This window comes from Citrus clementina, unplaced genomic scaffold (assembly GCF_000493195.1).
Source record: "Citrus clementina cultivar Clemenules unplaced genomic scaffold, Citrus_clementina_v1.0 scaffold_4, whole genome shotgun sequence".
NCBI classification, from domain to species: Eukaryota; Viridiplantae; Streptophyta; class Magnoliopsida; order Sapindales; family Rutaceae; genus Citrus; species Citrus x clementina.
Window position 1 is genome coordinate 15,943,325 of NW_006262274.1, and position 66,559 is coordinate 16,009,883.

Genomic DNA, 66,559 nt, shown 5'->3' on the forward strand with positions numbered 1-66,559 from the left:
AAGGGTTTCGTAATTAAATTCATACAATATAAATAATTATAAGAGCTTTTGAGATGTCTTTATATAAAGTATTATTGAAATAACATTACTTGATAATTACATTTGTTTTAATGCTATTATATATTTTTTTAATACTAAATGTAAAAGTAAAAAAAATGTAAATTTGTAAAGCGATAGATAGTACATATAATTTAAAGTATGAAAAAAAATTAAAACTTGCAAATTACTTGTTACATAATTACCTATCCATTAAAATTAAATTAAAGATAAAGATTCTAATATTAAATCTAATGATCCCATAATTGATTATGAGATTTTTATCCCAACATAGCAGAAATTTTCTTTTATCAATTAATTAAAAAAAATCTATATTTACTTACAACCTGAAGGTTTTCTATTATTATTTAAATAATTAATTTTTATTCACTATATCAAATAAATGTTAGAGATTAAAACATTAAAATTTTAGAATCCACAACAATCCCATTATTATAAAAACTCATACAATATTATAGAGCAATCCTAATGATAAATAAAAGAAAAGTATCAAAAATAATATAAAAGAAGAAAGACAATGGGTTTTTAATTAAATAACATTTAATAGTTCAAAAGGTATTTAAATACTGGTCCTTATTTTGATGCATATCCTAAGAAATGTATGTAAATAATAAAATATCCTTAATAAATACATTAAATCTACTCATTCTCACTTGCTTTTTACACTCAAATAAGCCTTTAAAATTATCCCAAAGCCTATTAAATTTTCTAAAAAATCTCGAACATAAATACAACTATTTATTTACATCTTTAACTCTGTTGGGAAAGGAACCCACACAAGCAGTTGCAAATTAATCAGAAACTAACTCTTTCCCACTTTGTCTTATTAAGACGAGATGTACACCACAAATAAATAAGCAAGAATTAAACCAATAGAATCCAAATCAATAAATCAATCACAAAAGACACTTATTTTTATGTGAAAAACCCAAAAGGGAAAAAATTACGGGATCGTTGTCTGGTACAACCTTCCACTATATTAATAATGTGATTATAACACAAATTCTTTTTTAAATAACACTAGAAGCTAACAACATCAAGAATCTCAAGAATCTTAATTTACAATAATAGCCTAATACTATCTCTCTGATAAGTGAGTATCTCAAATAACAACCAATGAGAGAATAAAACAAAAATTAGGACTAATAGCAATGTAAAAGGCCATGACAGGAACTTATCCTCCAAATATAGGAGAAAATAGAGTTAAACTCATCTTTCGATTGTCCAATCAAAAGATTGGAACCCTTGTCCCTAAATTCAATAATCGACCACTATCTTCTTCTCTTCTCTCATGATTTTTCTTCATGCACATATTGGTACCGTTTTCCTTTTTCTCTTTAAATATAGCCACCTGATTTTTAAAGTCAATTTAATGGCAATTTTCTGTTAGCCCTAACGTGTTTCTTTTTATTACTTAAACTAATGCAAGCTTTGGGCTTGGCCACCTAAATGAGATGGACCCAATAAATCTCCTCATTCCTGATCATGTGGGGGCATCACCATGCCCGCTCTCTGCTTATAGCTTTTTAGCTGCTTTATGGGTAATGACTTTGTCATCATGTTTGACTCATTCTTTTGTTGTATGAATTTTCTTAAGCTGCAATTTTTTCTTCTCAAGCACGTTTCATATCTAATGATTTCTCATGTCAATATGCTTGATTTTCGAATGATATGTTGAACTATTTGCCAAGTTAATGGCACTCTGATTGTCACAAAACATAATATAGTTGTCTTATTTCACACTTAACTCTTGTAGGAAATTCTTTATCCACGAGATTTTTTTTTTGTAACCTTCAATGATTACAATATATTATGTTTCAGTGGTAAATAAAGCAACACACAACTAAAGTTTGGATTACCATGAGACTGTTGTCTCTACAAAGATAAGCAAGTATCCTGATAGAAATTTTCTAGAATCAACATTTTCTACAATATATGCATCTATGTAGACTTTAACACAGGTTTGTCACCACCAAAACATAAACATGCCTTAAAAGTGCTTTTGAGATATTTGAGAATCCACTTCACTATTGTCCAGTGTTCTTTGCTCGGATTGGACAAAAACCCACTGACTATACCAACTAAATTAGTAATATCTGGTCTTGTACAAACCGTATTATACACCAAACTGCCAATTGCTAAAGTATTAGGAACTCTTCTCATCTCTTGCTTCTTTTTCTCACTTGTAAGACAATGCTCGGAACTAAGCTTAAACATGCCTGCAAGTGGGTCTCAGACCTTTATAAAAATCATTGAAAATTCAAACCAGGTGATTTATCTCTTCTTTCTTTATCATTGGAATCTCTTTATTTTTCTCCCCCTCTTGAAGAAGCATAGGTACTCAATTTATTCTTGTTTTTTTACTTAATTCTTTCTAAACCCTTTTTATTTTGAGCAATTGTAATCAAGCCACATAAAAGCTTGGTATACATAATTTTCTTATAAACCCAGATAACTGACTTGAGCTAACGCTGTATAAAACTTTGGCGTCTGCTTAATCATTTTTGTAAGCGCAAGTGCTCTGTTTGGAGGTGCTTGAGGTCACTTGTATTTGCTCAAGTGGGAAGTTGCAAGTCAAAGTCGTCTACCCAATTATAAATTTAAGTGCTGGTGTGGGTATCTAGTCGCTATACAACTCGACTAGATTTCTGCATCAATAATGACCATGTAGGTCATGTAGATCATGTAATTATCTATATATGAAATTTGATATTGTTGTTTTTATTGTATCAAAAGATATGGTTTTAGCATATGTGACAATTCTATTTAATTTTGTATGAATTGAATAAGACGTTGAGTATAGATTCAAAGGTTCTGAGGATAAATGAATAATGATACCACGATCAACAACATATATAAAATTGGTAGAGAAAGTATCTCAAGTAATTAATATAGATACTTTAGAATTTGAAATCAAAATAATGTTCAAGCTTAAGATGTCTAGTTCTATGCTGCCAGTTATAATTAGAATCAATGATGATGTGGAGTTTTTCTTAGAGAAAATAACTGGTGAAATAGAGTTTAGGAACCTACTTTGTGTTACTTTTTGAATGCAAAACAAGTTCAACAATTCTTACGGATAGACAACTTTCACTTCGTCCTTCATAGGAAGAGAATCATGCTTACTCAAGCTATGTGCCTTCATCGTTTTCGAATCCTAATAGTGTCAATCTAAACAATTTTACTGTTGGAGATGAATCACCAATTCAATTTATGCCTGGAAAATGACCTAACGATAAACACAAACCCGTTAATGAATTTATTATTGCTACCGATTGTTTGGATGAGCCATTATTAACTACTGATCCAGTATTAAAAGATAGTGCACCGCCTACTGTAAGTTCAAGGACCTTAAACAATGCACTAGAATAAGTTTATTTGCTAGCAGTAATAATTTATTATCAATGAAAGTTTCATATGATAATAATGGGTCAATGGTGAAAGAGGTGTTTGGATCAAAAGAGATTTTGTAAAAAAAACTTAAAGCACTAGCTGTTCACAAAAAAAAAAAAAAAAATCGACTTTAAAACCCAAAGTCAGACAAAGACTTATATGTTGCTTTAATATCCCTCCGGTTCACTCTCCTTATCACTCTCATATTTTGAGGCTTTGAGACCAATGCTTTTCTTTTTCTCCTTATGCCCTTTCTTTGCTGCCAATTCTTCTTCATATGAAATGAGAGAACCAATTAAATCATCAAGGGGTAAAGTATTTAAATTTTTGGCCTCTTCAATAGCAGTTCTTTTAGGTTTTCATTCTTTTCGAAGTGACCTAATGATTTTCTTAATTTTCTCGCTATTAGAGAATGTCTTTCTTAGGGCTCCTAGGGTGTTTACTATGTCCGTAAATCTAGTATACATAGAGTACATACTCTCATTTTGTTACATTTGAAACAACTCATATTGTCGAGTGTATCTACTAATTTTTTACTGTTTCACTTGATTTGTGCCTTTATAGACAACTTCAAGTTTGTGCCAAATTTCATTGGCATTCTCACAACTAGATACTCTATGAAATTCTTTCTTATTAAGTGCACAAAACAAGACATTCATAGCTTTGGAATTTAGAGAAGCTTTTCTCTTTTCCAAGTCATTCCATTCCCATGAAGGTTTTGGAATATCTTCCCCGACTTCATTTTTAGTTAAAGGCATAAATGAACTATCACATACAACTTCCCAAATTTCATAATCTAGTGCTTGTAAATAAATTATCATCCTAGTTTTTCAATATGGGTAATCATTTCTGTTAAAGAGCGGTAGTCTAGTTGTGGACTGTCATTCCCTAAAGGTTGAGTCATTTTGGGTTGCCATGGATCTTTTACTCTAGACGGTTAAGTCTTAACAAGAGAACCAAGCTCGGATACCAAATGAAATTCTAGTTATGCAACCCAAGAGGGGGGGGGGGGTAAATTGGGATTTTAAAAATTATTTAATTCTAAAACAAATTATCATGCAAATCTAAAATAAATTTAAAGCAATAACAGTTAGATCAATCACAATATAAAAAGATAAGGGAAGAGAGATTCAAGCACGAAGAGTTTTATGTGGTTCGGCCAACCTCGCCTACGTCCACGCCTCCAATCTTTCCGGGCTTGAGCATTTCACTAAGCAAGCCTCCAAGGTTTCAAATGCTTACACTTGACTTCCAATGTGTTAATGAACCTTTACAACAAGAGGTTATCCCCAAGCTCTTAACCCAAGTGTATCACAACACTTATAATCACTCAAAATAAAAGATTAAAAATTGTTTTTCTCTCACACAATATTTAAGATTACAAATCAATGCCCAATGTGTGAATAGATGAAGCAAGAATGTGTTTAAAACTCTATGAAGATTGTATTCTCGAGTATAAGCTCAATGGTCGTGTTGTGATCAACCTTGTTTGAATTTAAATGAGCTTATTTATAGTTGGAGCTGAAACACTAGCCGTTACAGACTATCTGCTCAAAAACGGTTCGCCATTTACCGTTAACGATTAACCGTTTAGGCTGGTCAAAAGTTACCGTTGGGCTAAATTTCAAATAAACTGTTTGCCGTTTAGGATTACCCTTTCACCGTTAAATTCCAGAAACCTGCAAGATAAACTTCAGTAATCTGTTTACACTAAACGGTTGAAGATTTGTACGAAATAACCTCTCTGGAATTTATCGGTTAACCGTTTGTAATTAACGGTTCGCCGTTTGTTTTCAGTAACCTGCAAAACAAATTAGCCTTATCCCTTTCAGTTAAACTTTTGCCATTTGTTTCCAGTAACAAGATGAGTACAATCTTCCATTCTGGATTTTATCGGTTAGTCGTTTCAATAAATGGTTCGCGGTTTAATTCCAGTAGCCTTCTCAGCATTTTGTGTTTTCCATTTTTCTGAACCGGTTAGAGCTTAAGCAATTTGTTACTCTCTGGTTTTAATCGATTAACCATTTAAAAGGAAAACAGTTTACCGTTTATTTCCATAATTCTTTTTAGCCAGATATTGTAGAGAATCATTTTCCAATTTTGAAATATAACACTTATCCAACTTTTTTGAATATAATTGGAATGATTATAAGGCTTTCGTTTATTAATGAATAGCTCCAACATTTTAATAAAAAATATTTAAAGTTTGTTATCATCAAAATCAATATTATGAACATATACATGTTAACACCCACGATTCATTAACACGCACAACTTGGTTCATATGTATGCTCTAGGTCATTTTCAGCCAAAGTTAGTCCAAAATGATCAGGAGGCAGTGTAACAAATATCTTATCACTTTTACTATTGTCTTTCATTTTCTTCTTTACCGGTTTTATTGTGTCCGGCTAGTCCTCCTTACAAGAAAAATGGTAAACACTTGAATAAGGCTCCCCAGAAATCACTTAATTGACCTCTTTGGCATACGAATGGTAGCAACAAGTGTATAATTTCTGCAAGGCTAACTTTCCATTTAGCATTTAGGAAAGAATGTTCTAGTGACATTTTGTACATGTGTTCACGTATATTCTTCCCCTGATGTTGGTATAAATTCAAATGCTATTGGTGTTATTGTGCAAGTGTACACAACAAATAATATAATGATAGGTATTCAAGATTGTCTCCGCAGGGATTGCTGTTATTGAAATTGCTATAACAATCTTAGCAGCACAACTTGCCTTAAATGAAAATAAATTAACAATTAAACTAATAAACTACGTAATAAAATGTAATAAATAAATATGCAGAAAAGCAAACTTTAACGTCACACACACAAGGATAAAATCAATAGGAATGAAATAGTTCTTCTACAGTAGATGTTGTAGCTGTTGTTGTAGCATCTATTGTTGTTTTAAGCACACGACTAGAACTTCCGATTACCTACAATTATACATATGTTTTAAGCACACGACTATTCGAAATCAAACAAACTTTTATTAAACTTAAACTAAAATGGATGTTAATGCAAGCTATCATTAAAATGCACTAAATTACTCTCTAAGTAATCTTGATTTGAGCCTAAAAGTATCATAATAACTCTTATTTCATAGAGTTATCACACCCCCAAACTTAAATCATTACTTGTCCTCAAGTAATAACAACTCAATCACACAATCAATAATAACATAGCTTTGCCACCAAGTTTGCATGAATTCGTCAACCCTCAGATCACACTCTTAATCACACAAAATTGCAGCAGTTCAGTTATAGACTTAAGCATCATTATATCCCAAGTATGTGTGTGTGTTCTTTGATCAAGTCTCAGAGATGCTGCAACATTACTTAAGCATCAGATGCATTTTACAAATATAAAACAATATAACCAAATCCATCTTGTAGGGGAGATAACGATCTTAAAACAGATTCAAATTGTGCTACAAAAATCATCCTCAGTTTTTTTTTTTTATAATTACTCAAACCCTTCAATGCAACATTAAGCTTTCATGTGAATCCCTATCACTTGTAATGATAACATCTAATTACTCACTAAAAATACATGTTAGAGTTGCTGCAGAAAACACATCCAGAATGCTATATCCAGGTTTTACTTTTAGACGCCTTTGACTCAAGGTTGAACATAAGGTTCATGAACAAACCTAGTTACTCAGTATCCTAGGTATATGGAGTGCATACTCAGCCCTAGTTACTCAGCAACTTAAACCATTGGAGCATAATTTGTTTCATAATAAGCACAGTTCAACAAACATTTTCCCCCATACTTGAGATATTTTCTACCATTTTTTTGGTTTTCCTGGCTTTGCTATAGCATGCTCATAAAACTCAACCAAAGTCTAAGTGTCTGGACAGAATTTCAACCTCCATCTATAAATATCTGATAAGTCTATGAAATGAGAGTTATCATGGCACTTTTAGGCTTAAATCAATACTACTTAGAGAGCAAATTATGTGTTTCTATTGCATTTTTGTTACATTTTGCATAAATAATCATTTTAGTCAATCTTAATAAGTTTTGCTCGATTTAAAGTAATTTGTGCTCAAATTGTGTGCATAATTGTAGGTTTCCAGAATCTTATAATTCATGGAAGGAAAGCTATGCAATAGGGTTGCAAAAATAAGGAAAGAACACGGCTATAAAAGAGTTGAAATAAATTTGAAACAGTGCAGTTGCTGTAGATATTGTTGTAGCAACCATTGCTGTAGCAATCCTAGAACAACGACGGAGAAAATTTCGTGCGGAATACTTGCAGAATTATGATCTGCAGTTTTCTAATCTGACTTATGCGTGCCCTAGGCTTCCATTTACCCTAATTTTCAGTTATAAAAGAAACACACATCATAAGGAATAAAGAGGGTCGTCACCCAAAGAGAAAAACACAAAGAAACAAAAGAAAAACAAGATTCAAGAGAGGGATTAAGGGCTGCATAAGAGGAAAAATTACAGAAATCAATTGGGAGCTCAATCCTTCTTATTTTTCTCTTGCTTTCGCGTTTTCTATTTACTCATGGGGATGTGTTTCATGGCTAAAACTTTGTTCTTTATTTTTCTTTTACAAACCATGAACTAAATTTATTTGTAGTTGAGTGATAAACAATCTTGATGGTTTATTGACTGAATATATGTATTACTACATGTTTGCTGTAGCAGTTTATTTTTATAGTATTTATTTTTATTCATTATTTTGGTTGATCACCCATTTAATGATACAAGTTAGGAGAGAGCCGCAAAAGGGCCTATCTTAGTGGAACATACCAGAACAATACTTGATCTTAAATTGAGTTTCCTGGATTGAGTTTTACTTGAGTCCCAAAAGGGCCATGCTTGATTTAAGATTAATGATGAACTAGACATAATGATTCACCTTGTAGGGTAAATAGAACCTAAACGTGTAATGCTATATCTTATATTGGCATAGCAACTTATCACTGTTAGGTTGCATATAGATATAAGATATCCAACATGCGACGGCTGAGGATACATAAGGATTCTACCCAGTGCTGTAGCAAATACTGCAGCAACCGAACCAACCATTAGAAAATAGTTAAGACCATTAAGAGAGTTTATTCACTCAACTACTTTATATTCCCATTAGGTTTATCCTTGAGTTTGACGTTATAATTTACTTTATTGCATTTTATTTATTGTGTTTTTATTTTAATTAGTAAATTAGTTTAATCAATTGTTTATCTTAATTTAGACACAAAATCTGCACTGTTAAGATTGTTGTAGCAAGTCTAATAACATCAATACCTGTGGAGACGATCTTGAATACTTATTACTTATTGTGTACACTTACACATTAACACCAATAGCATTAGTATTTATACACCAACAAGTTTTTAGCGTCGTTGCTGGGGATTGATTGTTCATTGTGATTTGTGAAATTAGTTTTAACGGTGTTAATTTTTTATTTTATTTTAATTTGTTTATTTTGTTGACATAGGTGATCTAGCAACCCTTGCATGCACAAGTATAAATATGTTGACTTCCAGTTTGATCCAGAAATTGAAAGAACTGCAAGGAGATTGAGAAGAGAGCATCGGGAATTACAAGCTGTTGTAGCAATGGATGATTTATAAGATTTGAAAAACTTGAACCGTAGAGAGGGGATACAACCAGTCAATGTACATGAAGGTCTTAATGGACAATGTGTTCAAAGGCAACCAGGGAACAACAACATTATTCACATGGCGAACGATAGAGATAGAGCCATTCGAGACTACGCAATGTTAACTCCTCAAGCCATACATCCAGGAATAGTTAGACCCGACGTTCAAGCTGAAAATTTTGAGCTCAAACTAGTGATGTTTCAGATGCTACAAACAGTAGGGCAATTTAATGGACTGCCATCAGAAGATCCTCATCTACATCTTAAGCTATTTTTGGAAGTGAGTGATGCTTTTAAGATTGCTGGAGCATCGCAGGAAGCATTGAGACTCAGACTTTTTCCGTTTTCTCTGAGAGATCGAGCAGGAGAATGGTTGAATTCTCTACCACCAAATTCTATCACTACATGGAGTGACTTGGCTGAAAATTTTTTATTGAAATACTTCCTGCCAACCAAGAATGCAAAGTTGATGAATGAGATTACATCTTTCCATCAATTTGAAGATGAGAGCTTGTGTGACGCATGAGAGAGATTTAAGGAGTTACTCAGAAAATGTCCTCATCACGGTATTCCTTGCTGCATACAGTTGGAAACTTTTTATAATGGCCTCAACCCAAGCACTAGAATGATGGTGGATGCTTCAGCAAATAGGGCATTGTTATCTAAGTCTTACAATGAGGCTTATGAAATTTTGGAGAGGATAGCCAACAATAACTATCAGTGGCCATCAACCAGACAAGCTGCAGCAAGAGGAACAACAAAAGTTCATAACGTAGATGCCTTGACAGCATTGTCAGCCCAAGTAACTTTATTAACAAAAATGGTAAAGGGCATGACTATTGCTCCAGCAACTGTTAACCAAATATCTGATATGTCTTGCGTTTATTGTAGAGAATGGCATTTATTTGACAATTGTCCTGGTAATCCAGCTTCGGTTAACCATATGGGCAGCTTCAATAGACAAAACCAGGACAATCCATATTCAAACACTCACAACCTTGGATGGAGACAACACCCAAACTTTTCATGGAGTTATCAGAACTAGACTGCTGCAGCACCTAGTGAACAGAACAGAAATGCTCAACCACCTGGATTTTATCAGCAAAATCAAGAGCAAAGAAGCATCAACAATGATCAACTCAGCTCCGTTGAAGGTTTAATTAAGGATTATATTATGAAGAATGAAGCAGTTACCCAAAGTTATACTGTATCTTTGAGAAACTTAGAAAATCAAATTGGACAGCTTGCTACAACATTGAGCAACAGACTTCAAAGTAGTTTACCTAGTAATACAGAGGATCCAAGAAGAGAAGGAAAAGAGCACTGCAAAGTGATTAACTTGAGATCTGGAAATGATGTTTATAGTCCCATTGGTGTACCAAAAAGAAGAATTGAGTCCACACAAGGTCAAAAAGACACTCAAGTAGAGAAGAAGTCACAGTCTTCCACTTTTCAGAATGCAAGTCAATACAGTTCTGCTACAGCATCTGCAGAAAGTTATGATCCAGCACCTGGTGGTGACGAAGCTACAACACCAACAGCAACAGACCTGAGTAAAGTAAAAGAGAAGTAGTCTGCACAACCTGCTGCAGCACAGCAGTTTAGACACCCACCATTCTTCCCTCAATGATTTTAGAAGCAACAATAAGATAAGCAGTTTAGCAAAATCTTGTGAGTGCTGAAACAGCTGCATATCAATATCCCTTTTGTGAAAGTTCTAGAGCAAATGCCAAACTATACAAAAATTTTGAAGGATATTTTGACAAAGAAAAGAAGACTGGGAGAGTTCGAAATAGTTGCTTTAACACAAGAGAGCAGCTGAATGCTTCAGAGTAAGATACCACAGAAGATGAAGGATCTAGGAAGCTTTACAATACCTTGCTCCATAAGCACTAAATACAGTGGCAAAGCACTTTGTGATTTAGGGGCTAACATCAATCTCATGCCTTTATCAGTGTTTAAGCAATTGGGAGTTGGTGAATGTAGACCAACAACAGTGACTTTACAACTTGCTGACAGATCTCATGCATATCCAGAAGGAAAGATTGAAGATGTGTTGGTGAAGGTGGATAAATTTATTTTTCCGGTAGATTTCATTGTGCTAGACTTTGAGGCAGACAAAGAAGTGTCAATCATTCTAGGGAGACCTTTCTTAGCCACGGGAAAGACTTTAATTGATGTTAAAAAATGAGAATTAACCATGAGGGTGAATGACCAGCAAGTTACATTCAATGTGCTGGATGCCATGAAGAGTCCTGATGAGATTGAAGATTGTAATTTTATCAGTGTCATGGACTTTATTGTAGCAGAGAAATTACGCAGTTGCTGTAGTAAAGAAGAAATCAATGTTGTAACATTGGAAGAACTTGATGGTGAAGATCATGAAGCAGTTAACATAGCATGGTCAGGAGAGAAGTAACCCTTTAGAATTGACGAGCAAATCCAACAAAGGGAACTCACTCCAGACCAACAAGAATTCAAAGTTAACGGACAGAGAGTGAAGCACTATCTAGGAGCTTATGTGAACAGCCTAAAGAGGGATCGGTTCTTGAAAGATCCAGGTTGAGGAAACAAGAAAGGTCAGGCTGAAGGACCTAAAATCAAGTGCTAATTGGGAGGCAACCCAATAAGGGAAGTTGTTTCCAATTTTTAAGGCATTGAATTTAGCTTTTAAATTATTTAATTTGTCTTTTTGTTATTTTAAGTGAGCATCTAATTTTTTATATGTTTTTGTGTTAAATTACAGTAAGAAAAAAAATTGTGGGCAAAAAGAGCATGAAGGAATTGCTGCAACATCACTTACAGCATGACATATAACAGAAGATTCTCAAACAACAGAGGCATTTCTTGCTTTTCCAGCAAAAAATGGATTGATCAAATTTTATGATAAGAAGTGTTTGAGAAGTGGATCAAAGAAGAAGTGACCATTTACAGCCTGTGCTGCAGCAGTGCTTACAGCAATAGGGTAGTACCCCTAACTGCTAGTTTATTTTACTTCTTGCTGCAAAACTTTTCTTTCATTTAGTTTTAATTTTCTAATTCATTCTGCATGTCCTTTTATTTAGTGTATGCATGTCTGGTTTATGTAGTTTTGTTTTGTGTGCTTATGAGGACACAACACCACTCAAGTTTGGGGGGGTTGTGTTTCTGAGTGCATGTGTTTATGCTTGTGTTGTATGAAGCTCTGTTATCTAATATTTGTGTATGGATTTGAAAACATAATGAAGATAAATTGAGTATTATTAAGTATTTATGAGAAAGCCAAATAGAGATAGTTATAGATGGAGGTTGAACTTCTGTCCTGACACTTAGACTTTGGTTGAAAAGAGTAGAAAATATCTCAAGTTTGGGGGAAAATTTTTGTTAGACTATGCCTGTTATGAAATAAATTCTGCTCCAATGGTTTAAGTTGTTGAGTAACCAAGGTTGAGTATGCACCCCGTATGCAAACTTGAGTCCAAAGGCAACACGAGCTACGAGTAGTGTTGCAGCAATTATTAAAAAAAAAGAAAAGCAAAAAAAAAATGGTGATCAAGAGGTCTGTTGCCTAGGATACTGAGTAACCTGGTCTGTTCATGAGCCCTGTGTTCAACCTTGTGTCAAAGGCATCCAAAGGTATGGCCTAGATATAACATCCTGGATGTGTTGTTGCAGCAACACTGACATGTACTTTGAGTGAGTAATTGGGTGTCATCATTACAAGTGATAGGTATTCACATGAAAGCTCAATGTTGCATTGAAGGGTTTAACTGAAAAAAAAAAATTGTAGCATAGATTGAATATAATTGTGAGTTCTGCTCCCCTATATGTGAATATATTTGTGTTCTACTTTTGAATTATAGATGTCTGTGTAATGTTGTAGCACCTCTAGAATTTGATCAAAGTGGCACACACACACTTTGGACAGAATGAGACCTAAGTCTAGAACTGAACTGCTATGGCTATTTTGTATGATTAAGAGTGTGATTTAAGGGTGGAATAATCCTTGCAATTTTGATGATAGAGTTGAGTTATTTGTTGCATGATTGTGTGATTGAAATGTGAATGTTGCTGTCATTACTTGAGGACAAATAATTGTTTAAGTTTGGGGGTGTGATAACTCTATGAAATGAGAGTTATCATAGCACTTTTAGGCTTAAATCAATACTACTTAGAGAGTAAATTATGTGTTTCTATTGCATTTTTGTTACATTTTGCATAAATAATCATTTTAGTCAATCTTAATAAGTTTTGCTTGATTTAAAGTAATTTGTGCTCAAATTGTGTGCATAATTGTAGGTTTCTAGAAGCTTATAATTCATGGAAGGAATGCTATGCAATAGGGTTGCAAAAATAAAGAAAGAACATGACTGCAAAAATAAATAAAGAACATGGCTACAAAAGAGTTGAAACAAATCTGAAACAGTGCAGTTGCTGTAGATGTTGTTGTAGCAACCATTGCTGTAGTAATCCTAGAACAACGACAGAGAAAATTCCGCGCGGGATACTTGCAGAATTACGATCTGCAGTTTCCTAATCTGACTTATGCGTGCCCTAGGCTTCCGTTTACCCTAATTTTCAGTTATAAAAAAAACACATATCATAAGGAATAAAGAAGGCCGTCACCCAAAGAGAAAAACACAAAGAAACAAAAGAAAAACAAGATTCAAGAGAGAGATTAAGAGCTGCATAAGAGGAAAAATTGCAGAAATCAATTGAGAGCTCAATCATTCTTATTCTTCTCTTGCTTTCTCATTTTCTATTTACTCATGGGGATGTGTTTCATGGCTAAAACTTTGTTCTTTATTTTTCTTTTACAAACCATGAACTACATTTATTTATAGTTGAATGATAAACAATCTTGATGGTTTATTGACTGAATATATGTGTTGCTGCATGTTTGCTGTAGTAGTTTATTTTGATAGTATTTATTTTTATTCATTATTTCGGTTGATCACCCATTTAATGATACAAGTTAGGAGAGAGCCGCAAAATGACCTATCTTAGTGGAACATATCAGAACAATACTTGATCTTAAATTGAGTTTCCCGGATTGAGTTTTACTTGAGTCCCAAAAGGGCCATGCTTGATTTAAGATTAGTGATGAACTAGACATAAGGATTCACCTTGTAGGGTAAATAGAACCTAAGCGTGTAATGCTATATCTTATGTTGGCATAGCAACTGATCATTGTTAGGTTGCATATAGATATAAGATATCCAACATGTGACGGCTGAGGATACATAAGGATTCTGCCCAGTGCTGTAGCAAATACTGCAGCAACCGAGCCAACCATTAGAAAATAGTCAATACCATTAAGAGAGTTTATTCACTCAACTACTTTATATTCCCATTAGTTTTATCCTTAATTTTGATGTGATAATTTACTTTATTGCATTTTATTTATTGTGTTTTTATTTTAATTAGTAAATTAGTTTCATCAATTGTTTATCTTAATTTAGACACAAAATCTGCACTGTTAAGATTGCTGTAGCAAGTCTAATAATATCAATCCCTGTGGAGATGATCTTGAATACTTATCACTTTATTACTTGTTGTGTACTCTTACACATTGACACCAATAGCATTAGTGTTTATGCACCAACACTATCTCTACTTGGCATTCTCATAAATATTGACTGACACTCACTTTATCTTTATTGAGTTTTTATTAATCTCATATGCAATTAGATAATAGAGCTGCACATCACACAAAACACATAACGCACAATACAAACACATGCACTAATACTAAAATAGCCCCCAAAACTTGAGAGGTGCTATGTCCTCACAAGTACACACAAAACAAAACAAACCAAATGCAAGAAAATTAGCATGAAAGAGATGCAATGTTTAACAAATTGACAACTAGATTTTAAAATTTCTTGTGGTTCGATCCCGGATTCACCCGGTTATATTATAACTAGATACTCTTATACTTGAGAGTAATACACTTGTGAGTCGTGTCAAGTTTTTGGCGCCGTTACCGGGGAGTTTTCTAAATTTATTGTTAGTTTGTCTTTACTTTATTTTTATTTTATTTTAATTTTTTTGTCGTTACTATCTTTTCGTGATTCTATTTTATTCTCTTTTTAAAAAACTTCAGTTAGCACCCCTCCTCTTTTCAAAATTTAACATTATCCATAAAATTTGTGAGAAACTTCATTTTAGCATAGCAACCTTTGCAAATCGGTCCCAAAATCAAATTTATTTCTTTAAATTTCTACAATTTACTTTCCGCATTTATTTTAAATGGTCGGTTCTACTGCTTGACTGTTATTTAAATTTTGTTAATTTATATATTTTTGTTTATATGGTCAGTTCTACCGCCTAATATTTTAATTTCAGTTTATTTATTCTTGTACATTAATTTATTTAATTTTATGTTTTATTATATGGCTGGTTTTAAAATACTGCCTAAACTGTTTCTTTTAATTTATTTGTTTATGGCTGGTTTCACCGCCTAATTTATTTATTTATTTAATTTCAGTTTGTTTATTTTTATTTCGTATTTTTTTACTTATTTGATTTCCAGTTTATTTTTATTTCTGCAATTTTATTTAGCGTTTTATGCATAATTGGTTTAACACATATCATTAGTATTGCATATAATTAGAAGATCACCTTTACCACCCTTAAATATGATTGACATAGGAGCTTAAAATTTTTCGGAGCACGAAAAATGACTAAGCCTTGCAAAATCTTCATGAACAGCCTAGGACTCTTAGAGACTTTATGCATCCTACTAGAACAGGGTCACCATCATGCATAGTTTTCGCTCCTGATGCATCACGTTTTAATTTAAAACCTGGTATCATTCAATTTCTTCCTACTTTTCATGGTTTTGAGTCTGAAAATCCATATTTACATTTAAGGGGAATTTGAAGAAATCATGTTCTGATCAAAATTGTAGCATGAATATAATCCGGCTTAAGTTTTTTCCTTTCTCACTAAAGGATAAAGCTAAAACTTGGCTACAAAATCTTAGGTTAAGATCCATCAGAACTTGGGATGAAATGCAAGCACAATTTTTGAAAAAATTCTTCCCACCCCACAGAACAAATTCATTCAAAAGACAAATCACTACTTTCACTCAAAAATTAGGAGAAACTGTTGAGTGTTAGAAAATGTATATTTATAAAGGAGAAAATCATCATTTTACATTTCAAGTTTTACTAACAACCCTTACTTTTATGTATTTAAGCTTCTTGCAATTTAATTATGTGTGTTTGATTTTAATTAAGTATTTTATGTATTTTAGGGGCATCATGGTCATTTCACAATAAACGAGAGATCAGACGGCAAAACGGACATCACTTTTGAACTCAGGACGGTCGAAAACCTTAGGAGGAGCATAAAAGGAAAAATAGCACTATTCACATGTACGATACTATTCACGTGTACGGTACTGTCTACGTTACTGTTCATATAGACGGATCGATGACGTGGCATTGACCGATAATGTGGCATTGACTGATGAGGTGTCACGATCCTGTTGGGCTAAAATTCTTATGTACTGTTGATGGTGACGTGGCAGCATATCAGTGGACGAAAAATCTCGCGTACGGTACATGCATCACATAGGATTATTTTCAACCAAACCGCGTCACTGTTCAACCCGGGTCAAACCGTGTTACTGTTCATCCGCGTGGTCAAACCGCGTACTGTTGACTGATGATGTGGTGCAATCCTGAGCGTCCAAACTGTTTTTAATTCGATGGCCATGATTTACTCCATGTATCTATAAAAAGGGGGCCTCTCCCCCCTAATTTGATAGCTCTGAATCCATTTTTGGAATCCATTTTCTGTAATTCCTTCTCCATCTTGTATTTTCTACGTATTTTAATAAATCTTCATTTTGCCCCTAGTTCAATTATGAGTGGCTAATTTTCTTTCAAGCTTGGGTTGAAGGTGAAGTCTCAACATGTGTCATGGGCTTTATTGGGTAAATTTACTTTCTCTTCCCCTCTAATTTTTGTGGATGTTTTGACTTCTCGTCGATAAATAATACTAATCTTGTCTAGTACCGCCTTGGTTTCACCGGCCCCCTAGTACAAGGTTATTATTATTTGGCACGATAAGCCCTTAGCACCATATTGATTAGAGCGTGGTTCATAAGGTGTGGATTCCCCCCTCATGATTTAATTGACATTAATAATGAATATTTAGCCCATGATGCATGTTGATAATGAATATAGTACCGCCTTGGTTTCACCGGCCCCCTAGTACAAGGTTATTATTATTTGGCACGATAAGCCCTTAGCACCATATTGATTAGAGCGTGGTTCATGAGGTGTGGATTCCCCCCTCATGATTTAATTGACATTAATAATGAATATTTAGCCCATGATGCATGTTGATACGGATCCAGATACCCAAGTACGTCATCTCAATAGATTTCTCTTCAATTTATTCTCGTAATTTCAATTCCAATTTTAGAATTTATTCTCGCCATTTCAATTCCAATTTTAGGATAATCCAAATCATTTTCACCACAAATCCACCACCCATTTACAAAATTAATTCTACACACAATTAAAATCCACATCCTCGTGGAATCGACACTCGGCACCATTAGTCTATTCTACAATAGATTCGTGCACTTGCGAGTTCAATAAAATTTACACAAGTTTTTGGCGCCGTTGCCGGGGAGGTAAGTAATTTTAATTCATAGAATTGATTTTTGTGAATAATTTCTTTTATTTGTTTTCTTGTATTTTTTTAATTATTAAGAAAAAAAAGAAAAAAAAGTGAATCTACATATAAAGGTTAGTATTTCTTTTCTTTTTCTCTTCTTTAAAATTCGGTAATTTATTTTTCAATTTATTTTTTTTCTTTGTAATTTTTATTTATTTTATTAATTTAATTTTTAGTTAATTTATTTCACGTATTTGTTTTTGTATATTTTTACAGTAAGGTTGTAATCGCGCAATAAGGTTAGTATCGTAAATTTCTCCCTCTTCTTTATTTTTATTTATTTTTTCCCATCATTATTTTTATTTTATTTGTTTTGCATGCATGGTCGTAGGTTATTATTTCCTAATCTTGAACCTATAGACCTTGAACTAGAAAAATCACTTCGCACACACATGCACATTAAAAATAAATTTGGAATGGATTTACAAGCATCATAGGAGAGACCATTTAAGGACTATTTTAGCCCCTTAGCTAATTTGAGCACATCATGCATAAGGTACCCAAATGTAGCTGTTAGGAGTTTTGAATTAAAACCTAGTGTGCTAAATTGTCTCCCCACATTTTATGGCCTAGAAAATGAGGATCCATATAATCATTTGAATGATTTTCATGCTATTTGTCAAACTTTTAAATACGAAAATTTTTCAGACGATGATGTTAAACTCAGATTATTCCTATTTTCTTTAAAAGATAGAGTTCGTTCATGGCTTAATACATTACATGCTAATAGCATTTCATCATGGGAACAAATGGTAACAAAATTTTTGAATAAATATTTCCCAGTGCATAAAACCAACTCTATTCGCAGGGAAATCTCAGAGTTTACCCAGAGAGAGGACGAGCAGTTTTTCAAAACACGGGAGCGATTCAATGGGCTACTCTTGAAGTGTCCACATCATGGGTGCGAGAAATGACACCAATGCCAATACTTTTTGGAGGGATTATTGCCGAATGTGTAAGAATGGCTAATGGCAACAAGTGGAGGAGAACTAATGTCAAAAAGTGCATCAGAGATTTGAGAATTCTTCCAACGACAAGCGGATAATTCCCAACAACGGAGTCGATCACTCAGGAATACTAGAAGAATTAAGGGAGTAAATGAGGTTCAAATTGGCAAGTCAACTTCGGGAATCAAAGAAGTCAAGAAGATGGTTGAAGGTTTGCTCAACAAATAGCATCGTTATCGACCTCTAAATCAACAGAACCACATGACCATGACTCATACTCAGATCAAGCCAATGCCATAGGTGTAATGAGAAAGCCATCAAATTACAACCCATACTCCAACACATATAACCCTGGATGGAGAGACCACCCCAATTTTTCATGGTCTCAAGGATTCCAACAGAATGGACCAGCGGCTCCCGCTCCACCAATGCAACCAATTCCTCAAAATCCTCAAGCCTCTCAGCCACCATTTAGACCATACAATCAAAACCAGAACTACTCTCAACCCAGACCATGGGAGGATGCATTCTAGAATTTCAAGAATGTTACTCACTCCACAATTGAGCAACAGAACCGCACTATTGATGGACTACGAAATGAGTTGAGAGCAGGCTTAAACTCACAAGCCCAATCAGTTTCAAGCCTCAAGAAGATGGTGGGACAACTTGCTTCTTCAGTTCAGACCTTGGCAATGACTGTTGAGAAAGGCAAGTTTTCAAGTCAACCAGTGCCTAATCCTAAAGGAGTGCATGAAGCAAGTACTAGTTCACCACAGCAGCATGGAGAAGTCAAAGCAGTCATGACCTTGCGAAAAGGAAAAGAAGTCGACAACAAAGTGAAGATACCGGTGACAAAAGAAAATCAAATTGTTCCTGTGAGTGTTGAGGACTCACCATCGGAGGAGAAAAAAGAAACCAACCCACGAGAATATGTTCTGAAAGCTCCATTTCCTCAGAGGTTAGCTAAAGGAAAAAAGGAAAAATCCACAGGTGAGATTTTCGAAATCTTCAAATAGGTAAGTGTTAACATCCCTTTCCTTGATGCTATTAAACAAGTTCCATCTTATGCCAAGTTTCTTAAAGACCTTTGTACTAAAAAGAAAAATATGCATGTTCAAAAGAAGGCATTTTTAACAGAAAACGTTAGTTCTATACTCCAACATAAAATTCCTTTAAAATGCAAAGACCCAGGCTCCCCAACTATCTCATGTAGCATAGAGAACCACACAATTGAGAATGCTTTGTTGGATTTAGGAGATAGTGTAAATTTGTTGCCTTACTCAGTATTTTTGAAACTTGGACTTGGAGAATTACACCCAACTCCAGTGGTGTTACAGCTTGCAGATCGGTCCACAAAAATACCTCGTGGCATTGTGGAGGACGTGCTTATCCAGGTAGACAAGTTTTATTTTCCTGTTGATTTCATTGTAATTGACACTCAACCAATACAGGATTCAAGGAAGCACATCCCTATTATTCTAGACTGACCTTTCTTGGCAACTGCGGATGCTCACATTCAATGCAGGACTAGAAATATACAGTTGTCCTTCGGCAACATGACTATGGAGCTAAAATTTTCAACATTGCCAAACAACCTCACAGTGCAGATGATGGAATTGTTGATGTGGATTTAATAGAAACAATAGTTGATAATACTTTTCTTTCAAACCTTAGTGATGATCCTTTACAAACATGTTTAACTCACTTTGGTTTGGATTTTGATATTGACAGATCAGTCGATAAGGTTAATGCCCTGCTTGACTCAGCACCATCTATGGACACTAATAAATGGAAGTCAAGAGTTGAACAAGTAGCACTATCAGAGAAGAAACTTATCCCATAATCAGAATCACCATCGAAACTCGAGCTCAAACCATTACCCAACACTTTGGAATATGCATTTTTGGAAGAAGAAAGTACTCTACCGGTAATCATCTCATCATCCCTAAATGACGAACAAAAAAGTAAGTTGTTGGATGTTTTAAAAGAGCACAAAGGAGCATTAGGATGGACCATAGCGAACATAAAAGGTATAAACCCAGTAGACTGCATGCATTACATTCACCTTGATGAAAATGCTAAATCTACTAGGAAAATGCAACGTCGGTTAAATCCTAATATGAAAGAAGTTGTTAGAACTGAAGTCCTTAAGCTATTAGATGCAGGTATCATTTACCCAATTTCTGATAGTTCATGGGCCAGTCCTGTACAAGTTGTCCCCAAAAAGTCAGGAGTCACAGTAGTTACCAATGCTGATAATGAATTGATACCAACTAGAGTAACTACAGGATGGCGTGTATGTATTGATTATAGAAAATTGAATTCTGTCACACGTAAAGACCATTCTTCTTTACCATTTATTGATCAAATACTTGATAGATTAGCAGGCTATGAATTTTATTACTTTCTAGATGGCTACACAGGATATAATCAGATTCCCATAGCACCAAAAGATCAAGAGAAAACCACTTTCACTTGCCCTTTTGGCACATTTGCATATAGGAGAATGCCATTTGGATTATGTAATGCACCTGCTACATTTCAACGCTGCATGCTAAGCATTTTTTCTGATATGGTTGAAGAATTTCTTGTAGTCTTTATGGATGTTTGATCAATGTTTACATCATCTAACACTAGTTCTGCAGAGATGTATCGAGAAGAACTTGGTCTTAAATTGGGAGAAATGCCATTTTATGGTAAAACATGTATTGCTCTCGGTCACATCATTTCGAGCAAAGGTATTGAGGTTGACAAAGCCAAGGTGGATCTCATTTCTAATCTTCCTCCACCCAAAACAGTTAGAGAAGTAAGATCTTTTCTTAGGCATGCTGGTTTTTATAGACGTTTCATTAAAGATTTTAGCAAAGTTTCTAGACCCTTATGCAATTTACTTGCTAAGGATGTACCTTTTATCTTTGATGATTCATGTCTTATGGCATTTGAAAAACTAAAGCAGTTGTTGACATCATCACCCATCATTCAGCCCCCAAACTGGAGCTTACCATTTGAGCTCATGTGTGATGCATCTGATTATGCAGTAGGAGCAGTATTAGGACAAAGAGTTGATCGAATTCCCTACGTTATTTACTATACTAGTATGACATTGAATGATGCACAGTTGAACTATTCAACTACTGAAAAAGAAATGCTAGCAGTAGTGTTTGCATTAGAGAAATTTCGATCTTATCTCATTGGTTGTAAAATAATTATATTCACAGATCATGCTGCTCTTAAATATCTTCTAAAAAAGAAAGATGCAAAAGTTAGACTAATTCGTTGGGTGTTACTTTTGTAGAAATTTGACTTGGAATTCAAAGATAAGAAAGGGAGAGAAAATGTTGTGGCAGACCACCTCTCTCGTCTCCATTTTGACACAATTACAGAGCCATTAATATTAAATGAGTCATTTTTAGATGAACAATTAATGAATGTGGAAGTATTACCTTGGTATGCTGATATAGTTAATTATCTTGTTACAGGTAAACTTCCAGAGCATTGGACCAAGCAAGACAAGGCTAAATTCTTTATAGAGATAAATAATTTCTTTTGGGATGACCCGTATTTGTTCAAGTATTGTGCAGACCAAATTGTTAGAGATGTGTCCCAGAAAATGAAATTCAGAATATTCTTTCATTCTGCCGTGAACAAGCTTGTAGAGGCCATTTCAGTGCTAAGAAAACAACGACTAAAGTTTTACAATGTGATTTCTATTGGTCATCTATATTTCGAGACGCTTACACTTTCTGTTCTTCATGTGATAGGTGTCAACGAATGGGGAGCATTACACGAAGGAACATGATGCCACGAAATCCAATTTTAGTGGTTGAGATTTTTAATGTATGGGGTATCGACTTCATGGGACCCTTTCCCCCTTCTTTTGGCCATCAATACATATTAGTTGCCGTTGACTACGTATCAAAATGGGTATAAGCAATTCCATGTAAAACCAATGATCACAAGGTGGTGATAGGATTTTTGAAAAGCAACATTGTTTCACGTTTTGGATTCCCTCGAGCGATAATCAGCGATGATGGTGCCCACTTTTGTAACAAAGCATTGAAAACTCTTTTGACAAAGTATTCAATCACTCATAAAGTGGTGACCCCATATCATCCGCAAACCAGTGGCCAAGTTGAGATCTCTAATCGAGAAATAAAGCACATATTAGAAAAGACTGTGAGGCCAGACAGAAAAGATTGGTCATTAAGACTTGATGATGCATTATGGGCATATAGAACGGCTTTCAAGACCCCGATTGGGATGTCACTCTACAGGCTAGTGTATGGAAAAGCTTGCCACCTACCTGTGGAACTCGAGCATCGTGCGTATTGGGCTATCAAGAAATTCAACTTTGACATGTAGCAAGCCAGCTCAAAAAGAAGATTACAACTGGCAGAGCTTGAAGAAATTCGCAATGACGCATACGAAAATGCCAAGATTTACAAGCAACGAATGAAAGTCTTCCATGACAAGCAAATTATGAGAAAATCTTTCACTCCAGGTCAGAAAGTGCTTTTATTCAATTCTCGCTTGCACCTATTCCCAAGTAAGTTACGCTCTCGTTGGTCTGGCCCATTTATTGTACATACTGTTTTTCCACATGGGGCAATTGAAATTAAGGATCCAAAGAACGGTGTCACGTTTAAAGTTAATAGTCAAAGATTAAAGTCATATCTAGAGTACCAACCACATGGAGAAGACACCGAAATAAATTTGAGTGACCACCAAATTTGAATTGATTTTTTTTTCTCTTCAGTGATTTGATTTTTTCTTTCTTTCTTTCTTTATATTATTCTTTTGCTAATTGAAATTATTTTTGCATAAGTGTGTTTGTTTAACTATTAAGTTTTCTCTTATCATTTTTAATCATGAGTACCTTACTCAGACCGTTCCTCCTGAACATTCTTAAACCACTTTAACGTGTCAAAACTCATCTCAAAAGGCAGATTCAATTTTGTAAAACACATCGCATTTGGGCTATACAACCACCAGAGTTAGTAGCCTATGTTGAGGGTTTGGAAAGCCAACTCAGAGACATTAAGAGAAGTGTTTACGACATCCAGTTGGAGCTTGAGGTAAATTCAATAAGAGGACGATTTTAATTTTCTTTGTGTGTTTTAATTTGTTTTTCTGTTTGTGTGCTTTAGTTTGTTACCCCGGTGAAGTGGCGGATAACGGTACTCCGTGACAATCAAGTCGGTTACTTCAGTTTCCCATAATAATTGATATTCTGAGGCGAAAGTATGGACAGAAACGACATTCTAGCGAAACTTCACAAGCAATTCCCTTCACTTCCTCAGAATGCCCTCTTTACGATCTATAAATCTCGGTCCGAACGCATGCGATTACTCATGAGGAATAACATACTTGCTGACATCCGTTGGTTAATCGAGGCTAAAGTACGATCAGCAGGTGAGTTACCTCTAAATTTATTGCATACATGCCTGGTTGTGGTAAAGGAAATTATGCAAGAAAACGACGAGCTCGAAGAATTTCTGTTGCTTGTCATAAGTGTGCCAGAATGAGTTGTAATAAAAACCCATATTCTTTAGGAATGGTATCTGATAACAGGGAAGATAATATTCAATTCATTAGGGGTAGCTTGAATAAGGAGTCATTGGATGATATCTTTTTGTCTCTTGAAACGCATCCCAGTGGATATGTGCAAGGAGCGATTCTCCAGTTATGACCATTATTCCAAAAAGAGCATGCACGATATAGTCTCGGGAATCTGACTATAAATGACCATGTTTGCCAGTTTATAAGAAAACTGGATGGGAAGCCTATCTTCGACCCATAGAGGGCGTTCAAGCCGTTTCTGGACGTAAAACCAGAGGAAGATGTGAGCCACAGTCGCAACTACCTGTAAATATCCTTTCACTTTACTGTTATTTTATTTCACTATTGTTTTATTGTGTGCATTACTGTATTTAATAATTTTATTACTGTTTGCTTTTTCCTTATTACTGTTTGCTTTTTCCTTTTTACTGTTTTCTTTTTGACTCGCGAGCCACGTGCTTTACGCGTTATTTGACACTGACATGTTACCTCATACACATCTGTGACCCACTGTCACCAAGACCCTTAAATGTGATTTTTTTTTGTCAAGCACTCACAAATTATTTTTTGAGAAGTATCCCAATGGCAGCTACTCCAAATAGAGAATTCAAGAACATTTGTGTGCTTTCTGGATTTAACTATGGCAAACATAAAGAGTTCGTTGAGGCAGCCATAGATTTTGGTCGAAGCATAGCAGCGAGAAAATTACACTTGGTGTATGGAGGAGGTAATCGAGGGTTATCAAAAATGGTCTCAGAAGCAGCTTTTATCAGAGGAAGTCAAGTGTTAGGCATCATCCCAAGAGTCCTAAAACCCTTGGGCAGTTTGTCTGACTCATCGACTGGAGAAGAGTTAGTCGTCTCATGTATGCAAAAAAGAATAACTGAAATGCTTAATCATGCTGATGCTTTTATTTTCCTTCCAGGAGATCTTGCAACCCTAGAGACACTTATCACACTAGCATCTTGGGCCCATATGCATATCCACCAGAAACCCATCGGTTTGTTAAATGTCAATAACTTTTATGATGACTTTATCGCATTTCTTAACCATGCAATAAAAAACTATTTCATTCCCTCTAATACGAAAAAACTCTTTATTTGTGCTCACACTGTTAATGAGCTACTTGATATGTTACAAGCTTATAAACCGGAGCCAGACCCCTGGACCTTTGTGTTGGAGCATCCAAATAATGATGGTAACGGTAGCAGCAGTAAGAAGTACAAATTAGATTTAAATCTCCGCCTGTAAATATTTTTTTCTGTGTTGCACCACCCAGGTGATGTCTTCTAAACTCTACTTCTTTCCTTTCAAACATTGAGGACAATGTTTCATTCTGGTTGGGGGAGGGAATAGTCAACAATTGTGGAATCTTGGTAAAGTTTTTACTGATTTTTTGTTCTAGAAACTAACTATTGCTAACTTTTTGTGTTGAAAATTGCTGAATATGGAGTGTAGTTACTCTAGAAACGCATCTTCATCGTTTGAAAAAAAAACAAAAAAAATTCAAAAAAATAAAAATTCAAAAAAATATTTAGACTTTTTCTTTTTCTTTATTAAGTTTTGATGTTCATTTTTCTTCTTTTTTAATTTCTCTTCTATAAATATACATTTTTTTAGTCGAAGATGGCTGAATATAGAGTGTAGTGCCTCTAGAAACGCATCTTCTTAGTTAAAAAAAAAAACATTTCTTTTTCTAATTAATTTTTCTACATCATTTTCATATTTTTGCATGCATATTTTCCTTTCATGCTTAGAATAGGTTGGGGGGTAAAATGTTGTTTAAAAAAAAATTTGTGTGATTTGTTTTAACATTGAATGATATGATTAATTTCAAATTTTAGCATTTGTATTATCTTTGGTCCTAAGTGATGTTACACTATGTTTGCTACTCTACATGTTGATGTCGGAGACAAATATGAGTTGCTTGAAGGAATGAACATGTCATAAATAAGTGCCAAGTGAGTTGTTGAGCCTATCATTTTCTTAGAGAGTAACCCTTTTGCCCATTCTCTATACAGCTTAGCAGTTTATTATTTTATACACGATCTCTAGATTTCTTTTGAGTTAACCTTAAAAAAAATGTAAAATAAAAAAAAAAGAAAAACGATGGAAAGGCCATCTTTGATCCGTTTGAGCCTTTCTAGCCATCCCTTTTATTAAATATCCATAGTTAACCCTTTTGAGCCTTAAAAAAAAAAACATTTTCTTTGTCAACTTATCATCTTGACCCACTCCGATTTGGAGTATTACCCGATGTCTTATAAGTTCCATCACCTATTTACGTTTGAGAAAAATGTAAATAATTATTTTGTTCAGTGAAGATATGCCAAACAAAAGAAAAAAAATGTTGTTTCAAAAAAAAAGAAAAAAATAACAATAAAAGGTGAAATACACCTTGCAACTTCAAAAAAAAAATTCTCTTCATTTTTTTCTCAAACATACACTTTGTTTTCTTATTTCCGTTCTTTGTTAGCCATGTCCTTAGCCTACGTTACGTCCTAATAAAAATCCTTCTTGATTTTAGGGAACTATAGTGTGAAGTAGAAGCTAGTTATATGGGCTAAAAAGATGTAGTGGTGCATAATAATAAAAAAAATATAAATAAATAAATAAAAGATAAATAAAGTGGGTTGACTATCATTTTTGTTTGACTTGAGATCGTATTATTTCTAAGCTGAGTGCATATTTCTTTTATCTTGGTGAGAGCATGTGATATCACTTCTTTATTATTTTCTCTCTCAATTACCATTCATTGGAGTGACTATTTTTATTGGGTTTAATTTCTTTGTGAGAGTGTCACTACTTCCAGTGAGATTTTGGGGTTTGACATGTCATTCTTGAAAGTAGCTATGACAATCTACTTGGTTGATTCATGTGGATGGTTGATGTGGGTGTGATGTTTCTTTAGACTGGAGATAATGCTTATACTTTTATTTGATTCCTATCATTAATCTGATTGAATAAACACCAGTGTTCCTAAAAAAAAAAATCATTTTGGATTTGAATTTCGTTTTCGCTTTATTTGCTAGGGACTAGCAATAAGCTGGTTGGGGGTGTGTTGAGTGTTAGAAAATGTATATTTATAAAGGAGAAAATCATCTTTTACATTTCAAGTTTGACTAACAACCCTTACTTTTATGTATTTAAGCTTCTTGCAATTTAATTATGTGTGTTTGATTTTAATTAAGTATTTTATGTATTTTAGGTGCATCATGGTCATTTCACAATAAACGAGAGATCAGACAGCAAAACGGACATTACTTTTGAACTCAGGACGGTCGAAAACCTTAGGAGGAGCATAAAAGGAAAAATAGCACTATTCACATGTACGGTACTATTCACGTGTACGGTACTGTCTACGTTACTGTTCATGACACTGTTCATATAGACGAATCGATGACGTGGCATTGACCAATTATGTGGCATTGACTGATGAGGTGTCATGATCCTGTTGGGCTAAAATTCTTATGTACTGTTGATGGTAACGTGGCAGCATATCAATGGTCGAAAAATCTCGCGTACGGTACATGCATCACACAGGATTATTTTCAACCAAACCGCGTCACTGTTCAACCCGGGTCAAACCGTGTTACTGTTCATCCGCGTGGTCAAACCGCGTACTGTTGACTGATGACGTGGCGTAATCCTGAGCGTCTAAACTGTTTTTAATCCGATAGCCATGATTTACTCCATGTATCTATAAAAAGGGGGCCTCTCCCCCCTAATTTGATAGCTCTTAATCCATTTTCTGTAATTCCTTCTCCATATTGTATTTTCTATGTATTTTAATAAATTTCCATTTTGCCCCTAGTTTAATTATGAGTGGCTAATTTTCTTTCAAGTTTGGGTTGAAGGTGAAGTCTCAACATGTGTCATGAGCTTTATTTGGTAAATTTACTTTCTCTTCCCCTCTAATATTTGTGGATGTTTTGACTTCTCGTCGACAAATAATACTAATCTTGTATAGTACCGCCTTGGTTTCACCGGCCCCCTAGTACAAGGTTATTATTATTTGGCACGATAAGTCCTTAGCACCATATTGATTAGAGCGTAGTTCATGAGGTGTGGATTCCCCCCTCATGATTTAATTGGCATTAATAATGAATATTTAACCCATGATGCATGTTGATACGGATCCAGATACCCAAGTACGTAATCTCAATAGATTTCTCTTCAATTTATTCTCATCATTTCAATTCCAATTTTAGAATTTATTCTCGCCATTTCAATTCCAATTTTAGGATAATCGAAATCATTTTCACCACAAATCCAACCACCCATTTACAAAATTAATTCTACACACAATTAAAATCCACCTCCTCGTGGGATCGACACTCGTCACCATTAGTCTATTCTACAATAGATTCGTGCACTTGCGAGTTCAATAAAATTTGCACAATAGAAACCCTCTACCAATGTTGAGATAGGTTTAAAGAACTATTTAACATTTTCCCACACCACAGTTTTGAAACATGAAGATTAATGTCTTATTTCTACGAGTGATTAACATCCTAAGGTAGATAAGTCGTTGAAATGATGTGTAATGGTGAGTTTAGGGATAAAAGTCTTAAAGATGCATTAGACTATCTTGACTATATAGCAGAGAATGCACAACACTGGGATACAGTTGGTTCTTATGAGTCATCAAGTAAATCCCAGCCATCTCCATCTTGTAGAGGCATGCATAACCTTAGGGAAGACCATGATTTTCAAGCCAAATTTGCATCTTTAGCTAGAAAATTCGAAACATTAGAGTCGAAAAAGAATGATCATGTAAAGTCTGTTCAAAATATTTCATCTTATGTTTGCGATTTTACTAACCATTTTACGTAGGACTGTCCAACCTTACCAGCTTTGAGGGAAAGTTTGCACGAACAAGTAAATGTCGTTGACAATTTCAAAAGGCCAAATCCAAATCCATACTCCCAAACTTACAACTCTGGTTGGAGAAACCACTCAAATTTCAGTTTGAGAAATGACAGTCATGCACAACCTTCACAACCAATTCCTCCACGTCAAAATTTCCAAAACTCCCAGAGTTACCAACCATATGTCTCACCACCAAGAAAAAATTTAGAAGACACATTGCATTTGTTTATTGAAAAACAAGAGTCGATCAATAACCAAATGATGCAAACCTTAACCAATTTGATAGAAACTATCTCCAAACTTACATCTGCTCTGACCATGCATGAAAAAGAAAAGTTTCCTGCTCAACCTGAACCAAACCCCAAGAGTCAACAACATCCTTAAATGGGAAATTCATGAAACAAAAATATGAGTCAAGTCAAATCAGTTATAACTCTTCGTGGTGGTAAAGTGGTCGAAAAACACATTGTGGACTCTCGTGAAACTAGTAAATATTCAATTTCAGAAAATAAAGAAGAGTCCGTTGATCCTTTAACCCATGAAGAAATAACCAACTCTCCTCATGTACCCTCATTTCCTTAAGCACCAATCAAGCCAAAGAAATCAAACCACAGTCCAGAAATTTATGAAGTTTTTAAACAAGTAAAGGTCAACATTCCTCTACTGGATCTTATTAAACAAGTGCCTTCTAGTGCAAAATTTTTTAAAGATTTGTACACAGTGAAAAGGAAACATAAAGTGCAAAAGAAATCTTTTCTGGTAGAACAGGTAAGTTCCATTCTCTCAACCAATAGTGCTTTGAAATACAGGGATCCTGGTTGTCCAACTATTTCTTACATTATTGGGGATCGTAAAATTGGACATGCTTTACTTGATCTTGGTGCTAATGTTAATTTGCTTCCTTACTCAGTGTACCAACAACTCAACCTCGGTGAGTTAAAACCAACTTCTACCACTCTTTTACTTGCTGATAGATCGATTAAGGTTCCAAAAGTAATAATTGAAGATGTATTAGTCCGAGTCGATAAATTCATATATCCTGTAGATTTTATTATTTTGGAAACGGAACCAATTGCTAATGAATGCAAACAAATTCTAGTTATATTGGGTCGACCATTTTTAGCTACTGTTAATGCTTTGATTAATTGCATGAATGAATTAATGAATTTATCTTTCGGCAACATGACATTAGAACTCAATGTGTTCAACATATGTAAACAACCCCACCACCAAGAAGATGATGATAATCAGAATGAGGAGATTGATCTCATCAATCCAATCATTGAGGAACACATTAAGGATGAGAATTTTATAAACTCTATAGAAATTTATTTTGCTAGTTCTTTTCAATCAAGTAAGGAATTAGATTGTGATATTGCTAACATATGTTCTACACTTAATTCTATATAGGTACTTACAGGTGACAATGACCAATCAAACTTTCAAGATACAGTACAACCTGAAGAACCAAATGAAGAGGAAGCACCAGAACTTGAATTAAAGCCCTTACTGGAAGAATTGGAGTATGTCTATCTTGGGGAACAACAAACTTTTTCGGTGGTAATTTCTTCCCAACTCACACACGATCAAGAAGGTAAGTTGTTATCTATACTAAAAATGCATAAAACTGCATTTGGTTGGACCTTAAAAGACATAAAAGGCATTAATCCTTTAATTTGCACACAACAAATACACTTAGAGGAAAATACCAAAACAACCCGTCAACCACAAAGAAGACTAAACCCTCATATGAAATAAATGGTAAAGAATGAGGTCCTTAAACTACTAGATATAGGAATTATTTATCATATCTCTAATAGTAAATGAGTAAATCCAATACAAGTAGTACCAAAGAAATCTGGAATAACCATTGTAAAAAATGAAAAAAAGTGAACCAATCCCAACACGAATTCCATCTAGTTGGCGCATGTGCATTGATTATAGAAAATTAAATAATGCCACTAGAAAAGATCATTTTCCCCTTCCATTTCTAGACCAAATTCTCGAAAGAGTAGTTGGACATCCCTACTACTGCTTTCTTGATGGCTACTTTGGCTATTATCAAATCCCTATAGCCTTAGAAGACCAGGAAAAGACAACATTCACATGCCTATTTGGAACATTTGCATTTAGGAGAATGCATTTTGGACTTTGTAATGCTCCTACAACATTTCAAAGGTGCATGCTAAGCATTTTTAGTGACATGGTTGAAAATTGTCTAGAAGTTTTTATGGATGATTTAACTGTATTTTGTAATTCTTTTGATACATGTCTTGATAATCTAGAAAAAGTTTTGGAAAGGTGCAAAGAAAAAAGACTAGTTTTAAACTGAGAAAAATGTCATTTCATAACCACTTCTGGAATTATCTTGGGCCATGTTGTATCTTCAAAAGGAATTGAAGTTGATAAAGCCAAAGTTGAAGTCATTTCAAAATTATCCTCATCAAAGACAATTAGAGAAGTTCGTTCCTTTTTAGGACACTCAGGATTTTATAGGAGGTTTATAAAAGATTTTAGTGTTATATCTAGACCACTTTGTAACCTCTTAATAAAAGACACAACTTTTGAATGGAATAAAGATTATCAACAAGCTTTTGACAAAATAACTACTCTTTTGACATCAACACCAATAATGCAACCCCCTAATTGGTCTTTACCTTTTGAGCTAATATGTGATGCTAGTGATTATGTCGTTGGCACTGTTCTGGGTCAAAGAAAGGAAGGTAAGTCTTTTGTCATCTATTATGGAAGTAGAACTTTAAATAGTGCTAAAATGAATTACACTACAATTGAGAAAGAACTACTTGTTGTAATATTTGTGTTGGATAAATTTTGTTCGTATTTAATTGGTTCATCCATTATTGTTTATTCTGATCATACTGCTGTGAGATATTTAATGTCAAAATAGGATGCCAAACCAAGGTTGATATGATGGATTTTGCTACTTCAAGAATTGAACTGGACAATCAAGAATTTAACTTGACAATCAAGGACAAAAAGGACGCTGAAAATGTTGTTGCCGATTATCTTTCAAGACTTACGAATGAGTCTTCAATTGAAACAACACCCATCAATGATTCTTTCCCTGATAAATTTTTATTTTCTATAAACAAAATGGCTTAGTATGCTAATATTGTTAATTATCTTGCAACAGGTGAAATGCCATGTGATTGGAGTTCCCAGAACAAGAAGAAATTCTTAACAGAAGTGAGAAGCTTTTACTGGGATGATCCATACATGTTCAAGTACTGCTCTGATCAAATTTTTCGAAGATGTATACCAGACGATAAGATAAGTAAGGTCATTCAATTTTATCATTCTGAAGCATGTGGTGGCCATTTTTCTTCAAAAAAAACATTTGCAAAAATATTGCAGTGTGAATTTTATTGGCCTATATTATTTAAATATTCACATGTATTCTGTAAAATGTGTAAGAATTGTCAAATGGTAGGGTTTATTTCAAAGCGAAACATGATGCCTTTAAACCTCATCCTTGTCATTGAAATATTTAATTGTTGGGGAATTGATTTTATGGGCTCTTTTCCATCATCATTTGGATTTGTATACATTTTGGTTGCTGTTGATTGTGTTTCAAAATGGCTCAAGGTAATTCCTTGTCGGCACAATGATCACAAGATTGTGATCCGCTTTTTAAAAGAAAATCTTTTGAGCAGATTTGGAATATCTCGAGCCATTATTAATGATAGAGGTAAGCATTGTAATAAGCCATTTGAGTCCTTAATGAAGAAAATTGAAATTATACATAAAGTTCATACCCCTTATCACCTTCAAACAAGTGGTCAAGTTGAATTAGCAAATAGGAAGATAAAATAAATTTTAGAAGAGACAGTTAATCCAAACCGTTAAGATTGGTCTCTTCGACTAACTGATGCACTTTGGGCATATTGTACTGCTTTTAAAACATCTTTAGGAATGTCACCATATCGGCTTGTTTATGGAAAATCTAGCCACTTACCAGTTGAATTTGAACATAAATCATTTTGGGCAATTAAAGCTTTTAATTCAAATCTTGATGATGCTGGTAATGTGTGTAAATTGTAAATAAATGAACTTGAGGAATTAAGGAATGATGCATATGAGAATTTCATAATTATTATGGCAAGAACCAAATTTTTTCATGACAAAAGAATTTTTTGGAAAATATTTGAAATTGATCAAAACGTGTTGCTTTATAATTCTCGTCTTCATTTATTTTCAGGGAAGTTAAAGTCAAAGTGGAATGGTCCATTTGTTGTAAAAAAAAGGTGTATCAATATGGAGCCGTAGAAATTAAGAATCCAAAGGATGATGTCACATTTAAAGTTAATGGTCAAAAATTGAAACCATATATGGAATACCAACCACGTGAAGCAGATACCGAAATCAATTTGAGTGACCCACCAAATTTAATTAAGCCTTTTCATTTTAACTTTTTGTGAATTTGATTTACTGTTACTTTATCGTTTGAATTGTTTGATTTTTTTTCTTTTTTCTTTTCCTTATGTCTTGAATGAAGTGCATTGTATTGTTTTTAATTGCGTGTTGTTTGACAATTGTGCTTTAGCTCACCAAATTTTTATACTTGCCATAAATACCTCCATGAGAAGTTTCCTTTTCGATCATCTTAAAGAACTTTTACATGAAAAATTTCACCTGAGGAAATTGCTCCGGTTTTGTAAATCACATCCTATTTGGGATCTACAACCACCAGAGTTAGTATTCCACGTTAAAGATCTAGAAAGACAACTCAAGGAAATAGAGGATGATATTTATAATCTGCAATTGGAACTGGAGGTAAATTCAATAAAAGGACGAAGGTGAGTTATATTCCTTGTGTGTTTTTGTTTTATTTCGTTGTTCTTCTTCACTTTTGATTTGATTTTGCAGATTTGATTCGTTTTGTTTTGATTCACTCTCCCATATAAATGGCGGATAACGGTACTCCGTGACTTTTTAAATTGGTATTCTCAGTTTCCCACAATAATTGAAACCTCAATGTCAAGCATGGAAGAAATACAATGAAAATTGCATCAACGTTTTCCTTCTCTCCCTCAAAATGCTCTTAAGAAGATTTACAAATCTTATTGTGAATGACTGCGTTTGTTAATGATCAATGGGATTCTTGCTGACATTCGTTGGTTAATTGAAGCAAAGGTCTGATTGGCAGGTGAGCTTTCTGATCCATTCATTTCCTACATGCCTAGTTTTGGTAAAAGTACATTTGCTAAGAAAAGAAGAGCTAAGAGACTTGGCTCTTAATGTTCTCACTGTATAAGACTAGCTTGCAAAAAGCCACATTGTAAAACTTTAGAAATAGTTTCTGTAAATCGTGAAGATAAAATCAAATTCGTTGAGGATGGCATGAGTAAAGAAACATTAGATGATATTTTACGATCTCTTGAGACGCATCCGATCGAATATGTTCAACATGAAATTCAAAATTTATGGAAGCTGTTCCAAAAGGAAAGTGCACAGTTTAGTCTTGGGAATCTAACTCTAAAAGACCATGTTTGCCAGTTTATAAGAAAATTGGATAGGAAGCCTATCCTCGACCCATAGAGCGCATTCAAGTCGTTACTGGACGTAAAACCAGAGGAAGATGTGAGCCACAATCACAGCTACCAGTAAATATCCTTTTATTTTACTGTTCTTTTATCTTTTGCATTATGATTATTATTGTATGTCTTTTTTTTTATATCTAATCACTGTTTGCTTTTTCTTTTCATTGTTTGCCTTTGAATTATTAAGGTAAAAGTTTCATACGTCATTTGACAAACACACCACCCATTTACAGATGTATATCATTATGTCCGTCACCAAGTGCTAGGTATCATTCTAAAAGCCTTAAAACCTTTAGGATGTCTACCAGACCCACCAACTAGAGAAGAGTTACTTGTCTCAGGTATGCAAGAAAGAATATCTAAAATGTTAAATCATGCTAATGCTTTTATTTTCTTGTCAGGAGACCTTGCAACTTTAGAGGCGCTAATTACATTTGCTTCTTGGGCCTATTTGAATATCCATAAAAAAACCTATCGGTTTGTTAAATATTAATAATTTTTATGATGGTTTAATAAGATTTCTTAATCATGAAATAAAAAATTATTTCATTCCATCCTCAGCGATAAAACTCTTCATTTGTGCTCCTACTACTAATGACTTACTTGATCTTTTGCAAGCTTACAAACAAGAGCCAGATCCCATGACTTTGGCGTTGGATTGGCCAACCGATGACGATGGCAGTAACTCTCGTAAAAAGTGTGAATTATATTTAACTCTCGGTTTGTAAATATTTTCAGCAGTGGCCATGTGATATCTTCTAAATTGTACTCCTTTCTTTAGACATTGAGGTCAATGTCTCCTTCAGGTTATGGGGGAATAGTTGATAATTGTGGAATGTCTCAGTCTTAGCGATGTTTTTGCTAATTTTTGTTATAAAAACTAACTTTGGATAAAACTTTGAGTCGAAGATGGCAGAATAGAGAATGTAGTGTCTCTAAAAACGCATCTTCTTAAGTTTAGTGTTTTGTTTCCCAAAAAAAAAAATGTCTTCTAACTTTTTGTTTTCTTTCTTTTTCTCTTTTTCTCTTAATCATCTCCCTTAAGTTCTGTAATCAGTCTCAATTTTTTTAGTGTTTCTTAAAAAAAAAAAATTCTTTTTCGGTGTGATCTTTTAACATTGGATAACATGATGATTTTTAAATTTTGGTATTTGTATTATCTTTGGCCTTGAGTAACGTTACACTATGTTTTCCCCTTTGCATGTTGAAACGTGAATTAAGAAATTTGATGAGTGAAATTGATTAAGTCATTTGGAGGAATGTACATGTTATGAAAAGTCCAAGCGAGTTTTTAAGCCTATTATCCTTGGAGAGTAACCATGTTTGCCTATACAGCTTCACAATTTATTGTATAAGATCTCTATATTTTCTTTAAAGTAAAAAAAAAAAGAGAAAGTTTGTGCAATCGCATTTAAACGTTCATTAAACTAGTGGATATGAAAGATTATTTAGAGCCCTAAAAAAATGACAGAATGTCATCTTTGATTTGTTTGAGCCTTTCTAGCCTATCCTATTATAAAATATCCATAGTTAACCCCTTTGAGCCTAAAAAAAAAAAAAAAACACCTCGATACCTCAAAAAATTCTCGTATTTTTCAAAACATTTTGTTTTCCCTATTATCTTTTTTGTTAGCCATGACCCTAGCCCACGTTACGTCCTAAAAAAAGTCATTCTCGATTTTTGAGAAATATAGTATGAAGTAAAAGCTGGTAATATGGACTAAAAGATGTGGTGATGCATAAAAATAAAAATAAATTTTGCCAGTAATTCCTTGGACTTGAGATCATTTTATTTCTAAGCTGTGGGCATTATTTTTCATCTTGGTGAGAGCGTGTGATATTGTTTTATTATTTTCTCAAATATACCATTTTTAGAGTGACAATTTAATTTGGGATATATTTTCTTTTGAGAGAGTCACTCTTAATTTTGAGATTTTGGGGTCTGATATATCATTCTTAAAAGTGGCTTGATTAATGTAACTCTGATAATTGATCATTTTACATGATTTTACTTAACTGTTTTGTGCGGGTTTCATTTTCTTTAGGTTGAAGATAATGCTTATATTTTATTTGATTGTTGTCAGTAATCTGAATAAAGAAGTAAACACAATTTTTCTATAAAAAAAAAAGATTTTCAATTTGGTTTTGAAATTTCTCTAAATTTTTATCGTTTAAATTACTAGGGCCTAGCAATAAGCTAGTTGGGGAGTGTGATTAACATTAAAAAGTGTACATTTAATAAGGATAAAATTATTAATTTTGCATTTATTGTGTCGATTAATGCACTCATCATTTCTAAATTTTCGTAATACTCCCCAAATATACTTTTATGTTAAATTAATTCATAAAATATTAATTTTTATCTTGTAAATATTTTTCAAGAATAAAGATGAAATTGGAATTGAAAGCAGGAATAAAGAAGAACTACTGGAGCATAATTGAGGAGATGTAATAATACAAAAATTAAAAAAAAAACAAAAAAAGGACAAAAGAGCAAAAGGCAACCATGTTTTGGTTGCTCGTGATGGTCAGGAGACCATCACGCCTCCTGGCCATCACACTTCTCAATATTCATTTAATTTATAAAAAATTAAAATAATAATATAATAATAAATTAAATAAGAATAAAAAGAATGAAGAGTAGGCAGTTGTTGCCTATAAAAGCCGACAAATTGAGAAGCTAAGGAGCCAAGTTCTGAGAGATAGTGACAGCTAAGGGTGTGACTGAAGAATTTCTTTCTTTCTTTATTTTATTTTCTTTTTTTGTTTCCGTCTGTATCAATTTTCTTTGTAACATATTTCAAAAGTTTATCAAATAAAAAGAGTGTTGTGTTTTCTTTCAATATGATGGCTAATTTTATTAAGTTGAGGTGAATGGTGAAGCTCAATGTTTCAAACTATTAAATTTATTATTTTCTCAAATGAGTTTTTAAGTTTATTTTATTCTTATCTAGTTATTTTTATATCATGTTAATTTATAAATTTCTTTAGATCTATATGGTATTTTGACATAATGTCGACATATTAATATAGTGTGGCACATTAGGTATTAATAATTAACTAGTAAAAGTGAGATAAAATATAAATGAGAAAGTATTAAAATTATAGTTTGAATATTGAGAGTGGATTCCATAACCTTATCATATTTTTAAATTGTTTTCAAATAATTTATTTTCCCTACAACTAATTTTCTTTGTTTAACAAATTGACAACTAGATTTTAAAATTCCTTGTGGTTCGACCCCAGACTCACCGGGTTATATTATAACTAGACACTCTTATGCTTGGGAGTAATACACTTTTAAGTCATGTCAGAGACCAACAAAAAATGTATCAATTGGTGGAAGCCATTATTTTGTTACATTTGTTGATGATTTCTCTAGACGTGTGTGGGTATACACCATGCTAGGAAATGACGAGGTTCTAGAGATTTTCGTGAAGTGGAAGAAACTAGTGGAGACTCAAACTGGCAGAAAGATCAAAGTATTGCGTTCTGATAATGGGGGCAATATACTTCTGATCCATTCTTACAAGTATGCCAGAGTGAGGGTATAAGAAGGCATTTCACTGTGAGACATACTTCTCAACTGAACGATGTGGCTGAGCGTATAAATCGTACTTTGCTAGAGAAGGTATGGTGTATGTTATCTAATGCTGATTTAGATAAAAAGTTTTGGGCTGAGGCTGTGAGTTACACAAGTCGCTTGATAAACCAGTTGTCTTCTGCTATAATTGGGGGTAAAACTCCTATGGAAATGTGGTCTGAAAAGCATGCACAAAACTATGATTCCATTCGTGTGTTTGGGTGTCTAGCTTATTATCATGTAAAAAATGATAAGCTATCTTTGTGGGATTCAAAGGTAAAGTTAAAGGTTTCAAACTTTAGGATCTCGAAGATAAAAAGTTTGTGTATAGCAGAGATGTCAATTTTGATGAAGCTTCTATATTGAAGGCTTCAAGTTCTCAGCAGGTGGAGAACAAGACCAATGAGTCTCATTGCAGTGGGTGGACTTTGATACAACTCCATATGTACCAGTTAGTTCTATATCAGAGAAGATTTCAACTTTGGAGGAGACCTTAAAAGTAGAAAAAGAAGTTGTTTCTGTTGATGTCCCACAACAGGAAGAAACAATTGAAGATGTAGAAGATGAAAATGATACCATAGCAATAAGGAGACTAAAAAGAGTGATAAAGAAACCTGGATGGCTTACTAAAGACCTGGTGGTATCCTATGCACTTACAGTTATTGATAATGACATCTTCAACACTTTCAGCAAAGTTATACGCAGTAGTGAAAGTGATCGATATGAAATACTATTTAAGCAACCCAAGAGGGGGGTAAATTGGGTTATTAAAAATTAAGTTAAGCAAACCACACAACAATTTAATCTAATGCCTTAATGGAATAAAAAACAATAAATTCAATCAAGCATAATAATAAAATAGTAAGGGAAGAGAAAATGAACACAAGGATTTTTACGTGGTTCGGCAATCCCTGCCTACGTCCACGCCTCAAAGCACACCGAGCTTGAAGATTTCACTATCCAAACTTGTCAATGCTTTAAACGTTAACAATTAACTTCCAATGTGTCAATAGACCTTTACAACAAGAGATTATCCCCAATCTCTTAACCCAAGTGTATCCCAACACTTACAACCTCTCAAGAATAAAGATTACAAATGAATTTTCTCTCACACAATGTGTTTGATTACAAATGAATGTTCAATGTGTGAATCAAAGAAACAAAAACAAGTTCAAAGCTCAATAATAGTTTTATGCTCAATAGCAAGCTCAATAATAACTCTTGGATCTATCTTTGTTTGAATTGGATTAAATTTATTTATAGTTGGAGCTGAAAACTAGTCGTTATTGACTTTCTGTACGAAAACAGTTCGCCATTAATCGTTATCGGTTAACCATTTTGACTGGTCCAAGTTACCGTTGGGCTGAATTTCAAATAAACGACTCACTGTTTGTCACTATTGGTTAATCGTTAATTTCCAGAGACCTGCAAAACAAATTTGGCTTAACCATTCTCACTAAACGGTTCAAGGTTAGCAATCTGAAAATTATTGGTTCACCGTTATTTTCCATAATCATCATTTTAACAATCCTTTGCAGAACAAGGTTGCTGTAATTATCCGTTTTTCGTTTTTCACAAATGGTTAGCCGTTTGCTATAGTGACTGCTACAGTGAAACTATTTTCCAAAATTATATTTTTGCCCTAAAACTGTCTATAATTATAATATGCCCCAAATCATCATAAAACTTTACAAATCAGTCCATTTCCATAGTTTTAAAACTTTTTCAATTTGACCATGAGCTTGAAAACTAACCAATTCTATAAAATCATTTTTCCTTTAAGTATAAAACCTTATATTATCAAAATAATGATTTGTTTAAAATGTATGAAAAATAATTTGAGCTTTTAAAACCTTAATCATTCTTAATCTTGTTTGTTATCATCAAAATCAACATTATGAATGCATATATGCTAACAATCTCCCCTTTTTTTTATGATGACAAATCTTACATGTATTTAAAGAATGATTCCACAAATTACTCTCCCTAAATGTAAGCTTCTCTTACAATTTGCCAATTAACTAAAATAACAAATTTAAATACATGCATTCTTCTCCCCCTTCATCATCAAAAAGAAAACTTAATTGGCAAAAAAAAATAGCAAATTTTATAAATTTAAAAACATGTATTCTTCTCCCCCTTCATAAAAAAAAAACTTAAAGGAAAAGAATAAGAGTAGCAAATTTGTTACCCATGTTGTCTGGATAGAAATTTCAATAGAATCTCCCCTTAACAACAAGCATCACCTCAAATACAAGTTTAGTAATATCACTTTCAAAATATCATAAATCATCATACAAACTAACTCCATGCACAAATCATCACATAATTCATCAACCATAAAAAGATCAGAACCATCATTTTATCAATTACCAAATTAGCAACTTATAACATAAAATCATCATATAAAACAACCATGTAATCAAATCATCATTATACCTCAAATTCATCAAAATCATCACCATAATCACATATCAATCATCAAAACAATACTCAAAGTGCATATTATTCTCCTTCTTTTGACAACATCGAAATAATATAGTACTTTGTCTCCCCCTTTGGACAAAAAAAAAATTCAAAATGCATATTATCCAAAATCATATTGTGTGTTCCCCCTAAATATATGGCCAATTTAATGAATGATGATATAATACAATAAATAATATATGAATTCACACATACATAAGTGATGAACAAATAAGGAAGATGAATAAATGACATGAAACATGATGATAGACAATTAAAAAGATTAAATCAAAAGTTCATACAATTATCAAAATCAAACAAAGGCATCATGATAAATCACTCAATGTTATACACAATGATAATTCCATCATGTAAACATACAAGCACACTTTCGCAAATTCAAGCTATTATCCATCCATCATGATCTATTCAACAAAATCAATATGGCAAGAATTGTAACCAAAGCAATTAAATCATCTTACTCATCATTTTCTCTTAGATCATGATCAAATGATTATCCTCATAAGCTTTTATCAAAGAATTCTCCGCAAATCCTTGATTGTGGTACCTACAAAGAAAACATTCACGTTGTGCCCTTTGGTACCCAAATACTATTGGGTCCTTGAGTGTTAGCAATGATTCCTTTTAGAATCCAAATACATTTTGCTCCATAATACACATTTCTCTTAATTGGACATCTAAAACTCATATAACCATTTTGATTGCAATAATGACATACAATTTGATCATTAATGGAGGTACTCTTCACAAAGTAATTCTTATAATACTTTTGTTTCAAATTTGGCTTATAGACAATACCTCCTTTGTGAAATACACATTTTTGTGAATTAAGTAAGTTATCCAACATCTTTTGTCCATTTGTAAATTTTAAGACAATCTCATTTAACTTATTAATCTTTTTCTTAAGCACTTCATTTTCTTTTATTAATTCATCAACATGTGATTTCTCATGCTCATATGAAGTACTTTGTTTACATGTAAATAATACAATCCTATCATGTAACATTTTATTATCTAATTCCAATTCTCTGATCTTTTCATCTAATGAAACATTGTATTTTTGCAAGGCATCTTTTTCATTTTTCAAGTCATCTACATGTGATTCTAGATGTTTATACGAAGTGCTAGATTTCTCATTTGATAATGCAACTCTATCATGCAATGTTTTATTTTCTAATTCTAGGCAATTACTCTTTGCACTTAGAGATTCATTTTCATTTGTGAGCTCTACCGTTTTCTTTTTAAGACATGCATTCTTTTTATCAACTTTCATCAATTTATCATACAATTCTTTAAAAGCATCATATAACTCATCATAAGTAGGAAGATCATTTACCTCATCAAGTTCATCATCTCCTATTACCATAAGTGCTAGGTTTGACACTTCTTGCGAATCTTCTTCATCACTCGATTCTTCATCGCTATAGCCACCATGGCTTTCTTCTTGAGTTTGTTGAGAAGTGGACACTCCGGTCTTATATGGCCACACTTTTTGCATTTAAAACAAATAATTGCCTCTTTTTTCCTTTTCTCCACCTTAAGGTTTTCTCTCATTAGATCTTTAAAGTTTCTTCTCTTGATTTGCTTCTTGAAGATCCGACTAAACTTTCTAGCAATCATTTCAATGCCTTCATCTTCAAAGTCACTTCCATCATCATCACTTTCAACTATAGAAGATTTAAAAGCAAAACTCTTCTTCTTTTTATCTTCATCAATTCTTTCATTAGCTATATCTTCTTCATATGAAATAAGTGAACTAATAAGATTATTAAGAGATAAAGTATTAAGATTTTTTACTTCTTTTATGGTTGTTCTCTTTGGTCTCCACTCTTTTGGCAATAATCTAACAATTTTCTTCACTTTTTCACAATTACTAAATGTCTTTCCTAGTGCTTCAAGAGAATTTACAATATCGGTGAATCTAGTGTACATATCACGAACACACTCATATGATTCCATTTGAAATATCTCATATTGCCTAGTGAATCTACTAATTTTACACTCCTTGACTTGATTTGTTCATTCATATACAACTTTAAGTTTCTTTCAAATTCATAAGCACTTTCACAACTAGAAACTCTATGAAATTCTTTCTTATCTATAGCACAAAATAAAGCATTCATTGCTTTGGAGTTTAAGGACATCTTTTTCTTTTCTATTCCACTCCATTGACTAGAAGGTTTTCGAATTTCTTCCCCTTCTTCACTTTTAGTAGTAGGCATGAAAGGACCATCAATAACAATTTCTCAAATTTCATAGTGTAAGGCTTCTAAAAATACTCTCATCCTAGTTTTCCAATAAGGATAGTCATTACCATAAAAAAATGGAGGTCTAATGGTTGATTGGCCTTCCATGAAGGTTGAGCTAATTTGGGTTACTAGGGATCTTTAACTCTAGATGGTTAAGTCTATACAAGAGCACCTTGCTCTGATACCAAATGAAATACTATCTAAGCAACCTAAGAGGGGGGTGAATTGGGTTATTAAAAATTAAGCTAAGCAAACCACACAACAATTTAATCTAATGCCTTAAAGGAATAAAAAATAATAAATCAATCAAGCATAATAATAAAAGAGTAAGGGAAGAAAAAACGAACACAAGGATTTTTACGTGGTTTGGCAATCCCTGCCTACATCCATGCCTCCAAGTACACCGAGCTTGAAGATTTCACTATCCAAGCCTTCCAAGGCTTCAAACGCTTACAATTGACTTCCAAGGTGTCAATGGACCTTTACAACAAGAGATTATCCCCAATCTCTTAACCCAAGTGTATCTTAACACTTACAACCTCTCAAGGATAAAGATTACAAATGAATTTTCTCTCAGACAATGTGTTTGATTACAAATGAATGCTCAATGTGTGAATCAAAGAAACAAAAAAAAAGTTCAAAGCTCAATAATAGTTTTATGCTCAATAGCAAGCTCAATGATAACTCTTGGATCTATCTTTGTTTGAATTGGATTGAGCTTATTTATAATTAGAGCTGAAAACTAATTGTTATTGACTTTCTGCACAAAAACGGTTCACCATTAATCATTATCGGTTAACTGTTTTGACTGTTCCAAGTTACCGTTGGGCTGAATTTCAAATAAATGGCTAACCGTTTGTCACTATCAGTTAACCGTTAAGTTCCAGAGACTTGCAAAACAAATTTGGCTTAACTGTTCTCACTAAACAGTTCAAGGTTAGTGATAACTCTATGAAATGAGAGTTATTATAGCACTTTTAGACTTAAATTAATATTACTTAGAGAGTACATGATGTGATTCTATTGCATTTTTGTTACATTTTGCATAAATATTCATTTTAGTTTAAATTGTATGCATAGTTGTAGGTTTCCATAAGCTTATAATTCATGGAAGGAATGTTGATGCAATAGGCTTGCAAAAATGAGGAAGAACTTAGCTACAAAAGAATTGAAACAAATTTAGAACAGTGCAATTGCTGTAACCGTTACTCTAGCAATCCTGGAACAATGACAAAGAAAATTCTAGGCGAGATACTTGCAGAATTGCGATATGTAATTTCCTAATCTGACTTATGCGCACCCTAGACTTCTGTTTACCCTAATTTTGAACTATAAAAGAAGCACACATCATAAGGAAGAGGAGGGAGCCGCCACTCAAGGAGAAAAACACAAAGAAACAAAAGAAAAACAAGATTCAAGAGAGAGATTGAAGGCTACACAAGAGGAAAAATTACAGAGATCAATTGGGAGCTCAATCTTTCTTATCCTTCTCTTGTTTTCGTGTTTTCTATTTATTCATGGAGATGTGTTTCATGGCTAAAACTTTGTTCTTTATTTTTCTTTTGCAAACCATAAACTAAATTTATTTGTGGTTGAGTGATAAATAGTCTTAATGGTTTATTGACTGAATATATGTGTTACTGCATGTTTGCTGTAGCAGTTTGTTTTGATAGTATTTATTTTTATTCATTATTTTAGTTGATCACCCATTTAATGATACAAGTTATGAGAGAGCCGCAAAAGGGCCTATCTTAGTGGAACATATCAGAGCAATACTTGGTTTTAGATTGGGTTTCCTAGAATGAGTTTAACTTATCCCAAAAGGGTCATGCTTAATCTAAAATTAGTGATGAACTAGACATAAGAATTCACCTTGTAGGGTAAATAGAACCTAAGCGTGTAATGCTATATCTTATGTTGGCATAACAATTTATCACTGTTAGGTTACATATATATATAAGATATCCGACATGCGACGACTAAGTATGCATAAAGATTCTGCCCATTGCTATAGCAGATACTGCAGCAACCGAGCTAACCATTAGAAAATAGTCAAGACCATTAGGCGAGTTTATTCACTCAACTACTTTATATTCCCATTGATTTTATCCTTGAGATTGATGTGATAATTTACTTTGTTGCATTTTATTTATTAGGTTTTTATTTTAATTAGTATATTAGTTTCATTAATTGTTTTATTTTATTTTAGCACAAAATCTGCATTGTTAAGATTGTTGTAGCAAATCTGATGACATCAATCTCTGTGGAGACGATCTTGAATACTCATCACTTTATTACTTATTGTGTACACTTGCACATTGACACCAATAGCATTAGTATTTATACCCAACAAGTTTTTGGCGTCGTTGCCGGGGATTAATTGTTCATTATGATTTGTGAAATTAGTTTTAGCAATGCTAAGTTTTAATTTTATTTTGATTTGTTTATTTTGTTGACATATGTGATCTAGCAACCCTTGCATGCGCAAATATAAATCTGTTGAATTCCAGTTTGATCCATAAATTGAAAGAACTACAAGGAGATTGAGAAGAAAGCATCGGGAATTACAAGTTGCTGTAGTAATTGATGATTTGCAAGATTTGAGAAACTTGAATCGTAGAGAGGAGATACCACCAGTCAATGTATATGAACGTCTGAATGGACAATGTGTTCAAAGGCAACCAAGGAACAACAACATTATTCACACGGCGAACGATAGAGATAGAGCCATTTGAGACTATGCAGTGTTGACTCCTCAAGCCATACATTCGGGAATAGTTAGACCTGACGTTCAAGTTGATAATTTTGAACTCATACCCGTGATGTTTCAGATGCTTCAAACAGTGGGGCAATTTAATGGTTTGTCATCCGAAGATCCTCATTTACACCTTAAGTTATTTTTGGAAGTGAGTGATGCTTTTAAGATTGCTAGAGCATCGTAGGAAGCATTGAGACTCAGATTTTTCCCGTTTTCTTTGAAAGACCGAGCAAGAGCATGGTTAAATTCTTTACCACCAGATTCTATCACTACATGGAATGATTTGGCTGACAAATTTTTAATGAAATACTTCCCGCCAACCAAGAATGCAAAGTTGAGGAACGAGATCACATCTTTCCATCAACTTGAAGATGAGAGCTTGTGTGATGCATGAGAGAGATTTAAGGAGTTACTCAAAAGATATCCTTATCATGGTATTCCTTGTTGCATACAGTTGGAAACTTTCTATAATGGTCTCAACCCAAGCACTAGATTGATGGTGGACGCTTCAGCAAATGGGACTTTGTTATCTAAGTCTTACAATGAGGCTTATGAAATTTTGGAGAGGATTGCTAACAACAATTATTAGTGGCCATCAACCAGACAAGCTGTAGCAAGAGGAACAGCAGGAGTTCATAACGTAGATGTTTTGACAGCATTGTCAGCCCAAATAACCTCATTAACAAATATGGTGAAAGGTATGACCAGTGCTCCAGCAAGTGTCAGCCTAGTTGCCGAGGTTTCTTGTGTTTATTGTGGAGAGGGACACTTATTTGATAATTGTCCTAGGAATCCAGCTTCAGTCAATTATGTGGGCAGCTTCATTAGACAAAACCAGGACAATCCATATTCAAACACTTACAACCCTGAATGGAGACAGCAACCGAACTTTTCATGGAGTTATTAGAACCAGACTGCTCATTATTAGAGAAAGAAAAGAAAATCAATTTAAATTTAATTGTCTCATACATCAGCTTTCAACATTTCTAAGTAAGAAGTCTCTAATTTTTAAGAGTCTCCTAACAATTTGCCAAAACTTCCTCTTCCAATTAGATTGTTTTCACTAAATCCATTTGTCACCTGAAAGAGTTCTAAATATGAAAACCTTCTCCAAGTTGCTTCGAGTGGCACGTTAACTTCATTTGGCACATTTTCCCCTCTTTTTTGATATCTAGAGATCAACAAAATGATCACTATTACAAAGATAGTACTAAATGGCAAGATAATCCCTAGGAGAAGAGCATTTTTCTTTGATATATGATCGATGCTAGCTCTGCATGGTGGGACCTGTAAATTGGGAGAACCACACAATAAATTATTTCCCATAAATGACTTAGCTGAGAAGTTTACAAAAGGTCCACCCCTAGGAATCTCTCCTTCTAGCTTGTTGAAAGAAAGATTTAGTTCCTTGAGATCTGAGAGTTTCTCTAAAGATGTAGGAATAGGCCCAGAGAGATTATTATTAGACAAATTCAAGGATTTCAAACTTATTAAATCACCAACTGAATCAGGAATTGAGCCTTGCAATCTATTGTGTCCTAAGAAGAGATATTGGAGACCTTTTAGGCCTCCAATTGTAGTTGGGATCACACCTGACAAATTATTCATTGAAAAATCTAGAGTCAAAGCCTTCAAATTTTCAATCTCTAATGGGAGAGGTCCAGTCAAAAAATTTGATGAAAAGTTAACATACATGATGTCCTTAATGTTCCAAAAAGTGGACGGTATGAAAGAAATTAACTCATTGGGACCCAACCAAAGTTCCCTTAAAGAAGCTAGATTACCAAAGCATGCAGGGATTTGTCCAGAAAGTTTGTTATCACCCAAAGCAAGCTTATAAAGTTCAACCAATCCACAAATATCATCTGGGATTGAACCTTCCAATTTATTATCATCCAAATTCAAAAGTTGAAGCTTCTGCAATTTTCCGAGAGCAATCGGAATCGATCCATTAAACTTATTGCCTCCTAAATCAAGAGTAACCAAGTTGGCCAAGTTGCCGATCTCTTTGGGAATTCTGCCACTAACATTGCAATCAGGCATGAAAAGTTCTTCTAAAGAATGAAAAAGATTACCCGCAGACCTCGGAATAATGCCATTTAGTGGATTTCCTGATAATGCAATTATTTCTAAATACTTGCAATTTGACAAAGAGGATAGAAAGCTCAACTCGGGTGATGTCAAATAATTATTATATAAACGAAGCCGCTTAAGGTTTCTTAAGTTGCCAAATGTGTTGGGAATTAAACCAGAGAAGGAGTTATCTCCCAAGCTTAGTTTAGAAAGATTAGAAGCATTAAAGATGAAACTAGGTAATGTGCCACTGAAATTATTACCCCACAAATAAAGCTCCTCAAGATTTGGAAGTTGGACATCTGTGCTTGATGGAAGACTTCCGAAAAAAGTATTATTTGAAAGCTCAATTAATTTGAGTGTTGAAACATTGAAGATTGTAGCTGGAACAGTACCAACTAATTCATTATTAACAAGCGATAGATACTCCAAATTATGGAGATTACCCACAGTATGCGGTATCTCACCTGCATTTTGAAAGAAATACATTTAAATTTATTTTAGATAATAAAAAATTTGATTTTGGATTATTTTCAAAATACTTTCAAACTACTTTAAACCTCAACTTATCTCTCATTATCATTCAAAAGATAAGCAAAAAATTAAGACGCTTGATGAAAATTTTTTGTTTTCTCATTGGTAATGAGAGTAAGTTGAGATTTACAATAATTTAGAGGTAATTTGGAGATTATCATTTCATAAGGCGTTAATCCAAAAATAACGTAAATAACAAATAAAAACAAACTATTGTTGATAAAAAAAATAAAATCATCTGTACGGTATACAATTTAACAGTTATGGTCCCCAAGAGGTCCCAAAATGCTAATCAGGTTTGAGTTGGGAACTAGGTCTAAAGCTCGCAAAAAAATTGGGTCGGGCTTGGGGATTTACTGAGGTCCGGGAGCTGCCACGATTTTTTATCGACAGTTTAAAACCTAAAAAAAAAAAAAAGAACAAACCTTAATTTCTAGTTTTTGCTCTCATTATCTCACCTCTTTGAAAAAAAGACTAAAGAACAAACGAAAAAATTGTCAAAACAATGCAATCTTTTAGTGCGCTCTTTGTTATATAACTTTATTCGATCTCTTCTCCGATCTCTCCGTAGCCCAGGTTCACTCACATCTCTCTGGGGAGCTTGGATCTTTGCTTCAGTATTGGATAAAGAAGATAAAAATATGAGCTTTGATCTTGTGTTTGTTGCCTTTTTTTCATTTTTCTTTTGGTTTTGAAGCGAAGAAAACATCAAAACTTTGCAAGACACACTATGTAAATACATCTGCAAATATGATTGAGTGGAGTTTTGGCGATTCTTTGGCTGTTTTGATAATTCTTTGACTATTGTGAATCTTAGAAATGTATGTTCTGTTACTAGTTTTTTTTTTGGGAGGGGGGGGGGGGAGGGGTGAGGATTTTGTGTTTTTTGGAATGTATTTGTTGTATGTTTGGATGTTGGGAAAGCATTTAAAAATAATTTCTTTTTATGTATTTTGCATATTCACAGGATTAGAGATCAGGCCCTCGTTTCATCACCTGCCCCCTTTGGAGATTTTTAGGAATATCTCTAATTCATCCCAAAATAATAAATTTCGGGTACAAGGCAGGTTCAAGGATCACTACAAGTTTGAGGATACAGCCAGAATCATGATCCCCACCCCAAACTCGCCGTTTTGCCATCCCTATTTTCAACTATTATTTCCAATTACACCCAACAACTATTTATCAACTCCAGTGTACGCCATGTTATCCTTAAAGAAATTTGTTTTAACATATTTTTCACATTTATCCTCTAAATTACTAGCAAGGAGATTAATTCCAAATTCTCAACATTTATTTCAAGTTTTTCAATAGAAATCCTTAAACAATAATTAATTTAATTTTTGAGCGACTCAACGAATTCTAATTTTCCTACTGACCTTACTCTAAGATTGGGCGTCATTGGTTAAGGTAAAATACCATGCAAGTGATGATAAAAAATTAATATAAATATATAATAAACTAAGATCATGCGCACGTTGGAGTATGTTAAAGTCAAGAAATAACTCCTTAAGCTTGGTCAGGTTACCGATTTCTTTTGGTATGTCTCCCCATAAATCATTGAACGACAAATCTAAGATTCTCAAATGCTTGCAATTTGATAGAGTGGACGATATTCCGCCATAAAACATGTTCTTGTACACAGAAAAGAAATTTAGAAATGGAAGATTATCGCAAATATTTGCGGGAAGTTCACCAGATAATCTATTGTTGCCGAAATGAAGAGCCTGTAAAGAAGAAATCTTGAAGATGAAAGAAGGGATAGAACCGGAGAGCTGGTTATCACTGAGATCAAGTAGTTGCAGTGAAGATAGATTTCCAAGGTTATGAGAAGGAATGGTGCCTGTTAAGAAATTATTTATTAGTTAACTTTTCTACGGAATAACATACAAAATTTCCAAGTGTTTTCAATTTTTTTTTTTTTTGGGTCATATGCTGTACCATCCATTCAATGGATACTGATTAAATAAATTTACAAACTATAAAATCTACCATCTAATGTATGACAGACACATATCATCTAATGTATGATAGACACATAGTATTAGGATTTAAATATGGGAATCTTAACATTATTGTTTAAAAAATTTGCATAATCTCACAGATTTTACGACATAAATAGCAGATAATATTGGATAGTGGTAGAAAGGTGTAAAATCTTTTAAGAAGAGGAAGATGTCACATATGCACGTCCCGTTAGAGAAGTTACCTGTTAGGTTATTATCTGACAATTTCAAATCCAGTAGAGAAGAAAGTTTGAAGATAGAAAAAGGAATGGTTCCAGTCAAGAAATTTTATGTAGCAATAACTTCTCCAATTTTGCAAGATTCCCTAACTCCCATGGAATTTCTCCTGCAAATTAAGAAACATATACATAAACAATTAATTTTATCACTCAGATCTTACCATTTTTAAAATATAAAAAAAAATTATCTGAAGAAGAGTATCACAAGCACAATTAACTCTTTAAGTAATTCAATGCTTATACTGAAGATGGAGTGAATGGTACCCGAAAGTCGGTTAAAGTTAAGATCAAGTATTTCCAGAGAAGATAGATTGCCAAGTTGACGAGGAATGTTGCCTGTAAGACTTAAGTAAGAAATATTCAGAGCTGTGACTCTACGTTGATTGATATCACAGGTGACGCCCGTCCAATTACAGACCATAGTGCTATTTGTGAGCCAATTTTTGGCAAAGAAATTGGTTGGATCATAAGTTATGTGATCTTTCAGGGCAAGAAGCGCATCTTGGTCTATGTCAATACTAGTGTTGGCTGATGCTGCAATAATTAAGGAATGAATTAAACAATGGATAAAGAGAAGTCTGATCATCATGCTGATCAGGGAAGGAATTCTTTCCATTAGAGTCTTTAGATTGTAAGTGTGTTCTTGGATTGTTGGAAATGCAAGAACACTCATGAGTGCTACCGAGTATTTATAATAGATTTGTAAGATGCTGCTATCAAAAAGGAAGTTAAAAGGTACAATAATTTTATGGCGACCCGTTGCTTTAAGCCGGTCCATTAGCACGTCACCAAAAGTCTATCCTAAATAAGAATCACAAGATATTTGCTTTTTCCTTATTAAAAAAAAAATCTAAAATTTGAGATCATTTAGAATTGTGATCACATATGCGCCATCGAGTAGTTTATACTTTATAATGCGTGATGGAATGCGTGTTAATATTTAGTTGGTTGAACATGTGTTGTGGCGTGCATGTGATCAGTCATCATTAATTTATTAATCATACAAATTATACAAAGTTACAATAATATCAGTCATTAGACTATTGGTCCCTGAGTTGTTCGCATATTAACTGAGGGCATCGAAGGTTGCCGAAGTTAATGAAAGAGGAGACAATGAATAAACTACTCGTTCATAAGTCATAAATATTTTTGTGGAAATTTAAGCGGCGGAGCCCACAAAACGTGTCTTAGGGGGCGTTTACCGTAGCCCATAAAGCGTGTCTTCGGGGGCGTTTAGCGTAGCCCACAAAACGTGTCTTCGGGGGCGGTTAGAGGAGCCCATGAAACGTGTGTTCTGGGGAAACGTGTGCTCTGGGGCGTTTAAGTGGTAGAAATGAATCAGAAAGTCTTTTTCAAATTATCCGTCAATTCTTCTCCCTTAAAACGATGGCATGCGGTTTGTAACAGTGCAAGCTAGCCGGGTGTTCGAGCATGAAATTTCATGTGTGTGGACGTGCAGAGATAGCAGCCAGACATCAAAGCATTGTTTAGTTTTTTTACAAGGAAGATGTCTTCTGAATGTAAGTGCGTTTTATACGGTGATTTTTGTGAGTATTAGTGTCTATTATATAGTGAGTATATAAATACATGATAAAATTTTGTGACAAAAATAATATTTTAAGTAATAAATTAATTAGAATAAATTATATGCTACTATAGCTCACTATAAAATGTCAGCCACAAAATCATTATTCTCTAGAAAGAATATTAAAATATACTTGATGTTTATGAAAAGTCAAATGATTCTATACGTGTCTAGAATACTTGAAACGTATGAGAAGTCAAATAAGTGATCTTTACTTGTCCAATGTGTTTGCACTCACATGTAAAAGAGAGGAGACCACGGGATAATAAGTACGTTGTTTCCTCGTTTTTGTTTCTATTTTCCAATGAAAGATGCTATTTTCAAATAGAAAAATTATATAATATATATGTGTGTTAGAGTGCAATTTATGCACTAGTTTTGCATTGTTTACTTCCCTTAATATCGATGTTTTGCACTTAATAATAATGTTTTACTTGTGTTTTACTTTTGTAGGTGCAATTCTATTGATTGATGATAAAATTAAGTTAAAAGATGATGTTTAAGGAGGATTGTTCTCTTGGAGAAATTATGAGCGTCAGAAGAACTTTGTTGATAAGGCGTGGACGCGTGCTGTCAACTGCGGACCTGCAGTTTTTAGTTTACCGTGTTTTGTATTTTTGGTTATTTTTGTAATTACAAATTTAATATTTCAGATATTAGTATTTTATTTTAAATAGAATTCTAAAAGAGAAGAGAGAGAGAGTATTTAAGGGAGGAATCTATTGTGAAAAAGGGGGGATTTTGGATTGGAGAAAAGAAAGAAACCCTAGATCTTAATTTTTCTCTTCTCTCTATGAAGAACTAAACCTATTTTTCTGGTTGAAGGATAATGAAGCTTTGATTCATCACTACTGTGAGATCTTTCTTGTGCTTTAATTGTTTTATTGCTTTTTGGGTATTTGTTTATTCTCTGAATTATTTTCATGATTATGTTTGTTAATTAGGTAATTGGCCACTATTTAATTATCAACTTAATCTATTGTCAATTAAAGGATTCATCGTATGAAGAATTTAATGTTTGTGACAAATAACATAGCATAGAGTTGTGTTGTGAGAATAAACAATCTAATTTAAATGAATCATCATATGTGTTGATTAGGATTTGGGTCTCTCTGGTTTTTCAGGCTGTCAATTGATTAAATCCTATGATTGTATCTAGGGTTGTCCATTGATTAGGGAAATAACCAACGGTCGTACCTTGGTTATCGACTAGTTAAGGAGAGATTGACTGTTAGAAGGTCTCAATAGCTATAACCGGTCTATTCATAAGTAATAATAATCTATATTTGAATCAATGATCAGTAGTCGAATCAAGCTGAGTTAATTCCTTCAACCAGAGCTTTCTCCAATTTGAATTACAACTTTAATTTGCATTATTGTTATTTCAATTTGATTTTTATTATTGTCAACAATTCCCCCATTTTACGTTTTACGTTTCAAAAGGATTTAAATAATTACCGATCTCTGTGGACACGACCCTGCTCAATCACTATACACAATTTATTTAGAGTATGAATTTATTTTTGTTGGCTTCGACAACCATCAAATTTTGGCGCCGTTGCCGGGGATTGGTGTCATTTATTTAATCCTTTTACATTTTACTTGGGGTATGGTTCGTTCTTCTCGTACAGGTACACTTTCGTTTGATCCTGAAATTGAGAAGACAGCTCGCCAGCTGAGACAGCAGACGAAGCGAGCTAAGCAACGATCCTCGTCGCCTTTGCTTTCTGAAATAGATACAGTGCCTGATTTAGTCGAATCATCTAGCGATTCAGAAGAACAAGTGATGGATAGACCTGCACCTGTAGAAAGAACTCTTAGAGAGTTAGCTGAACCAGACTTGAATCAACAACCACTCTGCATTCAATATGTAGACTTGGAGGTAAATTTTGAATTAAAGTCTGGTCTTATTCATTTATTACCCAAGTTTCATGGTTTTGCAGGTGAAGATCCTCATAAACATCTCAAGGAGTTTCATGTTGTGTGCTCAAGTATGAGGCCACAAGGCGTGACTGAAGAGCAGATTAAACTGCGTGCTTTTCCGTTCTCTATAGATGGGCTAGCTAAAGATTGGTTGTACTACTTGCCTCCTGGATCGATTACAACGTGGAATGATTTAAAGAACAGTTCCTCGAGAAGTACTTTCCTGCTTCAAGAGCTGCTAACATCAGAAAAGATATTTGTGAGATCAGACAACTTTCTGGGGAGACTTTGTATGAGTATTGGGAGCGATTCAAACAATTGTGTGCCAGCTGTCCTCAGCATCAGATTTCTGATCAACTTCTTATTCAATATTTTTACGAAGGACTATCATTGATGGATAGGAGTATGATAGATGCTGCTAGTGGAGGCGTGTTGGTGAACAAGACCCCTACTCAAGCAAGGGAGTTGATCTCAAATATGGCTGCCAATGCACAACAATTTGGCAGCAGACAAGATGCCACTTCAAGAACGGTGAATGAGGTAAATATTTCTTCTGTTGAAAAACATTTAGATAAACTTACTTCTCTTGTGGAAAAATTTGTTGTAGGTAATGTGCAGCAAGTGAAGACTTGTGGCATTTGTTACAATATGGGTCATTCAACTGATATGTGTCCTACACTTCAAGAAGAACTCGTTGAACAAGCCAATGCAGTTGGAGGATTTCCAGGCATGCCTCAGAGGAGGTATGATCCTTATGCACAAACATACAATCCGGGGTGGAAGGATCATCCCAACTTCAGTTATGGAGTTAGGCCGTCAGGATTCCCACAACAGTATCCACCAAGATAACCAGCACCTCCACAGTCAAACTCCAAGTCAGGTATATCTCTTGAAGAAATTGTTAAATCACTTGCGACTAACACTCAACAATTTCAGCAGGCAACTACAGCAAGCATTCAGAATTTAGAGAACCAAATGAGTCAATTGGCGACTACAGTGAGCCGTCTGGAGTCTCAAGTATTAGGGAGATTGCCTTCACAATCTGAGGTGAATCCAAAGCAAAACGTTAGTGCTGTCATCCTTAGAAGTGGGAAGGAGTTGCAAGAGCCTAGTAAGAAAGTGACAAAGCATGTAGAAGATGAGCTTGAGAAGAATGAATTGATGCCTAAATCTGAAGATGCGGAACCCACCAGAGCGAAACCCCTACCTATTGTGATACCTCTTCCTTTTCCAAGCCGGTTTGCAAAATCCAAGAAGGAGGAACAAGAGAAAGACATCCTTGAGACATTTCGCAAGGTTGAGGTAAATATTCCTTTATTAGATGCTATAAAACAAATACCTCGATATGCTAAAGTCCTTAAGGAACTGTGCACCTCCAAGAGAAAATTAAGAGGAGATGAAAAAGTTCATATGGGGGAGAATGTTTCAGCAGTTCTCCAAAAGAAACTACCTCCTAAGTGCAAGGATCCAGGTATGTTTACTATCCCTTGTAAAATTGGTGGTGTTAGAATTGAAAAGGCTTTGTTAGATCTAGGAGCTTCTATTAATGTCATGCCTCGTTCCATTTATTCATCTTTGAATATTGGTCCATTAAAAAAAACTGACGTGATAATTCAACTAGCTGATAGGTCTAATGCATATCCTAATGGGGTATTAGAAGATGTCTTAGTACAAGTTAATGAGTTGGTTTTTCCTGCTGATTTTTATGTACTTGATATGGAAGATGATAACTCCTCTAATTCTGTCCCAATTTTGCTAGGAATACCTTTTCTTAAAACTGCTAGGACTAAAATGGATGTACATAAAGGGACTCTCACTATGGAGTTTGATGGAGAGGTTATAGAATTCAATATGAATGATGACATGAAATATCCTAGTGATGAACATTCGGTATTTTCTGCGGATGTTATTAACCCTATAGCGCAGGAAGTTTTTTACAAGGAAAAGACGAAGATATTTCATGATACAATGATTTTGAGAAAGGAGTTCTCTGTTGGTCAAAAAATTCTTCTTTTTCATTCTAAGCTTAAACTTTTTCCGGGTAAATTACGTTCTTGTTGGGTTGAACCTTTTATTGTTACTAATATTTTTTCTCATGGTGCAGTTGAGATTCGGAGTCCGACCTCTAACAAAGTTTTTAAGGTTAATGGTCATCGCTTAAAACCATTTTATGAAGGTTTTTCGGTGAATATTGTGGAGGATGTGGCTCTCGAGAGTCCCAATTATGGAGATTGATGCATAAATGTGTCTAGCCAAAGACATAAAACAAAGGCACTTTTTGGGAGGCAACCCAAATGATTTATTTATTTTGGTTTTTGTTATATCTTCTTTTAATTTTGATTCAGATTTTTTTTTAAAAAAAATGTGTTTGCTTATTTTGGTCAGAAGAAAATTTTTGATAAAGCGTGCCCACGTCTTAACTAATAAGTACTTCTGTGATTTTTAACGTGAAATGGTTTTAAGGTGTACCCACGTGCTTATTAGAAAAGTACTTCTGAAATTTTATTTTTTTTTTGTGTCTCAAAGTGGTTCATCATAAAAAAAATTATTTATTTATTTATTTATTTATTTGAAAATTAAAAAAAACGAAAAAAAAAATTTTTTTTCCTTTCTTTTCTTTCTTTTTTATATATATATTTTTTTTATTTGAAAAAAAAAATCACTGTTCACAAATCCCTAATTCAAAAATTACTGTTGATTATCGTTTTCCAGCAGTGCGCCTCAGCTCCAGCCTTCACCGCGCAAACAGCAGCAGCAGACGAGTGCGCAACTAGCCCCAGCTCGTGCGCGCAGCGCGAAGCCATCACCACCACCCAGCAGCAGCAGCAACCGTGCGCGCAACACATCCCACGCAGCAGCAGTAGCCGCGCGCCCCGCAACGCAGATCCTCAGCTCCAGCCCGCGCGCGCAGCGCAAATCAATCCAGCCGAGCAGCAGCACCAGCGTGCAACGTATCCGAGCAGCAGCAGACCAACAGCGCGAACCAGCTCTCGCGCGCAACACAGCCCTACAAAAGCAGCCGCGCGCAACACAGCAAGCCTCAGCCATCACCATCGCGCAGCACCAGCATCCCGCACGCAACCAGCAGTGCGCAACCAGCCCCAAGCCGCGCAGCAAGCTCCAGCCGAGCAGCAACGCAACGCAACCAGCCTACGCCCTGTATTCCAGCTGGGTAAATCGAAATCTGTGAGTGCAATTATTGTAACAATGCCGAAGAGGAAAGCATCTACTTCCAAGTCATCGAAAAAGAAACCCGTCGCAAAGAAATCTAAGATTGCCGCTCCCACTACGGTTCCATGGAACACAATTTCAGATTCACGCCAAGCCGTGAGACAAAGATCGAAGCATGGAAAAGGCATGAGTGTTTTGCCACTTGCAGAATCCAATCTCGGAGGGTGCCTCGCGTTCGCGACTCAACAAGAGAAAGATAGGTACAAAGATATTTCCACGCGCAAAATACTTCCAGCTAAGTATATTCATTACCCGACTCTTGAAAAATTTAATGTTAAGGATAATTTTGATTCTTTGATAGATAAGATTGGGTTGCGTAAATTTGTTGATGTTGATTGTTTGGGTTATGTTGAGTTGATTATGGAGTTTTATGCTACTTTTCAATTTACTATGCCGAATGATTTTACTTTGTATACCCCGGATGTCATTAAGTTTAGGTTAATGGGACGAAATTTTTCACACTCTATCACGGATTTTAACCTAGCTTTAGGATTCATTGATGACGATTATTCTACTAGTGATGAATATTTAGGAACAACTTGTGACTTTAGCGAAAATTTTGAGCCTTATGGTCTTTGGCGTAATTTATCTGTTGATCACAATGCCTATGACCCCAGTAAATCAAAGAGTTCTTTCTTACGTGATCCTGTTTTGAAATGTGTGCATCGATTCTTAGCATATAATATTTTAGGCAAGAAAGATCACTCAGGAATTTTCTCTAAAAATGAATTTTATTTTATCTGGTGCATGTTAAATGATGTGAAGCCTAATTTAGGTTTTTGGTTAGCGGATCAATTTCAAAGTGTGCTTAAACGGTATAGGACTTTATTTCTTGGTCCATACATTACTCTGTTAGCTATAAACCTATGTGTGCTTGATCCCGACAATAATGATTTGCATCCTGCTTGTAAAAAGGAATTTTTGGATATGTCTGTGTTTGAAAGAACAGGTGTGGTCGAATTCAAGGAGAGGAGATTTCAGTTTACTGAACCAGGACCCACTCAACTTCCGAAGAAGCTTTATGCTAGGAGTGGTGCTGCCTCTGATGACGAGTTTGACGACGACACTGCTGCCCCGCCAACTATTCCTTCTACATCCGCACCACCTTTGAGCATTCAGTTAGAGAAAATAGAGCACAAGCTGAACAAGATGGAGCAGAATTTGGCTGCATACTTCGAGAGTGTGGGATTTACCCCACCATTTCCGCCAAGCCCATAGACGTTATGTGGATCAAAGTTCACAATTCAGGGAAGTTTCTTTTTGCCCTTAATCTTTTATCCTTACGCTTTAATTTTTATGTGAGCTTTGATTATCTTACATTGGGGACAATGTAAGTTCTTGGTGTGGGGGAGAGATTTTTGCATTATTGATGTCTGGAATTATTGTTTTCACTCTACTCATCCATTTTCACTCTACTCATCCTTAAATGATTTTGGAGTTAGTATGCTTCATATATTATTATTTTTCTTTTCTTTTCTTTCTCACTACTTTTTTCCCATCTATCTCAAACTATTCATATCTATTTTTATTTTACCATACTCATTCATCACTCACATTTTATCTTTCACTTTTCATATTACTACATACATCTTTCTCACTTCTTATCATTTTTACCTTTTCTTTTATATATCACTCATACCTTCTTCTCATTCTACACCACTATTGATGGTTGATTCATTTGAAGAGTGTACATGATTTGATGGCAAATTTACCAACTTTGTGAGGATTTGAGCCTATGAGCAACCACTTTGCTCTAATTATTTTTGTTATGTGAATATCAATCCTAGTTTGTTTATTCTAGAACTTGCTTTGTTATGCATGTTGAAGCCACATTACGGGATTTTAGGCATTAAAATGATAAGGGCAAACCATTTACCATTTTTCTATTCTCGCATTTTCCTTTTTCTCTACCCGAAGACCTTTATTCGCTACCTTTGTTTGAGTCTTAACCATTACCCATCTAATTCTCTCCGTCTACTTAACCATTTTTCTTCTTTTTGAGCCACAATTTAAGGAGATTTTTGGACTCATTGTGTGGATATATTTTGTTGCTTTTTCTACCTTGTATTGAAGTTTCTCAATTAGATCAACAAGCATTATGCTTGAATTAAATTGTGCAAGGTTCGTTTCTTTTGTTTGATTCGAAAAAAAAAACAAAAAAATGAAAAAATGAAAAAAAAAGAAAACGAAAAGGAAAAAGAAAAAAAAAGAAAAAAAGAAAAATCGAAAAAAAAATGTTTACATTCTTGGTGACTTGAGTAGAAATAAGCATTTTGATATCATAAGTTCATTCAATGAGTTCATTCTTCTCATTTTGATCTCTTTTTCTTTCGTAAACCTTTCTTTTTCATTTAACCCATTTAACCCCATTACAACCCTTTTAAGACCCTTAGATTTTTGCATTTTATTCATGTTTTGTGGATTGAGATGTGATATATGAGCAAGCTTATGGTAATAGCATTCTTTGATTTGATTTGAGTGGATAAATGACACCCTAAACACTTTGAGTGCATGGAGTGAAGTTATTGAGAGGGCTATTACATCTTGTTGCACTTGAATTTTGAATGGATCTTCTTGGTGGTTGAATGTTCTTATTCTATCTTATGAGATTCTATGCTTTAAAATCCTTGTCTCTCGAATGTTGATCGACTTAATTTCTTAAGGTATGCTTGCTTAAAATTATTTTTGGATGAGTTGAGATGAGAATTGAGTGGAGATTTGGAATTAATCTTGAGTTATATGCTTGAGGACAAGCATCATCTTGGTGTGGGGGAATTTGTTAGAGTGCAATTTATGCACTAGTTTTGCATTGTTTACTTCCCTTAATATCGATGTTTTGCACTTAATAATAATGTTTTACTTTTGTTTTACTTTTGTAGGTGCAATTCTATTGATTGATGATAAAATTGAGCTAAAAGATGATGTTTAAGGAGGATTGTTCTCTTGGAGAAATTATGAGCGTCAGAAGAACTTTGTTGATAAGGCGTGGGCGCGTGCTGTCAACTGCGGACCTGCAGTTTTTAGTTTAACGTGTTTTGTATTTTTGGTTATTTTTGTAATTACAAATTTAATATTTCAGATATTAGTATTTTATTTTAAATAGAATTCTAAAAGAGAAGAGAGAGAGAGTATTTAAGGGAGGAATCTATTGTGAAAAAGGGGGGATTTTGGATTTGAGAAAAGAAAGAAACCCTAGATCTTAATTTTTCTCTTCTCTCTATGAAGAACTAAACCTATTTTTCTGGTTGAAGGATAATGAAGCTTTGATTCATCACTACTGTGAGATCTTTCTTGTGCTTTAATTGTTTTATTGCTTTTTGGGTATTTGTTTATTCTCTGAATTATTTTCATGATTATGTTTGCTAATTAAGTAATTGGCCACTATTTAATTATCAACTTAATCTATTGTCAATTAAAGGATTCATCGTATGAAGAATTTAATGTTTGTGACAAATAACATAGCAGAGAGTTGTGTTGTGAGAATAAACAATCTAATTTAAATGAATCATCATATGTGTTGATTAGGATTTAGGTCTCTCTGGTTTTTCAGGCTGTCAATTGATTAAATCATATGATTGTATCTAGGGTTGTCCATTGATTAGGGAAATAACCAACGGTCGTACCTTGGTTATCGACTAGTTAAGGAGAGATTGGCTATTAGAGGGTCTCAATAGCTATAACCGGTCTATTCATAAGTAATAATAATCTATATTTGAATCAATGATCAGTAGTCGAATCAAGCCGAGTTAATTCCTTCAACCAGAGCTTTCTCCAATTTGTATTACAACTTTAATTTGCATTCTTGTTATTTCAATTTGATTTTTATTATTGTCAACAATTCCCCCATTTTACGTTTTATGTTTCAAAAGGATTTAAATAATTATCGATCCCTGTGGACACGACCCTGCTCAATCACTATACACAATTTATTTAGAGTAGGAATTTATTTTTGTTGGCTTCGACACCCATCAATGTGTGTGTAGAATTAACTAAAATATTATTCGACTGTAAAAGAAAAATCTTAAAGAAACTAATTATAGTGCATTCTACCTCCCTTCTATCATTGTTTTAGTTTTTTTTAATAATTTTCTTATGCGAATTCAATGCATAATTTAATGAGTGAGTTCTGTTCATAAGAATTCTCTTGAAAGAAACTTTAATGTATACTTTGCACATCTTTGCATCAACTCATGAATTATGACCTTTCCTAGCTCAAAATGCATTAATAATTTATGCATATCTCTATATAAACATCGGGAAGAAGAGGATAAAGCTATGGAAGTACATATATCATTCTTGAAAGGAATTTAAATTTATAACAAACTAGAAAATAGAACTGCGCTTCACGCGGCTTTGAAAAAAGAATTTAGTATTATCATTTTTTCTTACTTTACACTTGATGAAACTAATAAAAAATATGAATTGATTTTTTTTAAGATGAATCAGCCTTATAAAAAAAAAAAAAAGCTATTAGCCAGCAATAAAAATAAAGAAGTAATGCAAGATAAAGAATAAAATGAGAGAATATATTATAGAGTGATTTTATTCATTCTAATTATGTGTGTACAAAACAAAAAGATGAGCTCTCCTTTTTATAGTTACATAATCACTCCATGAAATTAATGAAAAATTATGGATCATAATTCATTGTGAGATAGTGGGAGTTATAGGGAAGCTAAAGGTTGTTAATGGGAGATAGTGGGGAGACTAAGAGATATATGTTATGAACATCTACATTTATTTTAATAAATTCATAACACTCCCCCTTGGATGTTCATTACAAAAAGTATGCCTCATTAAAAATTTTACATAATTGTTATTGTGTAATAACAATCAAATTAATTATGAGAAGATGAAAAGCCAAATCTAAAAGAAAATTTCTCTATTTATTAGATAATAGAGAATATATAAAGATGAGAAATGGTGATGCCACATCACCTCCTCAAGTCCCAACTTTATATATATATATATAGGTAGACAATTTTAAAACTCTAGAATTAATTAATTAATGACTTAATTAATCAACTTCCTTAACAAAGTGAAGCCCCAAAAAGACTTCAATATAATTACCTAATTATATAATTTTCAAAAAATTAATTAAACTAAAATAGTTTTCAAAAAACTCTGTTCACAGTTACTGTTTACGATACTGTTCACAATCGTTGTTTACGATATTGTTCATGCTACTATTCATTCGCATCCAAAACATTAATGCTAAAAACAATGAATTGCAGAAATTAAATACTACGAAGATTTTTACGTTATTTGGATTAATCAATCCTATATCTATAAGGTCAAGCCTAGATAAAATGCAATTCATTAAATTAAGATGTTACAACCTATGGATTTATCAAATTTAAGACTCTCACTTACAGATTATCACCATACAGCTTACTCAACCTCAGATTGATTCTATTTCTCTTGAATAACTGCTACCCCTCTTGATATACAATCTTTAAGGCTCTTCACAAAGTGATCAATAACAATTCTTTAATTCTTTCAATTCTGGTAATCCAAGATCCACATAGATTTTCCACATAAATGAAAAGAAATAGTCTCATTACAAGACTCGAATGAAGAAGACAATAAGACAAGTCAACACAACATCATGTGCCAAATACGATCTAAAAAGAAGGCCGAATTTTGCTTCTCTGCTTTATGCTCTGTGTTGTGCTTCTTCAATCATGCTTCGGAAATCATGAAATATCTCTCTTTATATAGGTACTAAAATTTCACAAAAATCACAAGTCTTAAAAGACTTTGATTCTTTCTTAATAAGAGTTTCTTTTTTCATATAATTCCTATGAATCTAAATAGAAATAAATATGATACTCTTGCTTGTTTGTCTATTAAGAAATACCTAGATTATTTAACAAATTTCTTATCTAAACCAACTTCTTGCTCTAAATAAATGCTATGGCCCAATTATAGAATCTTGTTACTAATTGACTTGCTAAATTAGACATCTCATTAAATTAGGAAACAAATATTCCTAATAAATCAGAATTTTACTAAATTAAGAATTTAGTAAATTAAGCCCTATTGCAAGATATTCAATAAATAAAATTCCAATTTAATTAGACTTGTTATAAGATGCTAACTCTATAAATAATGGACTTAATTATCTCCCCATTTGGCGTCCTTGTGGCAAAAGCAATCCAACACAAGTCTTCAATGAAATCTTGCCACTAAAACATGAATCTGAACCAAGCACAAACAATAACAAAGAACTAACCAAAATAATTGGGAATTAGCATGATAATTCATCAAATAAACCAAAGTAAGAATTAACATAAAATGCTTACTTTATTGATCAATAAATTGGAAGGCAACATAAAGTACTAAATCAAGATCAATAAACGATAAACCCCCCTTAAAAACTAGAAATCCTAAGATCTAAAAGTTCTTGAGCAAAAATAAAATATCTCCCTAAAAAATGAAATACTGCTCCCCCTAACTTATTGCATCATGCAATTGAAATCTTTTTTTGAATCTCCCCCTCTTTTGTTAAAAGGTTGCAGAAGTGAAGAATCTCAAGCAGTTGAAATTATGAAGAGGAAGCCAAGAAAAATGAATGAAAAATAATCACCCTAGAGGCTTCCTTATATAGATGAGCTAGCCTAGTTAAAAAAGAATTAGAAATCCTATTTTCATAAGGAAAGGATTGAAAAAGAAAATTTTGATCTAATTTAAGACCATTAATCATAAATCACATAGAAGAACAATAAAAAAGCATAATCCAATGCAAATAAGTCATGAATATCAAGTAAAATGCAAAAAAAAACTGAATGAAATGCATGATAATTTTTCGAAACAAAAACACAATGTAGATTAATGAACTTCCAAAGTAAATTGGGAACCAACAAGATAGAATTAGAATGCCATCCATATACCGTTGGAAAGCTCTTTGAATCCGCTTTCACTAAATTTCACAAAACTGAATTTGGAGTTTTGTAGACAAAGTTATGACTAAAAGAATGCAACTCATTTAGTTTTGACGGGCAAAAATGATTTAATGTACTTTTGAAAACAAAATTAGAGTTTTCTTCAAAGAAATGTGTAACCCGTAAACTCTAAAATCATACCAATGCGTAAGAACATGATAATGCACATGCATCATGAACAAAATTTTCAAGAATAAAAAATAATGAATTTTTATGCATTAATAACAAACTTGCACAAGTGAAAAATTAACGTATCAAGGAATTTTCCACAACAAGCATTAATCCATGAAATCAAGAATCTAATTTCCTCAAATAGGTAAAAATTAGAGAAATTTAAGCTTTTGTGTGTGTGCAAACAATTCAATCAATAGCTTTTTCTTAAAAATTCATCAATATTCATAGTCAAAGTCTCAAATATAAAACATAGAGTTGGTTAAATTAACCTCATCATTTTATCTCCAATTTTGACCATTTCAAATATGACAGACATGTGTATAAAGTGAAACCTTGCTACCCATTTTGATTTTGCAATTTGACACAGGCTTTTTCTTATTGGAAAATAATTTAGCTCATTGATAATTAAAAAGTGTCTACGGTTAGTATCTTTCACTCTACCCTTTAATGTAGTGTTCTTCTTATGGTAGATTTTCCTCTACTTTGTTTCACTATTAAGAGTTATAGGAAGCTATTTTTAACTATATTATCTGTACATATTAAAGGTCTTATCACAACATAAGAATCAAGGCAAACGATTATAACTCAAGTTAAATATTCTTAATAAATACCATGACAATATCAAAACCTTAAGTTAAGGTAAAGACTGAATTGACATTCATATGCTTTTAAAGAAAGGTTAATAACTCTAATCAAAACTTGTTCAAAACTTTCTAGTCTTTAAAAACATGAAAAATTGCTCGTCGTTTATTATTCTAAGAGTTGAGTGTTAGAAAATGCATATTTATAAAGAAGAAAACCGTTATTTTACATTTCAAGTCTTACTAACAACCCTTACTTTTATGTATTTAACTTTCTTGTAATTTAATTACATGTGTTTTATTTTAATTAAGTATTTTATGTATTTTAGGTGCATTATAGTCATTTCACAATAAAGGAGATCTCAGATGGCAAAACGGACATCACTTTTGAACTCAGGACAGTCGAAAACCTTAGGAGGAGCATAAAAAGAAAAATGACACTGTTCACATGTACGGTACTATTCATGTGTACGGTACTGTCTACGTTACTGTTCACGACACTGTTCACATAGACGGATCGATGACATGGCATTGACCGATGATGTGGCATTGACTGATGAGGTGTCACGATCTTGTTGGGCTAAAATTCTTATGTACTGTTGATGGTGACGTGACAGCATATCAGTGGACGAAAAATCTCGCGTACGGTACATGCATCACACAGGATTATTTTCAACCAAACCGCATTACTGTTCATCCAGGTCAAACCGTGTGTACTGTTCATCTGCGTGGTCAAACTGTGTACTGTTGACTGATGACGTGGCGCAATCCTGAGCGTCCAAACTGTTTTTAATCCGATGGCCATGATTTACTCCATGTATCTATAAAAAGGGGGCCTCTCCCTCCTAATTTGATACCTCTGAATCCATTTTTGGACTCTGTTTTCTGTAATTCCCTCTCCATCTTGTATTTTCTTCGTATTTTAATAAATTCTCATTTTGCCCCTAGTTCAATTATGAGTGGCTAATTTTCTTTCAAGCTTGGGTTGAAGGTGAAGTCTCAACATGTGTCATGGGCTTAATTTGGTAAATTTATTTTCTCTTCCCCTCTAGTTTTTGTGGATGTTTTGACTTCTCATCGACAAATAATACTAATCTTGTCTAGTACCGCCTTGGTTTCACCGGCCCTCTAGTACAAGGTTATTATTATTTGGCACGATAAGCCCTTAGCACCATATTGATTAGAGCGTGGTTCATGAGGTGTGGATTCCCCCCTCATGATTTAATTGGCATTAATAAGGATTATTTAGCCCATGATGCATGTTGATACGGATCCAGATACCCAAGTACGTCATCTTAATAAAATTCTCTTCAATTTATTCTTGTCATTTCAATTCCAATTTTAGAATTTATTCTCGCCATTTTAATTTAAGTTTTAGCATATTCCAAATCATTTCCACCACAAATCCAACCACCCATTTACAAAACTAATTCTACACATAATTAAAATCCACCTCCTCGTGGGATCGACACTCGTCACCATTAGTCTATACTACAATAG

The 66,559-nt window shown here is 33.8% G+C and overlaps 1 protein-coding gene, 1 long non-coding RNA gene and 3 other non-coding genes across 5 annotated transcripts; all 5 read right to left on the reverse strand.

Moving 5' to 3' along the window:
• Positions 1-9,540: 9,540 nt before the first annotated feature.
• LOC112099438 lies at positions 9,541-9,647 on the reverse strand. Its single transcript, XR_002906239.1, has one exon. It is a non-coding gene; the product is annotated as a small nucleolar RNA R71 (small nucleolar RNA).
• Positions 9,648-46,100: 36,453 nt separating this feature from the next.
• Positions 46,101-46,207, reverse strand: LOC112099433. Its single transcript, XR_002906235.1, has one exon. It is a non-coding gene; the product is annotated as a small nucleolar RNA R71 (small nucleolar RNA).
• Positions 46,208-46,777: 570 nt separating this feature from the next.
• On the reverse strand, positions 46,778-48,331 carry LOC18045436 (probable LRR receptor-like serine/threonine-protein kinase At3g47570). Its single transcript, XM_024186247.1, has one exon. The coding sequence runs from the start codon at positions 48,329-48,331 to the stop codon at positions 46,778-46,780; it is 1,554 nt and encodes a 517-aa protein (XP_024042015.1).
• A 1,619-nt stretch (positions 48,332-49,950) lies between these two features.
• LOC112099239 lies at positions 49,951-50,648 on the reverse strand. Its single transcript, XR_002906041.1, has 2 exons — positions 50,586-50,648; positions 49,951-50,219 (listed from the first exon to the last, which is right to left on the reverse strand). It is a non-coding gene; the product is annotated as an uncharacterized LOC112099239 (long non-coding RNA).
• A 3,721-nt stretch (positions 50,649-54,369) lies between these two features.
• Positions 54,370-54,476, reverse strand: LOC112099366. Its single transcript, XR_002906170.1, has one exon. It is a non-coding gene; the product is annotated as a small nucleolar RNA R71 (small nucleolar RNA).
• Between the last annotated feature and the right edge of the window lie 12,083 nt (positions 54,477-66,559).

Bases quoted from the DNA above. Each gene is read 5' to 3' on its own strand.
- LOC18045436 (XM_024186247.1), bottom strand. From the start codon at position 48,331: ATGTATTTCTTTCAAAATGCAGGTGAGATACCGCATACTGTGGGTAAT.